This window comes from Meriones unguiculatus, chromosome 14 (genome assembly GCF_030254825.1).
Source record: "Meriones unguiculatus strain TT.TT164.6M chromosome 14, Bangor_MerUng_6.1, whole genome shotgun sequence".
NCBI classification, from domain to species: Eukaryota; Metazoa; Chordata; class Mammalia; order Rodentia; family Muridae; genus Meriones; species Meriones unguiculatus.
Window position 1 is genome coordinate 12,896,156 of NC_083361.1, and position 63,495 is coordinate 12,959,650.

At 44.1% G+C, this 63,495-nt stretch overlaps 1 protein-coding gene and 1 pseudogene across 1 annotated transcript; one reads left to right on the forward strand and one right to left on the reverse strand.

The window, feature by feature from the left end:
* The first annotated feature begins 3,901 nt into the window (after positions 1 to 3,901).
* Positions 3,902 to 4,900, forward strand: LOC110565704 (vomeronasal type-1 receptor 4-like; annotated as a pseudogene).
* Positions 4,901 to 20,475: 15,575 nt separating this feature from the next.
* Positions 20,476 to 56,615, reverse strand: Itgam (integrin subunit alpha M). Its single transcript, XM_021662027.2, has 30 exons — positions 56,486 to 56,615; positions 55,173 to 55,278; positions 48,164 to 48,267; positions 46,723 to 46,793; positions 46,459 to 46,576; positions 42,730 to 42,860; positions 42,253 to 42,398; positions 41,088 to 41,241; positions 39,521 to 39,671; positions 38,737 to 38,810; positions 38,444 to 38,573; positions 38,030 to 38,172; positions 36,491 to 36,631; positions 36,200 to 36,409; positions 29,819 to 29,949; positions 29,574 to 29,737; positions 26,663 to 26,817; positions 26,438 to 26,569; positions 26,221 to 26,294; positions 25,860 to 26,001; positions 25,643 to 25,768; positions 25,084 to 25,163; positions 24,203 to 24,286; positions 23,806 to 23,881; positions 23,012 to 23,119; positions 22,792 to 22,875; positions 22,581 to 22,694; positions 22,396 to 22,497; positions 22,024 to 22,134; positions 20,476 to 21,616 (listed from the first exon to the last, which is right to left on the reverse strand). Exons 1-30 carry the CDS (start codon positions 56,511 to 56,513, stop codon positions 21,545 to 21,547), a joined length of 3,462 nt encoding a protein of 1,153 aa, XP_021517702.1. The 5' UTR covers positions 56,514 to 56,615; the 3' UTR covers positions 20,476 to 21,544.
* Positions 56,616 to 63,495: the final 6,880 nt, after the last annotated feature.

Below are 63,495 nucleotides of genomic sequence, written 5' to 3' on the forward strand. Positions count from 1 at the left end.
TTTTCAAGATCAGTTGATAGGTGAATGTCAATATGCTTAGTAACAAAGGCAGCTTGAATTTAATTCTCACACCTTGGTGCTATGTCATTTAGCAGCTTTAAATGCTTGGGCTAAGTTGAAAAATAAGAAAATAGGTCTGAGTGATTTAAAAAAATTATACAAGACCTTAAAAAGTCTTTGTTGAGTTTTTGCAAAGATTGACTTCGGCAGTAAATTGAGTAGTATCAGATTCAGAAGTCGGAGAAATATGGATTTAATCTTTGATTTGTAGAGACTATCGTGTGTATTGTATATATGTGCTGTCTGTCAATTAAAAAAAAAACCTATGGCCTATAGGAAATAGTAAACATAATGGTGGGACACCTGGCTGGCAGAAAGGATTCTGGGATAGAGCCAGGCATAGAAGATTCACCCAGGTGAGGTGTGAGGATAACAGATACATGTTACCTGATCAGAGATAACCAGCCGCATGGCAGAATGTAGATTATTATAAATGTCTTATTTTAAGTTACAAGCTAGTCATCAAAGAGCCCTAGCTATATGACCTGGGTATTTTCAACCTCATAAGTCATTATTTAAGGAGCTAAGGGTAAGGAAGAAAAAACTTTTACTATATTGGCTTTGGAAAATGGTAACCCTGAAGGCAAAACTTTAAAGGCAAGATCAACACCAATAGATGAATGGATTAGAAATACAGCTCATAGCTGGGTGTAGTGACACATGCCTTTAATTCCAGCACTCATGGAGGCAGAGGCAGATGGATCACTGTGAGTTTGAGGCCAGCCTGGTGTGCAAAGAGAGATATAAAGTCTAATGGCAGCAGACACTAACAAGAAGTATCTGAATGCAGCTTCCATACAACAGGAAATAAAATGAAGAACCAGCCAAAGAGATTGATGGCCATAGCACCCTGCATGTGCCCAATCTTTTTTGATCTCAGAGGCTCAGCAGATTTGGGCTAAGTTTCCATGTCAATGAGAGACACGTGGAACTTCAGGATTTTATAAAGTTTCTCCAAATTAAATGAAAACTGTAAACAGAGAGACCATACAGCATCCATAACAGGAGAAAATATCTACAAGTTATACTTCAGAGAGGTGTTAACTTCTTACACCATTTAAATAATTGGCATGTTATATCTAAAATAACTACTATGCTCTGCCAGGAATGGACACATCAGTTTTCCTGCCCCTAATATAGCTTTGATGTAAATGCTACTCCTTCTGGATTTTGCCTTTAAACTGTGAGTCCCTGAGCTTGAGCAGCAAGTGATTTTTAAGACTTACAAGTTGGCTCTTGGTCTGGCCATCAATAAAAAGGACTTTAAATTGGCTTAATCGGTGTGGTTGTCAATAACTGTCTTAGGTGGATCATTTCGCTGTGTCACGAGAAACCACATAAAGGCACACAAAATTTCACAGAATTTATAACAGGTAAATAGAATTTTTCCTAATCATATTTACCTTAATCCCTTATCTCTTATGACTAACTAAGAGGGGACAGAAAATGCCTAAATTCCTGGGACATATAACAATATACAGTGGAAAGGAACCGTGAAACATACAAGCTCATTTGATCTAAGCTTTTCCTGATAACTTTTGGAAGACACTGAATGCTCATGGGCAAGCAATAGCCTCACACTCTCTACAATATTCTCTTAAGGGACTCTAGCAAGAACGTGTCTCTTTGTGAAGAATGTCACACTAAAGACAGCCCTGGAAAAATGATTGTCTCCACAGAGCTTCACACTTGCTGTCCTGACAGGTGAGATGGTAATTGCATGTCTGAGGGGAGGGGAGGTCATGGAATCACACAGCCATATCTCAGGCACTGGATGCCTCTCTATAGCACATGTGTTGGGCAGCGAGACTATGGAACTGAGATCAGCATCCCAGAAAAGATCGAGTGTTGCATACTTCACTTTGCAGTGTACGGGCAGAGGTCGTAAGGAAGAACGTGTCAAGAATGCTGGTAAGTGACCCTACCAAAGGAGAGTGGAGATTGAGCCTGGGTGTATATTGAAACTACCAAGAGAGGACAGACACTCCAGAGGAATAAATTCAGCCAGCAAAAATCTAACACATTCTTTGCTGGCAGAACTTATCTGTTTAAAAGAAACAAAAAACAAAACAAACAACAACAAAAAAAAACCTGTTGTGTAACGTGATCTTCCAGTCTCCTACAAAAAATTTAACTTTCAGTTATAAAGAGCAAGAATGATACGAAGAGAGAAGGGTGAACATGGCAAATAATCTGCAGTGTTTACTGAACAATAACATAAACATTTTGATGCCTGAGGTCCTCACATGCATGGTGGCACTGTGGTTGGTGATGGATGTATGACTGAATGTGAATGCGATGTTTAGACACACCATTGCCATATTCCAAACTTCCCACCTTACCCGTGTTATATCGAGTATTTGCTGGTTAGATGTTTTAAATTACATACAAGAAAGGGGTAAAACCAAGTACACACAGGAAAACATTATACTAACAATCTGCCATTTAACTAACATTATAAGAATCGTGAAATATATTCATATTGCTGTTGGGAGTGTGTCTGATGGTTTTGTTCATGGAATAAGCACCCGTATTAATTTTTTCAGTACTAATTTTTAAGATTAATGGAATTATTCGTGTAAATGACTGCCAACATATCAATGAAAATGTTTTTACCTGCAAATGGGTAAAACAAACTAAATGAAGACAATATTTGTATCTCATCGGCAGATATGAATGGTGCTTGTTCTCTTGAGTAATTTTTTCTGTAACTGTAGAGAAGGGCAGTTAAGGAAATGCTGTCTATCTGATACCAGCAGTTAGAGATATGTACTGTGTTTAGTCTTCTAAATATTGAAATCACTGGGAGGAATTAAACTACCTCGATGTGAGAATATTAATAGCGAAGAGCATGAACATATGGAGGTCTGAATATACGGAAAACTTTTGGCCTCAGAAAATCTCATCGATGAACCGGAAGTAACGCTCAGCAGCAGCCTAATAAAGTCCACATTTCAACCATCCTCGATATGGACAAATAACTTTTAGTTTTCACAACAGTGTTTTACATACTTGCTATAAATTAAATTGTCTTCACTCTTAACTCAATAGTCAATATCTTTAGATTCTTCTTGTATTCATCAGGAATTAGGCGTATAATCTGAGGCTGGTGATAGATTGTTTCTATGAGACAATATCGTAAAATGTATTGGTGTTTACTGCTGAACATTGAGCGCATGGCATTGTTTTTCACAGCTCTGTGACGGACGACACCTTGGAGTTCTTCACATGGAGTGGGAAGAGTTTCTCTGAAACCATGTAGGTATCGAGGCATTGCCTCCAGGTTGATCCTAACTCACTGCTGGGCAAGTTACTATCATATTAGAGTATTTGTCAGTCGGTGAAAATAGTCACTCATAACACGTATTGACCTGCAAAAATAGAGGTCAATTCATGTTTACATGTGATGCAACAGAGAGTTCAAAGTAGCCTACTCGTACAGTGAGCAGCTGTGTGTAAGGACAAATGGAAACGCTGCATTGCAGTGTTTTAAGAAGCCTCCTAAGCAGCAGTCAGGGAAGTGAGCTGTAACTTTGAATGCTTTCTATCCTGCCATTCAGCCAGGTTCAAGCCCTCGTGCTTGAGCATGAGTTTACAAATCCCTGAACCCCTGACTGCCAAAGTCAGTTTTTCTATGCTTTATAAAGACATTTTTATGTTCTGCTCATAAACTGAAGATTGCAAGAGTTATCAAGCCTGCTTTCTCTAAGGCAGCTCTTTCTGAAGAGTGTGTGCTTTAAAGCTCACATAAACATCTGTGAACCTTACCAATGATACAAATATTCAGTGTATCTAGTGGGGATGTTATGGATGGAAAATGTGGAATTTTGTTGTGACAGAAATGCAGTCAATGCCTCATCTTCCCCTGCATGATCCTCAGGTTCAGATACAAGAAAATGACAGGATGGCAGGCAGAAATCTGGCTCTAGCAATAATCTTCTTGTCACAGACTGCGCTTGGACTCCTGGGCAACTTTTATATCTTCTGCAATTACTTATTGCTTTACTTTTCAAGGTACAAGCAGAATTCCACAGACTGTATTCTGAACTATTTGGTTTTAGCCAACTTCTTAACTCTTCTGTGTAAAGGAGTGCCCCAGACCATGGCAGCTTTTGAGATGAAAGTTTTCCTGAGCGATTTTGGATGTAAGCTCCTCTTCTACATTCACAAAATAGGCAGGGGTTCGTGTATTTGCAGCAGCAGCTGGCTCAGTGTCTTTCAGGCCATCACCCTTAGGCACAGGGACTCCAGGTGGGCAGGGTTTAAAGCCAAACCATCCAGGTACAGTGGTTTCTTCCTGTGCCTTTGTTGCATTCTGAACATCCCCATGAGTACTTATAATCTCCTTCACATGACTGGAAAATTGGGCCACAGAAATATGACTATTCTACAGGACTTCGGCTACTGCTCTATTTGTCTTGATGAAACCGGCCAAATTCTGCATGCTGCGTTCCTACCTCTCCCCGATGCTGTGTGTGTAGGCCTCATGTTCTGGACCGGCATATCCACTGCTTTAATCTTGCACAGGCACAAGCAGAGAATGGAGCACATTCGTAGTACCAAACTGTCTTCAAGAGCATCCACTGAGTCCAGGGCTATCAAAATCATCCTTCTTCAGTTGAGTACATTTGCGTTCTTTTATATAATTGCCTGCCTCTTTCAACTGTTTGTGGCTTTCTTGCATAACCCTAGCTGGTTTCTTGTAAACACATCCATAGTCATTTCTGGAAGTTTTCCAGCTGTGAGTCCCTTTCTGCTTATGAGCTACTATTCCATAGCACCCAGTCACAGTGTTTACTGGATGAGAAATTGACAAGACCCTGATATTCGTGTAAACTGAATGCCTGTGCACGGATTCCTCATGCACAAAAAGGTATGCACATTGTGGACAGTCATCACACCAGAAGACTGGTGGGTAGGCATAAAATTTTGTGTTGTACTGTGTGTGTGTGATTATATGTATCCGTTTTTAGGCAAGTGCATAAAAACACTCACTCAGATTGTGTTGACCCTGCATCAAGCAATGCATTTGTCAAGTTGTTTGTGGCATATCCAAACTACAAAATAAAAGCGTGAATATAAATTTTATATTCTGAAAATTTCTCACTGTGACCATGATACACCAACTAACAAAACCAACGATATTCATGTTTTCTTTATGTTTGGTGATTATCTTGTCAAATCAAAAGTTTTTCTTGGGGGCTAGAGAGATGGCTCAGCGGTTAAGAACACTTGTCTGTTCTTCCAGAGTTCCTGAGTTCAATTCCCAGCAACCACATGGTGGCTTACAACCATCTATACAGCGATCTGATGCCCTCTTCTGGCATGCAGGTGTACATGCAGATAGAGCACTCATATACATTAATAAAGAAAAAAAAAGATTCTTTAAAAAAAAAAGTTTTTCTTACTCTATTTCTATGTTTGTGTCTATGTTAGTGTTTCTTGAAACTTTCTATAAACAAACTGTTATTTATAGAATTTAACTATGACAGTATCGATCAATTGATGAATTGTTGTACTGATGCACAAATCCAGAAGTACAGAGATATATTCAGGCTTTCCTCAAGGTATAATGTGGTGGTCTTTGCAAATGCCAGGGCCTCTCAATAAGATACTCTTGAGTTTGACACAAGTGGAAATCCAGTTAAACACATCTCAGTATCCAGTGTCTAGAGTCTGACACTGAGGAGTTTATTTTGAGCATACTAAAGCACAGCACAGTCTTTAAAAAGAATTTCCTCATACTAATTGACTCAAGCCTATGTGCACAACAAAGCTTAAGACATGTTAACATTGAAATCCATTAATAAATACATATAATCTTCTCCATAAAGATAGATTCTATTAACTGAGAAATAATGATCAAGATACGGGTCTAAGAAAAATGACTGTGATAAACATAAAAGTCTGTGGGGGCCAAATTTGGCCTGGCCCTACAGATAACACAGAGATCCCCTAGGCTATTGTAAAGTACATGTGATTTTTCTTTTTTCTTTTTATTTTTATATTAATTACAGTTTATTTACTTTGTATTCCAGCTGTAGCCACCTCCCTCGTTCCCTCCCAATCCCACCGTCCCTCCCTCATCTCCTCCCTGCTTCTCTCTAAGTCCACTAATAAGGGAGGTCCTCCTCCCCTTCCATCTGACCCTAGCTTATCAGGTCTCAACAGGACTGGCTGCAATGTCCTCCTCTGTGGTCTAGCAAAGCTGCTCCTCCCTCGGGGGTGGGGGGAGGTCAAAGAGCCAGCCACTGAGTTCAAGTCAGAGACAGTCACTGTTCCCCTTACTGGGGTACCCACTGGATACTGAACTGCCATGGACTACGTCTGAGCAGGGGTTCTAGGTTATATCCATGTATGGTCCTTGGTTGGAGAATCAGTCTCAAAAAAGACCCCTATGCCCAGATATATTTGGTCCTTGTTGAGCTCCTGTCCTCTCCAGGTCTTACTAACTCCCCCTTCTTGCATATGATTCCCTGCACTCTGCCCAAGGTTTGGTTATGAGTCTCAGCATCTGCTTTGATACACTGCTAGTTATAGTCTTTCAGAGGCCCTCTGTGGTAGGCTCCTGCCCTATTTCTTGTTTTCTCCTACTTCCAATGTCCATCCCATTTTTCTTTCTAAGTGAGGATTGATCATGTTACCCTGGGTCCTCCTCCTTGTTTAGCTTCTTTAGGTGTGTCAGGGACCACCTGAGGGAACTCGCCAACTTCAGAGACCACCTGAAGGAGCTCACCAACTTGCCTCAACTTGCCTGTTCCCTTACCTGCAGTAAACATACTGCTTGGAGATGCCCGTTCCCTTACCTGCAGTAAACATACTGCTTGGAGTTGTCAGAGACCACCTGTAGAAACTCATCAACCTGCCTCAACTTGCCTGTTTCCTTACCTGCAGTAAACATACTGCTTGGTAACAGCAGAGATGTGCTCACAGAACTGTGGCTCATCACAAGATGTTTCAGGCCCTGGCCAAGAAGAATTTGTAATTTTTCACCCACCCTACTTCCTCATCCTGAACCCTATATAAAAGCTGATTCTGCTCAGTAAAGTTGGTCCTTGACAAGCACCTGTTTGCTTGGACTCATTTCTTTCTCTCAGCTCATCTTTTCACAGGATCGGATTCCTTTCTATCCCCCGGAATAACAAGCTCCGCTGGCCGGAGCAAGGTGTACAGATTTTAATATGTTTACCCTATCTTTTAGGTCTAATATGTTTACCCTATCTTTTAGGTCTAGTATGTTTACTCTATCTTTTAGGTCTAGTATCCACTTTCAAGTGAGTATATGCCGTGTGTGTCTTTTTGCTTCTAGGATACCTCACTCAGGATGATCTTTTCTAGATCCCACCATTTGCCTGCAAATTTCATGTTTTCCTTGTTTTTAATTGCTGAGTAGTTTTCCGTTGTGTAAATATACCACACTTTCTGTATCCATTCCTCTGTTGAGGGACATATGGGTTGTTTCTGGGTTCTGGCTATTACAAATAAAGCTGATACAAACATGGTTGAACAAATATTCTTTTTGTGTACCCACCAATGACTTTACCTGGAGTTCTTCCCCGACCCATATGATAATAAAGTACTGCTTTTCCCCCTCTTATGATAGGATCGTTTTGGTACATGGAGATTAAGTATCCTTGGCACCCCTGACCTTGGTGAATCAAACACATTCATCCTTGGAACCCCTCCCACTGCTCAAGGTTTATATTGCCCTTGATTTCACATGAAATAAATTCACGCACAAGCTCTCTCACATTAAGGCCATCTGAGATTCATTTATTCTGGGGAAGAATTACCCATGTTCACCTGAACTTGGCTGCCAATTAAGCAGGTACCCGACCAACTGCTGAGAGCTTCTGGACCACCTGGAGCTTGACTGCCAGCTAGCCAGCCAGCCACAGGCTGCCTGGTATTCTCTGCTTACAAATCACAACAGTATACATAATAGAAACATAAAGGTAAGAAACTGTGTAATCCTTTCATGAAGGTTGAAATCTTAGAAAATATAACAGAGTTTATATTCAAATAAAATTCTGCAAATGTAACTGTGTGAAAAAATAATTTTTATGTGCATGTGTGCTTTGTCTGAAAGTATTTCAGTGCACCGCAGGTATGCCTGATGTCTGTAGAGGCCAGATAGAGTATCAGATTTCCTGAAGCAGGAGCTACAGATGGATGTGAGCTGATAGGAATTGAAGGTAATTTTCTGAAAGAATAACCAGTTCTCTTACCCATTAAGCCATCTACATATCTAGCCCCTAGGAAGAGCTGTAATCAAAACATTTATCTTGTTCAACATCCAAAAGTTCATAATAATGCCACACAAGGTAGTGCATGCCTTTAATCTCAGCACTCAGAAGGCAGAGACAAGAAGATCTCTGTGATTCCAAGACCATTCTGGAATACATAGTGAGTTTCAGGACAGGCAGGACTACATAGGCCATGTCTCAAAAAATGTCATAATAAAGACAAAATGTGGTAACATAAAAATATTTGACAAAGACCTTTAATTTTTGTTCAAACTTTATACTTCTGAGAAACTATATAACGATATAGCATATATCATCTTAATGTCCTGCTGTTTATTGTAAATTACACCCACCAAATGCATTGAATTTGACGAGGCCTTTATTTATTGCTGAAATTGCCCACATAAAGGCAAATTCGTCATCAAAGAAAAACACCAATGAAGCTTCATCTATCGTCCACCTTCCAAATATGCACACGAGAGTCAAACTTTACTGTTGTAAAAAGTTATTAATATTTACTACAGGTTTAACTTCTGTAACGCTGCTGTTAATCCTCAGCAGCTGTATAACCAAATCACCACACAGAGACTGGGTTTTTAGTTAACCTAGAACACAATGCTGGGCAATATTTACTCCCTCCTAAACCTCCAAGCCCTCAGTTTCCTAACATTTAGATTTCCCACATTATACTTGCTTTTTGTGAAATCTTAGGTCTGGTTCATGCTCCAAGTCCTCCAAGCTCTCTCCTCCCACTCTGCTCTCCTCGTGCTCCCCTCTCCTTGAGTTCCTCTTTCTTCTCGCCCCTTCCTCTTCTCTCTCTCCTCCCCTCTTTTCTGTCCTCTGGCTCCTCCCATTGCACAACATTGTATCTAGTTGCTTTATTTGTGTCCTGTTTACACAAGAGTTGAGACAGGATGCTTTTAGTGAGTATCACAATGCAATATCCAGATTGAAACCAGAGAGTTGGGGGTGGGGAAATCAGCATTTGAATTAACAAGGGTAAGGCATATACATTTTAAAAGAACATTATACCAACACTTTACAAATAGCAAGAAGGTAAGAAACTGTAAAGAGAAAAGCTCTTCACGTGACATCATGGGCATGCTTACAAAAGGCTTAGAAATCCCCATGGTCTCTGGGTTCGGTGTTACAACCTTTACCCCAGAACTATGGAGGCAGAAGGAGGTGGATCTCTGCTAGTTCAAGGCCAGCCTGGTCCACAATGCAATTTCCAAGACAGCCAGGGCTACAAAAAGAAACCCCATCTGAGAAAACCAAATCAATAAAAAGAACAGAAATCCCTGAGGGCATGAAGGAATGCATTTTTGAACTACTGAAGAAAAATGGATAAGTGTGTATTCTACGCTCTAAAATAAGATAAATATCTTTAGTTTTGGAATGTTGTTGTTTGCTCTTTTTGTTTTGCTTTTTAACTTTTTAAATTTTGAGATTATAACATGTCTCCTTTCTCTTTCCTTTTGTGAAATCCTTCCATATATCCATAACTACCCTTTCAAATTCATGACTGTTTATTTCATTGTCATTGCATGCATATATGTATATCCATATACATATATAATCCTGAATATAACCTACTCAGACCATATAATGTCACTAGTATGTATGTTTTCATGACTGACTGGTATTGCATAACCAAGTCGTGTGCTCCCCCCTGTGGAGGACCACTTCTCTGGTTCCAGGATTCCTCAGTTGCCTGTGTAGGGTTGAGGCCATCCACTTTCACATGGCCGTTGTCCTTGCTCAGCTCTCTTTCACACATTCATGTTGATAAGAAGATACGCTTATGGATATATCTTCTGGCTCTACTGGGAAACACAGTCTCACAGCAAACTCCCTGATCCCCTGGCTCTTACACTCTCTCTACTCACTTGTTAAATATATATTCCTTAAGCCGTAGGGGCAGGAGTGTATTGTAGATGTATCCATTGGGCCTACATGACGCTAGTGGTGTCTATCTGAAAAGCTTCCTTCATGAGAGGTGAAGAGGATGCTCATTGTGGGTACAGACAAATATTTAGATTTTTGTTAGGGATTATGCTGGTTTACTAAAGTGGTGGTTGTAGGATCTCCTCAAAATGTTATGAGCACTGAGTGGTTAGCTAGGTTTCCACTACCAGTCGTAGTTTCTCTTTGGTTAGGAGTGTCTCATTAGACCTATTAGACTAATTAGAGAGCTGATGCTTATCACCAAGGTGAGCTTTCCACTCCTGCATCCTTAGGGTCATCTTCCCATGATGATCATTGGTATGCTTCAAAGGCATCTAAGATCTACCTGGCCAGGTAGGACTGTTCATCGGATCCCTTCTTTGGAAGCCTGCATGATACTTCTGATACCATGAAAGCTGTTGCCCAGGGAAGCCTGTCCTTTCTTTTGGGCAAGGTCTCTCTGTGTATTGCCAGCTATCCTAGACTCACTGTGAAAATCAGGTGGCCTTGCTCCTCTTGCTTCTGCCTTGTGAATGCTGGGCTTAAAGGCTTCCATGACCTTGTCTAACTCTGCATAACTTTTTCTTATTATGTCTTTGACAGTTATCCAAGGTAACTGTACAGCCTGCTTGAGTCATGAGTGAACAAGTGAATCTTATGCCTTCTGACATTAAAGACTTCTACCGCACTAAACTGGAGACTCTATTTAAAATAGACGAGTTTCCTGGTGCATACAACATACCAAATTTAAACAACATCATGAACTATAATAAATGAACTACATACAAGTAGTAATTTAGTTTGAAGCAGGAACAAAATGGCCCCCTTAACACAAGCCCCAGGCCAGATCGATTCTAGCAAAACTTCAAAGAAGAACTGATAGAAGACGCTCCTCGAAGTACTTCTTGAAACAAAAATGGCAGACTTCCTTAGTATTATCTGACATCAAACCAGATAAGGATGCATCCAAAAAGAAATTACAGACTGATGTCGTCATTTAAAAATGGTTGTCATTACCTACTGTACACACGTGTGTTCATTTTCTGCATCTGGGACAGGCAAGAGTCTCTGCATTCACAATGGCATTAAAAACGTTCTTCTATGTGTTCTCTCAAAACACCGCAAGCATGAGTCGCAAAAGGCAGCCTTGTTTCTGAGTGGCTAAAATGATACGCCCACTGTCGGTGCTGAAAGCCGTATGGCGCAGGATGAATTCACTAACTCCTTGAGACACCTATTTCTTTTCAAAATCGAAGTGCCTGAAATGTCTCTCCCGAACTCAAAATTGCAGTGTTTGGTTTTGGCTTCTCATGCTTGTGTGTTGGAAATGGGACTCTGGCATCTAAATTTAGTCTGTTACTGTTTGGGGTAAGAATGTAGTCCAAAGGCTAGTAGTCAAGGCCGGATTTTAGGCTTTTATCCGAAAGGTTCAGAACTCACTACGGGGTCAGGAATGGGATACAGCGTCCTACTCGATCCAGTTCTGGTCTAGGCTGGCAGCTAGAATGTGGGGGTGCTGTGCAGAGAAGGTCCAGGCCAGCCTGACCCCTGGGGCTCTGTGGAAGGCAGCTGGAGATAGAGGGGGAGGGACCAGCCTCCGCGGGGCGGGGCCACACGCCCGGAAACAGAGGTTGGGAGGTTTTTGGACTTAAGGTGGTTGTAGAGGAAGTGTGGAGAGTTGGGTGGGGGAGGGGAGGGGTTAGAGGAGTATGCGGTGGAAGCTGGGATACTGAAAGAGTGAGGCTAAGGAAGCTGGACGGAGGAGCCAAAGCCACGGGTGCCTTAAGGGCCCATTCCCAGAAAGCTCTCTGGGGCCTGCACTGTCGGGAGTCTACTGGTGCAGACCTGGGCGCAGAGGACACGGCGGGGGTCTCTCGGGGACGCGGAAACTACTGGGAGCGCAGATGCCGCGCAGAGCGTCATGGGAAAGTCACCATTGAGCACTACCGCGGAGGGAATCAGCCTGGAGGCCAGGAGGGACCAAGGCTGTGATCCACGTCTCTGTTGCTCATAAGGAAAATGGCTCTGAAATTCTTCTGATCTAAATGCGTTACGCTTTTAGATCAGATGAACTGGACTGATACTTTTTTTTCCTTCGTTGATCGTCTGATTGCCAAATATTCTTATTAAAATACTCTAGTAAAATATTTGAGTTTGCCTGTTGATATTTGTAAACACGGTTCTCTTTCAATGGTGGAAAGGACAAAGCTCTTGAAATTGACATTCACGCTGACTTCTGTGTTACACCACTTTCCTAGTCAAGAGAGGGTCGCATGGAACTGGCGGCTTGTCATTCCCAGAGAGCCTATAGATCCTAGTCTTGAAAGGAATTCCTGCAATGTTAATTGAGTCCCAAAATATATTTTTGGGATTGTGGTTTCTATTAGAATCTCCATGTGATACAAAAAAAAAAAAAAAAAAAAAAACTTTCCTTGATGAGGAGAGAGGACTACATTTCTCTGTGGGAATAAGGAGAGCTGTTTAGAGCGCAGTTAGGGATTATGCTGATTTGGTAAAGTAGTGGTTGTAAATTCTCCTCCAAGGCCCTTTAATTCACCAACCCTGGGAATACTGGATAGGTTTCCAGTACCAGGCATGATGTCCTTCTTGTTGAAAGGGTCTTAAGTCCAATTAGAGAGCTATTGGAGACCACCAACGTGTGTGTGCCACTCTTGGATCCTTAGGGTTATCCTGCAATGCACATCATTGTTGTGGCTCACAGGTGTCCTAGCTGAGGAGGTCTTTTGGTCGGCTCTCTTCTTTGGAAGATTGCAGGTTGCCTTCTGGTACCATGGAAGGTAGCCCTCAGAAGGAAGATTTAAGGTCAGATCTATCGTGGGTCCTCTGGGCTCTGTGTCCAAAGTCCATGGCTTCTTCAACAATAGAGACTCACCTTCTTCCAGGAGGCACCCATGGGCAACAGCAATCGTTTATAATGTTTTGAGAGTCTCTTGGACAACTGTGAGCAACAACTGCAAAACAGGCTTGTCATGTCTTGTTTAGAAAATCTTGTGGAAATCATTATCAGCCCAGATGGGAAAATTTTGTTTATACTATAAATGTATATGTATGCACAGACTTACATGTATTATAGGCATTATTTGGTGGATGGATAATAGTATGATGACTTATGATTTTTCAGACATCCGTATTGTTATTCTCCTCTCCTTCCTCTGTGTTTATATCTATCCCTTATCTACAATTAAATATTATCTCCTTTTTCCACACCCTCCTCTAGATCACTTGTTCACTGTTATTCCTCTTTCTAATATCCCCCCATATCCCACCATGGTCTGTTTTTCACTTTTCTGGTTACTAAAGTTACTCCAGATCTGTACTCACATCTGAAGATTTGGAGCTACAAAATTCCTATGAGAGAGAACATGCAATGTCTATCTTTCTGGGCTTTTGTTACCTCACTCAGTATGAGCCTTTCTTCTTCTGTCCATGTATCTTCAAAGTTCATGATTTTAATCTTTTTTTACAGTGGAATAGTATTCCATAGTGTACCATACACTATGAAAATGTTCCACATTTTCACTATCTGTTTGGCAATAAAGGACATTGTGGTTGTTTCCATTTTGTAGCTATTGTGAGCAACAATGAACATGGCTGAGCAAGTGTCTATGGAGCAGGATGTTGAGCCCTTTCAGTATATGCCAAGAAGTGGTCCAGCTGTGTCATGGGGGAGATGCATCTAACTTAAGGGTTTGTTTATTTAACTGAGGATTTTCCATATTGTTTTCCAAAGTGGTTATATTTTTTGTTCATAAGGATTTTATTCCCTGTGGCTTAGTTTTTTGTTTTGTTTTCTTTTTTATTTTAAAAATTTGATTATTTATTTGACAGACTCATTATATGTCACTTTTGTTTCAATTGAAAAACCATTTTTTACTATAAAATTATTCATGGATAAACAATAATATGAAGTAGATTGTGACAATGTGGAGGATTCTGGATGGTTCTAATAGTTACATCAAAACAACTGGAATTATAAAACCTACTCTGAATAGGAGGTTGGGATGGAAAGGTCTTACCAAATTCTAAAACTCATAGTGTCCTAATTTTAGTCTTGAATGTGTTACTGTTAGAGACCTAAGTAGAGATGTTGAATGGATAATCAGATATAAAAATCTGGGATTCAGGAGCAAGCAACCGAGTTCGTGTGATAGACTGTCTCTTCTCTCCTTACGAGGGAACCCATATGGAGAATGAGCTTTCTATGCAGGACATCTGAGCAGGGGTTCTAGGTCCTCTCTAGGTATGGTCTTTGGTTAATGCATCAGTCTCTGCAATTCCCCCTAGGCCTTGCTTCTTTTGGCTTTTTGTGGCCCCTCCCCCCTCTGGAAACTTTTATATCCCCCTTCTTCCATAAGACTCCCTGCGCTCTGTCCAAAGTTTCACTGTGAGTCTCTGCATCTGCTTCAATCCCCTGCTGGCTGGTGTCTTTTAGAGGACGTATGTGGTAGGCTCCCATGCTGATCCCTCTCTTCTACTGCTAGCCCACAGAGGAAGAATATCCAGGCAGTCCTGATGGGACCTGATAGGCTAGGGTCAGACTTCCCCTACCAGTGAACTAGGGAAGAGGGATAGGGGAAGAAAAGGGATGGGGGTGGGGGACTACAAGCAGGATACAAAGTGAATAAATTGTAAATAACAATAAGAAGAAGAAGAAGAAGCAGAAGGAAGAAGCAGAAGAAGCAGAAGAAGAAGAAGAAGAAGAAGAAGAAGAAGAAGAAGAAGAAGGAAGAAGAAGAAGAAGAAGAAGAAGAAGAAGAAGAAGAAGAAGAAGAAGAAGAAGAAGAAGAAGAAGAAGAAGAAGAAGAAGGAAGAAGAAGAAGGAAGAAGAAGAAGAAGAAGAAGAAGAAGAAGAAGAAGAAGAAGAAGAAGAAGAAGAAGAAGAAGAAGAAGAAGAAGAAGAAGAAGAAGAAAATCTGGGATTTAGAAAAGTTTAGACCCAAAGGAGTCGATTCAGGAGCCATTTGCTTACAGATAATATTCGGAATCATAAGCTGAGTGAACTAGATCATAACTTCATCAAATTTTGAAAGAGAAGAGATAGGGAAAGTGAAGCAAAAGCAAAAGCAAGAGCCTGTGTTATTCTGGATCATCTGGGTGGGTCTGTGCTAGGAAGGAAAGCAAGGTAACCACATTCCATGCCGAGGTAAGACAGATAGTCAGGGGACGATGAAGGGGTGAATATGCTCAAGCATTGAATATACGTCAAAGAATTAGTACAAACCTATTTTAAAGTTACATCCGTTAGGCCCTGTGGATCCCGTGTGTGTGTGTGTGTGTGCGGTGATTAGGAAGGAGTGTGTTTCCATATGGCTTTTCCAACATCCTTGGTGTTAGTTATCCCTCCAACCTCCTCTTCTGACCACTCCTCTCCTTAATCCCTCTCTTCATTAGTCTCCCTTTTCCATCTATGGTTTTATAAACTTTCAGATCTCATAATTAAAAGTCATAAACTTCCTTAATATCCTTAATATCTGTATGAATTATACAGGAAAAGCTGGAAAATGTGTTCATGTTTGGTTAGGTTCTCTGGCTGCTGCTTTTCCTTTGTGTCTAGAAAGAGCTGTAGAGCATTGCTTTACACTCTTTTGCAAGTATTAGTGTGGTGCTATGTAAAGCTAAACACAGTATGTCTGAATTTTACTCTCTTTAACCTAACAAAATGGCTATTTCATGTGGCTGGGTCTAAAATTAGAAATATGTATGCATGCAGCTATACACACTTGTCTAGACAGAAAAAAAAACTACTCAAATAAAAATAAATTAAATCAGCACAAGATCTTGTTTACAGAAATGTTTCCTGGAAAATTGACTTTATAAATTTTTCCTTTCAAGAGAAAAAAAAAAATCAAGGCAGAGAAGGTAGAATACTGGCTGGATTTACACTTTTTCCCTGTGCTCATTCTCACCTAAGTCTTTATTAAAAACAAGAACTGATTGATAATATGAACATTTGACTATAAAATAGTGCATGTGTTTTTTGTTTGTTTGTTTATGTTGTTTCTGTTTGGATTATTGGGAGTATTTTTCTTCCTCTGTTTGAGAATTAGTGATTTGCAGCCTCCCACATGGATTATTACCCCATTTTTCCTGTAGTTATTCTTTCTTCATGTCACATTTATTTCCCATGTTCTCATGGGTTCCTCTGATTCTCCTGTGTATGTTTTGCCTCTTCTTTATTATCTACCATGCTGCTGTAGTGAAGTGAATTGTGTTAATTCTTGACCATCTTAAAATTCACTTATGTCTTCATCAGTTTTAAGATAGAATTTTTAGAGTTTTTAGGGTCTTTTATGTGTAAAACCACATCATCTGCAAATAAGGGTACTTGACCTCTTATTTACTATTGTGTCCCTTTGATCTCCTTCAGTTGTCTTAATACTCTAGCTAAGACTTCATATCCTGTGGTGAATAGGTATGAAGAAAGTGTACATTCTTGTACATCCTGATTTTAGTAGAAATGCTTTGAGTTTCTCTCCATTTAAGCTGATGTTAGCTGTGGGCTTGGTATAAATTGCCTTTACTGTATTGAGGTCTTTCCCTTGTATCCCTAGTCTCTCCAAGACTTTTATCATGAAGAGATGTTGGGTTTTCCTAAAGGCCTTTTCTGCATCTACTGAGATGGTCTTGTGGTTTTTGTTTTTCAATATGTTTATGTACTGTATTATTTTTATTAATTTATATATGCTGAACTATCCCTGCATCTCTAAGATAAAGTCTATTTGATCATGGTGGACAATATTTTTGATATGTTCTTGGATTCAGTTTGCAAATATTTTATTAAGAATTTTTGCATCTATGTTCATAGGGGATATTGGTTTACAAGTTTCCTTTTTTGTCAAATCTTTCTGTGGTTTTTAGTATCAAAGCAATAGTGACTTTACAAAAATAATTAGGAAATGTTCTTTCAGTTTCTATTTTGCAGAATAATCTGAATACTATTGCCATTAATTCTTCCTTAAAGTCTAGTAGAATCTTTCACTGAATCCATCTGGGCTTTATTTAATTGGAAGGTTTTAATTACTGCTTATATTTCACAAGGAGTCATAAGTCTCTTTAAATAGATTAGATCTTGATATAACTTTGGTAGGTTGTATACATCAAGAATTTTGTCTAGGGCTAGAGAGATGGCTCAGATGTTAAGAGCACTGTCTGCTCTTCCAGAGGTCTTAATTTCAATTCCTGGCAACTACATAGTGGCTCACAACACTGGGATCTGATGCCCTCTTCTGGCATGCAGGTGGCATACATGCAAATAGAGCACACATACACATTAAATAAATAAAATATGTTTGTTTTGTTTTAAAGAACATCATATGTTTTTTTTTTTTAGATGTTCTAATTTGGTGGCATACCAATTTTTAGAGTCTATCCTCATGATTCTCCAGATTTCCTGAGTGTCTGTTGTAATGAACCCTTTCATCCCTAGTTTCATTAATATGGGTCTCTTGGTTAATTTGGCTAAATGTCTGTCAATCTTGTTGATTTTATCAGAGAACCACCTTTGTTTCCTTGAATCTTTTACTTGTTTGTTTCTATTTCATTGATTTTGACCCTGAGTCTGAATATATTGCAAGTCTACTCTTCTTAGTTGTTACTTCTTTTTGTTGTTCTAAAGCTTTCAAGTGTGCCATTAAGTTACTCATATGACATCGTTACCGTTTTTTTGATGTGCACATTTAGTGCTATGAACTTGCCTCACAGAAATGCCTTCATTGTGTCCCATAACTTTGGATATATTGTGTTTGCACTTTCATCCAATTCTTAAAAGTTTTAAATTTCTTTCTTGGCTACTGTCTTGACCCATTTTTCATTCAGCAGTGAGTTGTTCTGTCTCTGTGAGTTTGTATACTTTATAATGTTTCTATTGTTGTTGAGATTCATCTTCAATCTATGATGGTCAGATATGATGTATGATTTTATTTCAATTTTTATATCTATTGGGACTTGTTTTATGTCCTAATATGTGCTCAAGGTAAGATGTTATTATAATGAGCCTGCCATGTGACTTGGTCTTTTTCCCTTGTAGCTTTTAATATTCTTTGTTCTGCACACGTAGTATTTTGATTGTTATGTGTCATGCTGATTTCTTTTTAGTCCTATTTTATATTCTGTAGCTTTCTTGTACTTTGATAGGCACCTACTTCTTTAGGTTGGAGAAATTTCTTCAGTGATTTTGTTTGAAAAAAAAATGCTGTGTCTTTGACCTGAGTTTCTTCTCTTTCTTCTAACTCTTTTATTTGTAAATTTAGTCTTTTCATGGTGTCCCAGATTTCCTGGATGTTTTGTACCTGAATATTTTTAGGCTTAACATTTTTTAACTGAGCTGTCCATTTTTTTCTGCTTTGTCTTGAATGCCTCATATTCTGTCTTTCATGTCTATGATACTTACCTCAGAGGTTTCAGTCTGATATTCTGAGCTCTTCACTTTCAGCTTTATTTCAGTTTGGGTTTTCTATAGTGATTCTGTTTCTTTGTCAAATTCTACTGTCATATTGTGATATGTTTTCATTGTTTCAGTCAACTATTTGTGTTCTCACAGACTTCATTATGACGTTTACCTCTTTAAGGTCCTTGGACATATACATAATTGCTATTTTGAAATGATTGTCTTGTGCTTCAGCTAAATTGCTTTCCTCTCAGCCTATTTCAGTAGGGTTGCTGGCTTCTGGAGGAGGCATATTGTCTTGGATATTCATGTTTGATCTGAGATCTACACATCTGAAGTTACGATGTTTGACGTGTTTCTTGGTGTAGATATCAGGTCTCATCTTTGTTGAGTGGGTCTTCTTTCTGTACTTTGGTTGCTATTGCCCTGTTTGGATTCTAGGCAAATGTGGTGGCTCTGTGTTGGTGGACGACACAAGGAACGGAGATGGGCTAGAAGGAAAGGCCAAGCGAGACAGTGGTGTAGAGTTAGGGAGATCCTTTGTCCGCACCAAGAGGCAGCGACTCCAAAGGTGCAGGTGTGGTGAGGGGAGGGGCTCGTGCAGGCAGGCTGCAGCAGGACTAAGAGTAAGTCTGAAGAGACAGTGGGAAGGTACGAAGAGGTAGGAAGACCTGGGGTCTGTACCAAGAGAACTCTGCCTCTTCTCATAAAGCCTCCAGGACTCCACTGTGGCAATTCTACCCTGATGACCTTATCTAATTCTAATCACCTTCCAAAGGCCCCCTCTTCAGGACACCATAGTAAGATTATTTCCAGACTAGTGTAAAACTGGAGAGGGTGCTTTCAAAACTAAGAGTGTGGTTACCACTTTCAAAAAGGTGCAAGAGATGGGCACTGGGGCTCCCCTTGATGATGAAGACCCATCTAAAATTATCCATCAAACTTTTCCCCTGTGCTCTCCCTGGCCAGTGCCTCAGCCATTTCCCCACAGGCCTTTCCAGGGCCTATGCTCTTCCAGATGCCAGCTCCTCTGGCTCAGACCACCAGCCCCTACTCCACTCACATCCAGTGCAGGCCAGCAGGGTCACAGGATTTACGCTCTCTCCCCACAATGTATGTCCATACATTTTTCAGTGATAACCAGGTGGAAATGATGGAAATGGTGCATGCACAGCTCCTTCTGCCCCTAGATGATACTCTGGTGCAGATTATTCACTCTCTCCCCAGAGTTCCAAAGCTCCACAGAATATTCCCATTGGCTTGCATCTGCCTTCCATTCCCCCAGATAATTCCCTCTACCTGTAGGTATTTTGTGGGATACCCCTCTCCCTGGAATTCTTTGGCAGGTGGGGAGTGAGAGGAGGATAAAGTCTAGGGCCTCATGCATGCTAAGAAGGTGTTCAACCACTAAGCTTGCTTACTCAACCCAGTCCTTGTTCATTAATTTATTTTTTTGAGAAAGCTATAAGGTTGGGCTGGCCTTGAAGTCACTCTTAGCCCAGGTTGGCCTTGAACTCACAATCTTGTTGCCTCTGCCTCCTGAGAAGAAAGGATTGTGTCACCAAGCTCATCTTCCTTTCAAATTTTTATTTTAGGTTCACTTCAAGTAGAAGGCTGTTTGTTTGTTTGTTTGTTTGTTTGTTTGTTTTTTGAGACAAGGTTTCTCTGTGTATAGCCCTGGCTGTCCTGGAATCACTCTTTAGAGCAGGTTGGCCTCAAACTCACATATATCTGCCTGCCTCTGCCTTCCAAGTGCTGAGATTAAAGGCATGCGCCACCACCTCCCAGCTCCAAAAAATTATTCTTACACATATGTAAAAATTAGATGTGTCCAATTTATTAGTTCAGCACTGTTCATAATAGCGAGAAGTTGGAAATTATCTATAGGAGACTGGTCAAATACATTCCAATCACAGGGGAGTACTCTGAGCTACTTTATATCTTGTATAAAATTATTTGAGCATATTAATAAAAACACAAAATGCATAATCATAATACAAGTGTTACCACTTGTTTAAAACAGTTGTCTGTGTGTCTGTGTGTGTGTATACCGATACATATGAGCTTTCTGAAGTAGATTCTAAACATATAGCCTTGAGTACTCGTAAGGAGAGAACCCAACAGCTGGGAATAGAATCTTTTCACTGTAGACTATTTGACTTGGTTTGGTTTGGTTTTGCTTTGCCTTGGTTTTCAGTGTTGAATGCTGAGCCCAGACCTTGCATACACTAGACAAGTACTCTGCCATAAGCTGCATTCCTCTGCCTTTTACCATTCCTGGGTGTCTTTTGATCTTGTACTATAGACAGGTTAATCAATACAAATATTTAAATTAATGTTAAAATAATAAATGACTAGCTGGTGGGAGGTATCTCTTTCTTCATTGGACATCTTTGTGAGTCCCCCAGTTCTATATCCCATGTCCAGCTTCTCTTGGATTCTCAGTACCTGAACCCTTGCAAGAATGCAGCTCACCCATGCAAGGAATATTACTTCCTTCAGAGAGGACAGCCATAGCATTTCACTATGCTTAGCCACAAGGATCCCATCACCCTGCTCAGAGAAGGGCTCATTAGCCTCTGCCCTCACATACTAGGAAACCCAAGAGATTCCTTTCCTTTCAAGAAGATGCATTCAATACATTGCCCACATGTCCACATTAGCCACACACAACTGACACAGACACACACACACACACACACACACACACACACACACACACACGCATGTGTGCACATGGAAATCCCAAGCTATTTTTGTATAAGACATTATGGCAACAGCCTCCTAAAGGACACATCTGTCTATCAGCCTCAGGACCTGGGGGTTGGTCTGGCTGTCTAGACATGCTTGTTGTTGGAGAGGTCACTCCATGGAGAAAAGGCCATTACTCAGGTGGGGCATCTTGGGGAGCAGCCTCATTCATCATGTCCTTGTATTGCCGTTTGAAAAAGCCAAGCTGTCAGGGGAAAGACACAGGATGAGGCTGCAGAATCCGTGGGCTGCAGGTCAAGACCAGACAGAACAGGAGAGAGACAGACAGACAAATAACATGACCAGGCAGGATAAAGATTGACAGGGCAGAAAATAGAAAGGACCCGGGAAAAGTCGGGCAGGAAGAGAAACTGCATCAATGCTGAGTCTAGGAAAGAAATACAAACTGTAAGAAAGCGCCCTCCTTCCATAGTGTCATTGTAAACCACAGGGCCATCCTTGTTGCTCTGCATGTATTAATCTAGTTTCCTTTGTAAAGTGGGTGTCAGTAATATTTATCACATAGTTAGCAGCAATACTGAGTCAAACCCAGTCATGAAGGTGCTGAGAAGAGAGGAGAGGGGGTCAGAAAGAGGAGGAATCAAGGAGCACCTTATACAGGCCAGCAGAGATGAGGGCCAGGAGCACCAGCCCCCCAATGGAGCTGCCCACAATGAGTGGCACAGGGTTGTAAACTTCATACAGCTCCACTTTGGTCTCCGTCTAGGGAAGAGAGAAGATAAACAGGGCACAGCAGAAGAGATCACCACAGACTTCCGGAGAGTTCCCCAGGCTCGAGGGCTAACCGCTCCCTCCAATCCACACCACCAGCCACAGGGCCCCCTTCTCTTCCCACCTGCTTGTCTTGACAACCCAGAGATGAGATCCATCATCCCAGCTCCTCCCTCCAACAGCTCCACCCCTACCCCACCCACCCCACAATACCCCACCCTACCCCACCCCACCTCTGCCTGAGATAAGTACCTGAGACTTCACAAGCATCTCCTGCCCTGGAAGCAGGGCAAATGCAGAGTCGTTGAACGTGACCTCAGCAGTGCTCACCAGCAGGAGGTGGTTATGAGGAGTCTGTGGGGAAGAGCAGAGTGGGAACCAAGCCTGTGCTCTGGACCATTATGGCTATACCCAGAGAGTCTCAGAACACGGCATACCTTGATGTACCAGTCAAAAGACAGTCTGCCCTTCAGGGTGACATTGAATGTTTTGTAAGCATTGAAGGATGGGAGGTCACACTGGATTCTCTTACAGACCGCAACAGAGCAGTTCTGGAAGAGGAAGGCCAAAGAAACAGATGACTAAGACTTGAGCGGACCATGATGACCTTGTATGTGGCCTTCAGGCTGGAGGCAGCCACGTTCTTACCACCACCGGGGTCTTCTCAAGCTCATCCTGGAACTTAGAGTGAGAGGGGGATCTCTGCTCACTGTGACAGGCACTTGAGAGGTTCTGAGGAAAGAGACACCAAGAAGAGAGAGAAATGAGGGCTCTGGTCCCGCCCAGGGATCAGTCAAAGGGAGAATCAGAAGAGGCAAGAAACAGATCTTAAGAAAGACCTGAGCTTTGGGGACCCAGCTGGACTTACCTGGGAGAAGATGACCTGGGGATGATCCCATACAGCCACCTTGTTAAGCTCAACAGGGATCCAGAAGACCACGCTGATGGGAAGTTTCCTCCGGCCCAGGTTGCTGAACTACAGCAGAAAGGAGGAAGGGAGGGGCTAGCCTTGTGGTCTGGCTAGGTCAGAACTGGCTCATTTCCTGCAACCCAGGACCACTGAATAAGAGCTAAGCATCCTGCTCTCAGGGAGATGAGAGAGTGCATACAGACACCAACCACACACTTGAGTCAGACTGGCTCATCCTAAGTTCTAGCTCTGCCACCTGCCAGTTGTGAGAATTTAGACATAGTTCATGAGTCTCGCTGACCTTCAGTTTCTCCATCTGTATACAAGGGACAGCAAGAGTGTTCAGGGTCCTAAGAGAGGGCACATGCATGCACACCTGTGTGTGTATCTGTGTGTGAATGTGCGCATGTCTGTGAGTATGTACATACATGTGCATCTATGTGTGTTTGTGAGAGAGTACAGATATGGTGTGAGTGTGTATGTGTGCATGTATTGTGTGTGTCTGTGCATCTGTGTGTGTTTGTGTGTGAGAGAGAGTGCATATGTGTGCATGTATGTATGTGAGTGCATGCATGTATGTGTCTCAGTATGTATATACATATGTGGGGGATGTAGAGCACACATGGAACAATGCCTGATGTGGCATACAGGAATCACAGTGTTCAGGCTTCCTACACCTGCCTTTTGCCCTCTCTTTGCATCAGTTTCCCTTCCCAGCATCCTCTGAGGACCCAGGCCTCCCTGCCCCTCACCTGGTACTGATGCTGTATGAGTTGACTGCTCATCTCTGAAGCTGTGAAGCTGACATATTTTGTAGAATTCTTATCACTAAAAGAAGAAAAAAGGAGGCAACAGGTGACAGAAGACAGAATATGAAGGTGTCCTGAGAAGGGGCTTGGGCTGAATATGCAAAGAACAGGAAGATGGCAAGGCAGCCCTTGAGAGCAATGTCTGTCAGACCCTGGGTGCATGGGTTTGGGCACACACACACACACACACACACGCACACACACACACATACACACACACACACACGCCCATCCTCCACACAGGCAAGTGTGTAAACATACAACAAAAGGCAACAGCTCAGGATCACACACAAAGCTGGCTGTGTCCAGCCTGGCGGGGCAGAGTGAGGTGGAGCAGTACCTGGTGACAACCATGTAGACAGCATATTTCACAGGCAGCTCCAGTTGAGACTCAGTCTTGTGGCTCCTGGACATGTTGCTCTCACTGAAAGAAAAGCAGGTCCTCAACCAGCTCTGAGAGCTGAGAATCAGCCTTCCATCTCCCCTTCCCGCACCCACTGCCTCCAATCTTTCTCCATGTCTGCTGTCCCCACACCCTAAACCCCATGGTTCTGTCCAGTTCATGGAGGCCAGAAAACAGTGTATGGGAGCTGGTTTGCTCCTTCCACCAGGAACTGAACTTATTCAGCAGGCTTGGCAGCCTTCCCCGATAAGCTAGCTCAGCAGATTCTATGTCTCTATTCTCTGCTATGGTTGTGGGCGGTGGTGGGTTCAGGTACACCGCAGCCCATCTGGTCCAGGGATGGAACACAGCTCCAGACTTCATCCATCTCACAACCCTTACGCTTAAGCTGGTCTGAAGCATGCTCAGATTCCTCCAAGCCCTAGTTTTGTCTGCTGCATGCTTCCTTCCATCTTTATACCTTTGCTTGACTTACTCACAACCTAAACACGATTTCTTCAGGAGTCTTCTCTGGACACTGGGCATCCCTGCCACTGCTACCACTTGATCATGTCTGTCATACTGTATTGTAATCATCAGTTTCCCCGCCTGTCTGTGCCACTGCAGGTCTGTGAGGGAGGGAACCATGGCTGTCTTGTTCATTACCATCCCCAACCAGCTCTTGACACAAGGCCTGGCACATAGGTGGGTGCTCAAGCAGTGCTTGTGGAATAAATTAGTCATCAAAACAGAGGAGAAGGAAAGAGAAGAAAGGTTCATCCTGGATGAGGGGCTGGGCCTCAGGGGGATGGATGACTGCAGTATGTGGCAACACATACCTGGTGACATTAGCCTTGAGGAGCAGTTTGTTCCCAAGGGAAGCATCAGAGTCCACATAAAATGTGACATTAAAGGTGACCTGGCATTGGAAAATGGAGACAGTGATTAAAAAGAGTGAAGAACCACTGAATGGCATAAGTAAAGCATGATCTGCCTACACGATAGAACACTGTTCAGAAATAAAAGGAGAAGAACTGACAGCTTAGTGATTCTTGAAAACGTGAGAGTTGTTGAAAGAAGCCAATCCAAGAAGACCACATGCTGTATGTGCCTAGGATAGGAGATATCCAGGAGAGGTGAATCATGCAGAGAAGGTCCATTAGGAGCTCCCAGGGGCTCTTAGCAAGGTCACAGATTGGCCAGAGTGATAGATGCATAACTGAGAATGCTCAAAAGCCACTGAATTGTACAGAATGGGTGAGTTTGTGGGATGTTTTACACGTCATTAAAAGCTCGGTTGTAGAATGGACCCGCTTTTTTTTTAGGACAAGGAGGAGAAGTGAGAAGAAGAGGAAAAGACTCCTCTGACCAAAGGGCAGCAGAGGCTGGAGCTCTGACCTTGGAATTAGCAGGAAATAAGGGTTTGTTTATGTCCCAGGTGGTACTCTTCAGAGGCCCATTTCCTTCAGTGGAAGAGCTGGGCTCAGATACATTCACAAACCAAGACTTCTGGGAGAGCTGGTCCTGGAACCAAGGCAGGCAAATAGAGCACTGTCAACTGCCGGCCATGGATATGAGAAAAGCAGAGGCGGGAGACTGCAAAGGACTTGGCTACCTTGCTCACTGACACCTTCCGGTAAGACAAGCCAGATGGGTAATAGATGGTAGCCTGGGTACTGTAGGAGTCCTCACCGTCGTTTCTCACAGTCACCCTCACATTTAAGCCCTGGGGATCTCCCACCACCAAAGCATCGAGTCTATGGGAATAGCAAAACAAGACAGACCATGATGTATCAAGGGCGTTCCTGAAGCAATTCTGTTTTGATGGAGAGAGGCCCTTGGAGAGACAGGACCGTGAACAGGGCAGGCACTAGGCACCTTGTCCTACACAAATCTCTCTGAAGAATCCTGGGATCCATCAGACACCAAGACAGACACCTGCTGCAGGTCTGAGGGAACCAGTAACAGAAACTCACCCCATGGAACTCATGGTGACGCTGAGATCATCCTGGCATATGTTGTCATTGCCACAGTTCTTCTCAAAGGGAAACTAGAAAAAGAATATGATTGAAAGGAAAGCAAAGGAAATAATTAAATGGAGCAATAAAATAAAATGTTTAAAAGAATTGACATAAGATAGAAATGTTTTATCAAGCTTCCCTACTCCTGCAAGGCCCCAACTCCGAGACTCACCAGAGCTGTGAAGGACCTCTGGGCACCCTCATCCAGAATTGGCCGAAGGTCCCTAGAGGAGCGCAGTGGCTCCCCAACCAGTGTATAATTGAGGCGCAGCATGATGGGACTCAATGAATCGTACACACAGCCCTAAGAGACGGTAGGGATTTGGGGAAATGCCTTCTTCAGCTTCCCATGACCAACCCCATCCTTAGCCAGGAGATCTGCCGTTTGCCTGCTCACCGGTAAATATAACTTCAGGGTCTCACATTTCTGTGCCAATCCGAAGGTCTGGCTATGCCTACATGTGTTGTTCTTTGTCTCATCAAAGAAGGCACGGACTTTTGTGCGGCCAGAGTCCAAAGTCAAGTCATAAGTAACACGACTCTTGATATCCCCTGAAAGGAAATGGAACATTGGGATGAGCCAGGCAGACAGAGATCTGTGGCCACAACTCTGCTCCAAGATGTGGGGTTATCCACAAATCATCTGACCTCTCTGCATCTTAGTTCATTACTTACAAAGTCAGAATAAGAATAATCACTCTTTATAATTATAAATACTATAATTATGGCTCATTTTCTTCATTAAGAAAAATGAAAAAATGAGGTATTGACCACTAAGTAAGCCCTCAAGAGGCTGTGGCTATTCTGTTAGATATTAGAAAGCTAATTATGGCTTTCTTCAAAGTTTGCTGTTGTTGTTTATTTTCCCCTTTGTCTTTGTCACTTGCCAGTTTGGCCCTGATGTGCTGACACGGGCTTCCCCAGATTAGGAGTAAGTGACTTGACAAGAAATTCTACGTAGATTTCACAATACCTTCTCCTGACTGTTCTCTAGCCTCCAAAACATTTCTATTTCTAGCCACTCTGCGTCTTTTGACCTCTGGACCAGCAAGAATGAAGCTAGAAAAATATCTTTCCTCCTCTTCCTCTTTCTCTCTAGGTCAGCAATTGTTTTTCTCCCATTAAAGCAGGGACGGGGAAGGGAGTCAGACCACTGCAACAAAAACAGTGTTTAACTTGATCAATTCAGTCTCTCAAATCAGGTCTGTCTCATTTGAAAACGAACCTGTTTGAAGGTGTATGAAACTGGGAAAAAAACTGTATTAACTGAGCTAATGCAGATTCACAATGATAAACACCAAATGCTCTGTCCAATATGAACCCTAGCTTCTAATTTCTAATGGGATCTCACTACTGATGAGAGTGAATGTGTACAGAGGACAAAAAATTACAGAGGGAGCATGACAGAATAAAGGAGGCATTAAGAGAGAGGAGTGAGGAGGGTAATGGAACCTATGTGACATAAAGAGCAGAGAGAATGCTGGAGGGTGTGAGGGCTTAAGTAGGGAGTGATTAGAAACAGAGAGCTGGGGAGCAATCAAAAATACTATTTATGAAAATGCTAATAAAACAGTTAATATTGTAAGCTAATTAATTTTTAAACCTATGTTGGTCTTATGTTGCGGTTCTTTCTGTTTGGTGTTGAGTTGTGTACATGGTCAGTAATATTAATCCATTTCCATTTTTCTACCTGTAGCAATCTGGTTGGCCAGCACCATTTGTTGAAGACACTATCTTTTCTCCAATGTGCACTTTTTTTTTTTTGCCTCTTTGTTTAAAAAAAAAACAAAACTGTGTGAATGTGGGTTTCTACATGTGTCTTCAATTCTAGCCCACTGACCAATATGTCCGTTTTTATGCCATTTGTATTACTATGAATCTACAGTGTGGTTTGAAATTTGGGATAATGATGACTACAAGAAAACAGTGTTTCTTCAGTTACAATAAGGCAGTTGATAAATGAACTCACAGAGATGTGACAAGATGATCACACAAACTGAGGCCAGATAAAATGCCAGTGAAAAGCAGCTAGCAGGAAGTCCCACCCTTACTTTCTTTGAGAGTGTGACACCTTAGTAGGCAACCCACGTCTAGGGGGTGACCCATTTCCCAAGGGCAACAGAAATTAAAGTCAATGCTTTTGGGGGGTTTTGTTTGGTTGGTTTTTTGAGACAGGGTTTCTCTGTATAATCACCCTGGCTGTCCTGAACTCCAATTTGTAGACCTGGTTGGTCTGGAACTCACTGTGAAAGAACCTTCTGGATACAGCATGGCCATTGCAATCATGAATGTACATCAGCTGTGCTTGCCTGACCCACACAGCATTCTGTCATGGATGGGAGAGGAGCTCATGGGATTCCACTCCTCCTTGGGTTGCTAGTGACAGTTCCCAGGGAATGGTAGTCATTTTCCTCAGTGATGTAGCCATTGCTGGAGTTAGTGGGTTGCAAAACGTGTGTGTGTGTGTGTGTGTGTATGTGTGTGTGTAGGCGTGTGTGTGTGTAGGTAGGTAGGTGTGTAGGGGTGTGTGTGTGTGTGTGTGTGTGTGTGTAGGTGTGTAGGTGTGTGTGTGTGTGTGTATGTGTGTGTGTAGGTGTGTGTGTGTGTAGGTAGGTGTGTAGGGGTGTGTGTGTGTGTGTGTGTGTGTGTAGGTGTGTAGGTGTGTAGGTGTGTGTGTGTGTGTGTGTGTAGGTAGGTGTGTAGGGGTGTGTGTGTGTGTGTGTGTGTGTGTAGGTGTGTAGGTGTGTAGGTGTGTGTGTGTGTGTGTGTGTGTGTGTAGGTAGGTGTGTAGGGGTGGGTGTGTGTGTGTGTGTGTGTGTGTGTGTGTGTGTGTAATATGAACCATGGCACAAGGACTAGTTGTAAAAATAAGGAATTCAAGTAAAGGGACAAGTGACAGTAGTGCAGGTGGATCTAACCAAAATACATTGTCTACATGTGTGAAATTGTAAAAAGACCACACTGTGGAGAGAGGGAGAGAGAGGGAGAGGGGAAGGGAAAGAAAGAGAAAGAGAGAGGGAGAGGAAGAAGGAGGGGGAGAGAGGAAGGGGACAGGGAGAGGGGGAGCCTAGTTCGCTTATATATACAGGGGTCCTGGTTCTCTGGACAAGGGACACAATGCAGAAGTGTCCTCAGTGAATTACCAGAGAAGTGACCCTTCTGGTAAGGTTTGCTGGGCTGCCTCACTCATTCTAGCCGAGCTTTAAAGGTCTGTCAGCGCCTGCCCGAACTTTCTTCTGCCAGGAGACTGGGCAGACTGACATGAGACACTGTCCTGTAAAGCCAGAGGTTTGCCCAGCACGTCTCACCTTCTCGCAGACGATCCCTGGTGGTCTTGCGGACGCGGAGGCAGACTCTGACCTCCCCAGCATCCTTGTTTGTAGATACTTGTTCTTGACACACAATCAAGCTCCTTGGTATACTCTTGGGACTGAACTCCATGGTTGCCTCAAGTCTCACCACAGGCTGGGCTCTAGAGGGACACCAGAAAGCCATCAGGAAGAGGAGGGACGCTCCAAAGGAGAAGGGCTGGCGATACGAGAGCGCTTCTCACCTGAGCAGCAGTAGGTGGCCCTGGGCACCCACAGCCAGGTCTTTCAGGCCGTCCATTGTGAGATCTTTGCCCCCACTCAGAGACTGCCCGAAGTACTGGAGCCCAGGGGAGACGCGGGCACCTGCGATCCGCTGTGGGTAGGGAAGAAGAGAGAAAGTACGGAAGTGTCTGATTCAGTCACCGAGGCAGAGACTGTCTTCTTTACAGCCCATACTTCTGAAGGACTTCAGGTGACTTAAGACTTCTCAGATGCACACAGCGGTTTACCCGTGCAGTCCTGAAATTCCATTCTCAGGCTCTAGCCAATATCATGTATATAGGAGTTTGGTTTGGGCCAGCTAGTAAACACTCTGCATATATTTTAAAATACACAAATAATTACAATGTACAGTCCAGGTTAAGGACCACAATTCTAAATATAAGGGAAAATACTTCTCTATAATTTGAAGTAATTGAGCAGTAACGCCACATTTTTATTTTTATTTTGGAAATCAGAAGGCAGCTGGAATAGAAAACAGCAACGCTACAATTCCAGCTGCATAGCTTACTATATTTAAATAGAGAAAACAGTACTTGTCACCTAAAAACAAAAACAAAAAAAAACCTCATTAAAGAACTGTTTAAGTCATGATCTCCAACAATACCCAAAGTTTTCCAGGATAATCTGAGTTTCCTAAAGAATGCTGAAAGTTGCTTGTTTGGTTTGGGTTTTTTTGTTTTTGTTTTTGTTTTTGTTTTTTTGTTTGTTTGATTGTTTTTTGTTTGTTTGTTTTTGGTTTTGGTTTTTTTTTGAGAGAGAGAAAGAGAGAGTTTCTCTGTGTAGCCTTGGCTGTTCTGGACTTGATTTATAAACCACAGAGATCTGCTTACCTCAGCTTCCCAGAGTGCTGGGATTACAGATGTAAGCCCAGCTTAGGAAGCTGAAAGTTTTACAGGAAAGAAATAAAAATGTACTGTTTGGCCCATCTGGGTCTCATTTATGTAGTCAGAGAAATGCAAACGTTGAGTACTTTTCATTACATTTTCCTTCCTTGAGGTGGGGGGTTCCCACACCACAGTGCTCACGTGGAGGTCAGAGGACAACATTCAGGAACCATCACGTGGGGTCCCGGAGAGTGAATCAGACCGCGACACCTGTTTATCTAGTCACATGCATGTGTGTGCCATAGTGCAAGTGTAGAGGTGAAAGGATGATTGGAAGAAGTCACTTCTCTCTGGCCACCATGTGGGTTCTGGAGACTGAACTCAATCTGTCAGCACTTTTTCCTGCCCTGCCATCTTACCAGCATGTGTTTGATGTCAAAATCTAGCTCTGCTTATTCATACCAAAAAATCCATTATTCCAGAGAGACCTGTATGTCAGTGCAACACACATGAGCACACATACACATCTTTAATAAGAAGAAAAGGGTGGCTAGGCATGGTGGCATGTGCCTTTAATTCCAGCACTCTGGAGGTAGAGGAAGCAGATCTCTGTGAGTTCAAAGCCAGCCTGGTCTACAGAGTGAGTTCCAGGATAGCCAGGGCTACCCAGAGAAACCCTGCCTCCAAAACATTAAGAAATAAAATTTAAAAAAAAGAGGAAGAAGAAATGTCGATGTGTCAGCTGCCAGTGGCCCAGCGGGGCAAGTGCCGTAACAGTGAGTCACGTCCCGGTACCTCCTGTATCTGCTGAAAAGACATTTGCTTTGAAATGACCTATAACGTGGCTGGTATTCCTGGCTTACTGGTTGTTCCACTAATCATCTTTAGTTTCGGTCATATGAGAAAAAATATAAACCGCAATAAAAGCAAGAAAGCACGATCCATTTCGTATTTCCTTTTAACCACAAGCTGTGGGCAAGCTCACTTGTGTACACATAAATACGCTCCCTTCAGTTTTCTCCAGGCATGCACCTCCCCAAGAGGCTCCCTAAGCTAATGCACACACCACCAGCACCTAGTGGACTCAGTAGGGTTTGGGGTGGAGAGAGGGTTCAGTGGTTAAAAAAGCACTGGCTCCTCCTCCAGAGGACCCACAGCTCAGTCAGCTGTAACTCCAATTCCAGGGGATCCGATGCCCTCTTCTGGCCTCCTCAGGAGTTAGGCACATTGGTGCACAGACACACATGCAGGCAAAATACTCATAGTCATAAGATATTTTTAAAAATTTAAATGAGCATATGAAACTGGGAAGGAAAGTGAAACAGGAGTTGGAAGGAAAAAATGAGCATAGATTTTATCAGACGCATTATATGCATGCATGAAATTCCGAAAATAAAATTGATTTTTAAATACTCTCTCCTTGACCTTGTTTTCCTCTGAAATGTGAGGTATGGTGGCAATGGAGAGAGAAGACCAGGGGTTCCACTGTTTGTTTTACATAAAAATTTACTTAATAGACATGTAGAACCTCTGTAATAAAAACGAAATTAAAACCAAAACCTTCAAACCCATTTACACAGAGAAAAACAAGTGCCCCAAAGAAAGAGAGCAATATGTGCCAATATGTGTCAACTGTGGAGTCTCCCGTGGGAGCCACGTGTCTAGAGTCTGTGGATTGGACTCCAGCCCAGGGAATGAGCAAAACTGAAAAAAAAAGTAGAAGATACAAATTGGCTGGGGAGGGGATGTTCTATATTGTTTGGGGGCCTTTGGAGTTGGGGTTGAGGTTTGGAGGGACTGTAGAAAGGTCTGAATATAAAGCTCAGGCTGACCTTGAACTTGCTGTATAGCCCAAGAGGGACTTACATATGACCTCTTCCTGCCTCTGCCTCCTGCATCCTGGCATTATTGGTGTGCTCTACCACATCTAACCACACGGCTATGCATTGAAAGAGATATGATTTACATTCGTGAAGACTCACTGAATAAATATTTATGCGTTTTCTCTTTATGTCTTAAAGTAACTGGGAACAAAGATTTCTAGTTAATAACCGACACGTCAAAGTATTATGCACAAAGGGAGCTGATGGTGCAACTTAACTTAAAATGCATCAGAAAGAAAGAAAGGTCTGGGTATGGAAACACACAGCTGTAATTGCAGCATGGGGAGGCTCCAGCAGAAGGACCACGAGTGGAGGCCAGCCTAGACACAAAGCGAGACCTCGTCTCAAAATAAATAAGGAAATGGAGAGGCAAGAGAGCAAGGCTGTGGAAAGAACCCACTTTGCACTGTGAGACTCTGAGTCTGGGTCTCTAGCACCATGTGAAAAGTAGGTATGTATGCTTTAGCATGAACCCTTGGGGCTTGCTGGCCAGCCAGGGTAGCCAAAATGGTGAGACCCAGGTCATTTGAGGGGATAAATGGAAATGAAGATGACCATGCTAAGTAAAATAGCTCAAGCCCAGAAGAACAAGGTCTGAGGGCTGGAGAGATGGCTCAGAGGTTAAGAGCACTGGCTGGCTGTTCTTCCTAAAGGTCCTGAGTTCAATTCCCAGAAACCACACAGTGGCTCATAACCACCTACAACGAGACCTGGTGCCCTCTTCTGGCATGAAGGCAGAATACTGTATAAACAATATTAAAAAAAAAAAAAAAAAAAAAAAAAGGACAAACTGTGCATGTTTTCTCTCATATGTAGAATCTAGGCTTTTAACAGTGCTAAAGATGAACTAATAGGACTGTCACATGATCCAGAATTCTCACTTCTCAATTGTATTCAAAAGAATTAGAATAAGAATCTTGAAGGATCCTGAATAAACTGCATTGAAAAATAAAAAATAAAAAAAAATAAAAAAAAAAAGAATCTTGAAGGAGGGGCTGGAGAGATGGCCAGTGGTTAAGAGCACTGTCTGCTCTTCCAAAGGTCATGAGTTCAATTCCCAGCAACCACATGGTGACTCACAACCATCTATAATGTGAACTGATTCCCTCTTCTGGCAGGTACAAATGCAGATAGAACACTCATATACATAAAATAAATAAATCTTAAAAAAAATTTTAAAAAAAGAATCTTGAAGGAATATTAGCAAACCCACATTATTTTGCCACACTGTCCTGGCTGGGTTTGTATGTCAACTTGACACAAGTTAGAGCCATCAGAAAGGAAGGAGCCTCAGTTGAGGAAATGGCTCCATGAGATCCAGCTGTAAGGCGTTTTCTCAATTAGTGCTTAATGGAAGAGGGCCCAGCCCATGGTGGGTGGGTTCATCCCTAGGCTGGTGGTCCTGGATTCTATAAGAAAACAGGCCGAGCAAGCCATGGGAGACGAGACCATGGGAAGCATGGGTAGCACTTCTCCATGGCCTCTCCATCAGTGCCTGCCTTCAGGTTCCAGCCCTGCTTGAGTCCTGTTCTGACTTTCTCCAATGATCTGGACATGTAAGCTGAATAAACCCTTTCCTCCCCAACCTGCTTTTTAGTCATGGTGTTTTGTCATAGTAACAGAAACCCTGACCAACACACACACAATTCACAAAAGAAATGTAATAACCTTCATGTGCAATGACTGATAACAAGTCACCCCAGCAGGGCATTTTCTATAGCGGAAAATACAATATTCACCCTTTATTTAAAAATAAAAAATAAAAAAGATGCCAATAGGAATGAAACTAGAAGATGTTATTCTACATAAAAGAAGCCAGACAGACACAAAAGGCCAAATCATTCCATGCATGGAGGTGTCTAAAATAATCAAACCATACAAGCAAAGCAGAGTATAGCACTATCTATAGTGCTTTGGTTGTATGGGGCACAAGGAGGAGGCAAAATGGAGGATTGCCAACTAATGCCCAGAAGCAGCTAAAGCAGGTCATGTGTGAGAGAGTTCATTTCAAGTCTGGTCAGAGGAGAGCTCAAGTATTTAAAATTTTTTTACCATAATACATTTTTAATAAAGGAAAACATGAGACTGGAAAAGACTAGAGACCAGGAGACCACACGGCCTCAGCTCACTCTAGTGGGAGAAAACACAGCATGGGTGAGGTGGGCCAAGGCTGCAAGGAACCCACAGTCAGGGGCTCCATGTGGCAGTGACAGAGTCTCTGAAGGGGGACCAGTTCTGGGGCCAGGATTCAGGATGACTCGTCATCAGTGCGAGCTACTTCATTTCAAGATCCAGTAGAAAAGAAAGATGCTGGGTTCCCCTGTTCCAAAACGGTCATTAGCCAAGCCTGGCAGCTCTCAACTACAGTCCCCACAACCATTTGAGGGCTAGAAATAATGGCTCAGCACTTAGAAGCACTCACTGCTCTTGCAGAGGACCTGGGTTTGATTCCTGGCACCCACATCAGGCAGCTCACAACTGCCTGTAATACCAGCTCCAGGGGATCCACTGCCCCCTGAGCTCTGTGGGCACTTGCACATAAACTCATGAAGGCAGACACACATCCACGTAAACAAAAACAACAAATCTTTAAAATAAAATTCAATGTTAAGACTATCACAAATATCAAGAAGGGGGCCGGGCATAGTGGCGCATGCCTCTAATCCTAGCACTTTGGGGGCTAAAGCATGAGGATCTTTACGAGTCTGAGGACAGCCTACTCTGCACAGTACATTTCAGCTCAGCCAGAGCTACACAGTGAGACCCCTTTCTCAAAAACGGGGGAAGGGGGAAGAATGAGGTGGAGAAATGATTGAAAAGAGAATCCCACCATCAGTCTCTGACCTCCACATCAGCCCCATGGCACACACACACACATGCACAAACACATATACCTAGTACACACATGAACACACACGCACACATTCACCTATGCATTCAATTCACACAGACTGTTTGGGGAGGTTGGTGAGACAGGGTTTTTCTTTTTGTGTAACCCTGGCTGTCCTGCACTCACTCTGTAAACCAAGCTGGCCTTGAACTCACCGAGATCTGCCTGCCTCTACCTTTAGCGCTGGGATTAAAGGCTTGTGCCACCACACCTGGCTCTCACACTGTCTTTTAATGTAGCAACAACTAAGACCAAATTCTGAGGTCTTGTAAAAAGCCCGAGGATCGGTGGGGTCCTATCAAGTGCCCAATGTTATGAATTTCCTGTGACATAGGATTTTCAGTAATAAAATTGGCACAGATCTGGGGAGAACAGAATTCTCGTTCACTCAGCCAGAACTGAGATTGCGGAGGAAGGAGCAGCTCTCTATGCAGCACTTAGCACACATGTCTTCCTCTGGTCTGACTGCAGGTCAGGAGCCAAGGCTCAGCAGGTAACATGCTCACACATGCAAGCTTGTCACCTACAGCCCCAGGCCTGACTACAAAGTTGAGTAAGGCTGCCCGAAGCAGCGCCCTCCGTGACAGAGAATTCCTCTAGACTGGGGGATTCTCTGTCATCAGTGAAGGGCGTGTTACTGTTTGGAAGGTTCTGGAAGGAGTGAAGAAAAACTGATCCGGCAGTTAAATCAGAGGCTCTGAAATCACAGTTCAGTGCTGCGCAAGGTCGGCGGCGGGATCTTACCTGGCTGTGAGAGGCACTGAGGCTGACTGCCGATGCTCCGTGAAATATGTAGACAGCACCCTGATTCTCCTGCTCTCCCGGGGCCCCGATGGCCACATCTGTCAGCTTGTCCCCATTCACGTCTCCCAGCACTGTCAGAGCTGCCCCAAAGCGACCCCAGGGATGGCCCTGTTCACCGTGGAGAGTAGCCTCACACTGCCACTGTGCTCTCTGCCAAACAAAAGCAATGGCAGACCCAAATCCCTGGCAACCCTCCACCTCCCACCCAGCTCCACCCGGCCCATCACTCACCCCCCTCGGCAAGGGACACACTGACACCTGGCCTCCTCGATTCTGTTCATAATAATGAGGGGCCCCAATGAGGATAAAGTTGGTATTGTCATCACCGTCCATGTCCACAGCACAGAGGGAGGCCCCAAAGTAAGAGCCAATCTGAAAGAGACAGGGCGAAGATCACATATCTCTTTCCACCTAAGAAGAGTCTGAAGGTTTCTGCTCTGTTAAGAAGTCCACAGCCAGACACGGTGGTGCATACCAGCACTTAGAAGACAGAGGCAGGAGGATCAGGAGTTCAAGGACTGCATAGGGATATACCATATGACCTGTCTGAAAGGAAGAGGGAGGAGAATGAGATCATGACTACTGGGGAAAAACTTTAGGAAAAGATACGGTTTCATAAATGACTTGTGATGGTTTGAATAAGAAAGCCCTCCACAGGCTCATATATTTGAATGCTTAGTCACCAGGGAATGGGGCTCTTTGATAGGATTAGGAGGTGTGGCCTTGTTGGAGAAAGGTTTTGAGGAAGGTGGGTTTTGAGGTGTTCTCGCCCTCTCCCCAAGATAGAGTTTCTCTGTGTGAACAGCCCTGGCTACCCTGGAACTTGCTTTGTAGACCAGGCTGGCCTCAAACTCACAGAGATCCACCTGCCTCTGCTTCTTGGGATTAAAGGTGTGTGACACCATGTCCAGCAGGCTTTGAGGTTTTCAAAAGCCCACACCTAGCCCAGTGTTTTGTTCTTTCTCAGAATGTAGCTCTCAGCTACTGCTCCAGTGACATGCATGCCACTATGTTCCCTGTCATGATGCTAAGGAACTAAACCTCTGAAACTGTAGGCAACAACCAATTAAATGCTTTCTTTTTAAGAGTTGCCTTGGTTTGGGCATCTCTTCACAGCAACAGAATGATTCATGATACATTTTGATAAAGAGCTAAGGAAAGAGAGAGAGAGAAAAATGGGGAAGAGAGAGTGTGTGTGTTAAAGATGAAATCTAGTACTTCAGACATGCTAGACAACTGGTCTACCATTGAACTACATCCTTAGCTCAAGCAACTGAATTTGCTGCTAGCAAGAGAAGTATATTATAAAGTCAGTAGACGTAGCTTTTTCATGTGGGTTCTGGGCATCAAATTCATTTCTTAATTATCTCCCCAGGCCATCTACAGATATGGAATTATTTCAGTATTTTAATACCTAATGTTGCTATGGTTACATCTTGGCTGAATGCCAGCTCCAGAATCAGATAGTCATAGAAAGCTCTATACGGGTCAAATATTAACTAGTCATTGCTGGAAATGCTGAGGTTAGGGCGGGAATATATAGGTCAGTGGTAAATCACTCACCTGACATGCATGAGGCCCTGGGTCCAAACCCCAGTGCCACAACAAAAGAAAGAAAAGCCAAAGACACAACCTTCCCCCCAGGCAAAGTTGACTTGGGACTCTAACATAAGCCCTCCAAAGACTGCCACACATGGTTTTGGCCTGTCCTAGAAGCTCTCAGTCCCTGGGTGCCTCTGCCTGTTTACGCTTCACACACTCCACACTTACCTGACTGCCCTTGATGTCAGTGTGTGGCTCCCAAGCACCGAAATTCTGCCTGAACATCACCACCAGGCCAGTATGCTGATAGCGAGGTGCTCCTAAGACCAGGCTTTGACTCCGGCTCCTCAAGATGACTGCAGAAGCATAACCTAGAAAGAATCCTTCCATAGGCAAAATGTTTTCCACTGCAGACCTGGCCCTCCTTTCCACAGTGAAAGTCCATTCTTAAGTAGGGCAATAGAGCAGCCCCATGACTGATGTGTTAAGGTAGCTATTATGACCAAAACTGAAATTAAATGTAGATTTTTAAAGAAGAATCTTTACAGCTATCCCAAGGGCCAGCAAAAGATCAACCATGTCAGCAGAGTGATACCACATACTGACCCCTTCCTAGAATAAACTCCAGCCCTTCTCACTCACCCAAGTAAGCATCATTCATGTCTGAATCCACTCTGGTGGTGTTGATGAAGGTGGCTTTATCTTTTGATGTGTACAGGAAGGCTCCACCTGCCCAGTCAAAGCTCCCCACAGAGCCCAGCAAGGGACCGCTCTGCAGAAAGGCGCACAGCAAGATTGAGAAAGGAAGAAAGAGAACTGGTGATGCCCACCAAAAACCCTCCTGATGAGAACCCACCATGAAAGCCCTAAACCTTTGACCCCTTCTTTCTTTTCATGCCCCATCTTCACCCCCAGTGTAACACAGAACCACTCACAGAGGTGATGGTGGCGCTGAAGCCTTCTTGAGACATCTCATGCTCAAAGGAGCTAGAACTTCCTGTCTGAGTGCCTGTAAGCAATAAAACTTTCTCCATTAAAGCTAGCAGAAAAGCATGGATCAAATACCCAAAACTTCAAATGCTCTTGATACCAAACAAAGTGAGGCTCCAGTGTTCAACTGGGCACATGTGCATCATAAGGGGACAGTGGCAACTTCAGCTACCTTTTCTCGAGGAAGAATGGGGTCCTCAATGTACCTAACTTTCCAACCTTTCCACAGAAGCTGTAGATCAGTTACATATGAAATGCCCTAATGTGGCCAAGTGTTGTAGCACATACATGTAAGCCCAGCACTTGAGAGGCTGAGGCAAGAGGATTACCGTGAGTTCAAGGTCATCCTGGGCTACCAGGTGAGACTATGTCAAAAACAAATCCCCAAAGAGAGAAAGAGATTCTCTAATTTATAAATGTATGTGATAAATATTTGTTGGACATTTCTATGTACCACACACACTTCTAGGCTGAGGAGATGTGGTGGCAAGTCAAGCAATGCTCATAGCACATACAAATTTTTGGAAAAACATTGTATATTATTTGGACCCACTGTGATACAGTTTAATCACCCTCTAGCCTAGATTTTATAATTAGAGACAAAAAAAAAAATCTAGCTTTATTTCTTTCAAAGGGATGGAGCACGTGAGACCAAAATGGCTGGAGAAGAGCGGGCGCTGGGGTAAGGATGCTGAGCGGGAACCCCTGACCTGCCCCGAGCTGGCTCACCCTCGATTGCAAAGATCTTTTCCTGAAGCTGGTTCTGAATGGTCTTCAGAGCTTCAAAGTTGTTCACTTGGAACACGTGATCCCTAGCTGGCTTAGATGCAATGGTGTTGAGCTCTTCTCGGGAATTATCTTTGGTGAAGGCACTTCCCACCTGTTACCAAGGAGCAAGAGCTGAGTTACGTATTTCTCTGACAGTAGCCGTACCATGAAACAAAGAAAATTTACTCGATAAAAGAATCTGAAACTTGTTCTATCGAATAAAAAGCTGAATAGAAGGCTGCTTAGAGCAGGGCTGCTGGGGACAGTTAGGCAGGTCATTTGTAGCGAGGGGAGCAATTTGGTATTTAGATGATCACCCATTTGTTATGCCACTCCTCCTGGTAGGGGGCTGCCGTCTCCCCAGCAAAAAAATAGAATCCTTTCTATGATTTTGCCTTTAATTCTCTCTCTCTTTCTCTTTCTCTCTCTCTAACTCTCTCTCTCTCTCCTGTGTGTGTGTGCGTGTGTCCGTGCGTGTGTGTGTGTGTGTGTGTGTGTGTGTGTGTGTGTGTGTAACAGAGAGAGAAAGAGAGATGACTCTCTCTTTTTCAAAGGATGGATGGATGGATGTCTGTGTGTGTGTATATATTTGTATATCTGTGTGTGCCTGTGTGTCTGTATGTCTGTGTCGTGTGTGTGTGTGTGTGTGTGTGTGTGTGTGTGTGTGTGTGTGAAGAGGTGTCAGACCACTTGGAGCTGGAGTTACAAGCTGTTCTGAGCCTCCTGACCAGGGAGCTAGGAAGTAAACTCTGGTCCTCTGGAAAACCAGTAAGTGCTCACACTGAGCCTTCTCTCTAGCCCCAGGAGAATCTTTTTCATATGTGAAGGTCCCTCTTACATGCCATGCTTTAAATTCATGGCACCCTTTTCTATGTCATCCAAGGTGGGGCACAAGCATAATTATACTAGTGACCCTAACATTTTCTCTTCTCTAACCAAGCCTCTTTTCCAAGTTTTGCCATACCAGCCTGTTCTTGACGGACTGTCCTGCCCCACTCACTGTTGTCTCCATGTCAGCCCACAATTGTTACCAAATGCAATGCAAATGGAAGCTTGTAAAAGGCACTTGCTTTCTGCTCTGCCTTCACCATAAGGGCATCCTCAGGTGAGGCCATGGGAGAGTGAGGCCCAGGGAACAGTAGAGCCAAGCTACCCAACTTGTTCCCAGCAAGGCCATCTGCCCAGCAGACAAACAGGACTCATCCAAGGGGGCAGAGAACAAAGGCCAGGTGAGCAGACCTGCCCACCAGCCTGCAGCTAATGGCAGATATGTAGGTGAGCCTTGCTGAGACCAGGAAAACAGTCTGGCCAAACTACAAGCTGACTTACATTAAGTCACTGAATTGGGGATCCTTTGTACATAAACTACATTACTGTGACGTAGCTACATGGTAGCAATGTGTATGGCCTACCAATGGCTCTTGCCTTCTTTCACTTTTACTGATATTTGCACATTGAAGACAGAACATTTCAGTAGAAAATCTCTAATCTCCACGGAAGTACCAGGCCCAATATCTGTATTTCCTACCCCAATAACATAGCGAATGATCCCCGCTCTGTCTGCCTCAGGGATGACATCCTCGTACTTCAAGGGATCACCGTATTTTTCTCCATCTGTGATGACAACGAGGATCCTCACAGCATTATCCCGGGCCCCGCTGGCTTTCTGAAACAGTTCTCTCCTGTCCAGAGAAGGGAATGACAGAGACACGAGTGGGCAGAGACGCTGTTGGCATTTGGCGTGAGACAGCAGCAGAGGAACCATCACAGGAACTGGGCTCTGTCTGTCTGGGTGGGGCTGCGCACCCCCCACCCAGAGTTTGACTTTTTGTTTTTATGTTTTGAATACAGAGTCTTGCTGGGCCTCAAATTAGTGATCCCCCTGCCTCTATCTCCTGAATTACAGTTATTCCATACTACACACCAGTTCCTCATTGCTGTTAAATACAGAAGGAAAAAACAATGTAAAGAACTAAAGTAGACCTCCTTGATCCATCATCAAATCTCACCCAGAATACTAAGGAAGCTTCCCAGCTCATTTCCCTGCATTTGTGTATGTGTGACGAAGGGTGGGGAAGGGTGTCATACCTCACCTTGTTTTGAGACAGGGTCTCTCATTGGCCTGGAGCTCACTTATTACTGGGCTAGCCAGGGAGCTCCAGGGATCTTCCTTGTCTAAGCCTCCCTGGCATTGGGGTTACAAGTGAATTGCCACAGTGTCTGGCTTTTCTACGTGGGTTCTAGGGGTGGAACTCGGGTCTTTATGTTTGCATTGCAAGAATTTTATTAACTATGTTATCCTGAACCCCAGCTTCGTACATTTCTGCCCAAGCCCATACTCACCTCTGTATACATCCCAAAAACAGAGCAATGTTAAAAACAACAAACACGGAATGCCTCCCACCCACTTAAAGCTTTCAGGGGATCCACAATGAACATAAAATAGCATTTAGGGACTATTTTTATTTTGTCTTTTGGTGGTTAGATTCAGCCCACATTTCCAGCTGTGTTCTTGCTGCCCCTTTTAGCTGTTAATTTTAACTGCAACCTGTGTTTACATGCACATTTTTCAAATTGTTTGGCCCTCTGAAAAATAGTTCACCCCATCCCTGTCTGAACAACCCCTCTGATCCTCCACAAGTCCAACTAAAAGTCCCAGCACTTCCCCCAAACACAGTGACGGAAGAACTCACACTACTTTACGGATCCCTGTGGCAGTTTTTGTCCTCCCATTCAGCTGCTTTATGGGCCTCACATGAAATCCTGGGTCAGGGTTTTTCTTGAACGTATTGAAGGTGAAGTGAGTCCGAAAATCATCAGAGTACTGCATCAAAGAGAACTAGGAAGAGAACACCCGGCATTACTCTACAGAACGTGCCCATCACCCCAACAAGAGCCTTACACATCTTTTTAACAGTACTAGAGCTCAGCAAGAATGACTTCCGGTTCATTCCCCAAGACAACCCCTGTCAATTAACCAGTGCACCGACTTGACGGGAGCCAAAAAAAAAAAAAAAAAAAATGCTGAGGCAGCAACAAGAATAGCAGAAAAGAGCGTGGTGAGGTGATGTCACCACTTTACCAAATCCCACATTTGCATCACTCAGAACGGGGCAGCCTGGTTGTCGTTCATTTGTTTGCATTACGTAGGGCTCCCCATCAGCCCTCACCAAGGCTTTAGACTCTGAAAACTGGCCCATCACAGTTGAGACAAACTCCTTCATCTTCTGAAAGTCACTGGTGCTGATGCTACCAGAGCCATCAATCAAGAAGGCAATGTCACTCTCTTGCTGAGGACATCCTAGACAAGAAGAAAAAAAGAACACGAATTGGTTAAGTAATTAGAAATGTTCTTTTAATGTCAGCTCTCAGCTGGACAATGAAGGGTAGGGAAGGGAAAGAGAGAGAAAGAGAGAGAGAGAGAGAGAGAGAGAGAGGAATCCTGAATTTGCATCAAGTTAAATAAAATATGGACAGACCTCTTGCACATCAGCAAGATGGGGGACCAGAAGCCTTTGGCAGCCAGCAGAACTAAAACCAACTGAATGAAAGTAACTACAGAGGGTGCCAGAGTATGTCAGGGGAGTAGCAGTGACCCTAGAGAGCACAAAAACCCAGGCTGGCCACGGAGGGAGTCCAAAGGCAAGATCAGTGTCAAGCCAAAAGAACAGAAGGATGCTATGTCAGAGAATACCAACATCTCTCACTGCCTTAAATATCTACAGTTCTCCACACTGAGGATCTCTGCAGCCCTCACAGGCACTATGCCCAGCTGAGGGAGCTGCCTGGAATTCACTCGGCTATGCTCCCTCAGAAGAGCCAACACTGCATCTGCTCCCACAACAGCATCATATCTTGGAATCACAGACACTGCTAAAGCAGGGATGAGTCATCGTGTTACCTTCCTTCCACTGGGGTTTAGCGGCTTTGGGGTCAGGTTATTGTGGAGCTGTCTTGCTTACTGTACTATTTCTGTGAGGGGACATGATGGCCAAGTCAGTTAATAAAAGAAAGCATTTTAGAATGGATGCTTGCTTACAGTTTCATAGGGTTAATTCATGACCATCATGGCCAGCAGGCTGGCATGGCACTTGAGCATCAGACAAAAACTTATATCCTGATCTGAAGACAGCAGGCAGAGAGAAAATGAGACTAAGCCTTGCATAGGCTTTTAAAGCCTCAAAGCCTACCCCAAATGACATATCCACCCTAGAAAGGCCATACTTTCTAACCTCTCCTAAACAGTCCACCAACTGGAAACCAAACATTTCAATATATAAGCTTACAGGGGTCATCCTCATTCAAACCACACAGGAGCCATCCCATTGACCCTTCCAAGAATAAACCAAGGCACCAGCTCAGGAGGGTCACTGGAATTCATGTCCTTTGATGCTCAAGATCTAGAGACAGCCCGGCACAGGCAGAACCAAAAGTCATACTGAGAAGTGGCACCAAAACATCTCTAAGCAAGCGCTTTTCCAACAGGGCTAAAGAGAAACAGCCAGCACCACTGCATATTCGGGCTGTACTGCAGCAACAGCAGCCACCATCCAGTGCCAGAAATAGAAGGCTGGCCTGGCAAGTGGAAAATAGACCCTCTGCAGCATGCAGTTTCAACCAAAAGAGTTCAAGTGGGTGCCAGGGCAGAGTCACACGTACTCGTGGCTAAGGTGAATCAGCAGAGCCCTGGTGAGGAGAAAGTGGAGATGATATCTACCCGTAATCCCAAAAGGAGGACCCCAGACTTGAAGACTGAATGTTGTCCAAGGCAAGTGAGCTATAGTTCCCAAAATGGGCTTGAAAGTAATTGTTTGAGCTGGGGGCTTTTAATCCCAGCACTTGGGAAGCAGAAGCAGTGCTTTGTTAATTCAAGATCAGCTTGGTCTACATAGCAAGTTCCAGGCCAGCCAGAGATATGCAGTAAGACTTTGTCTTGAAGAAGGAGGAGGAATGGTACAAAGGGGAGGAGGAGGAGAATGTGAAGGAGGGGGTCTACATAGTGAGTTCCAGGGCAGCTGGGGCTATATAGAGAGATCCTGTCTCAGAAAGAAAGAAAGAAAGAAAGAAAGAAAGAAAGAAAGAAAGAAAGAAAGAAAGAAAGAAAGAAAGAAAGAAAGAAAGAAAGGAAGGAAGGAAGGAAGGAAGGAAGGAAGGAAGGAAGGAAGAGAAAAGAAGAGAAGGGAAGGAAGGAAGGAAGGAGGGAGGTAGGGAGGGAGGGAAGGAGGGAGGGAGGGAGGGAGGGAAGGAAGAAAGGAAGGAAGGGTTATCAAAGAAGAAATGTCTGCCTTTTGCTTTACAATCAGCTTGAAGCTGCCCAGCACTGTGGGAAAGTAGCTTGAAATGATTATTCAAGCCCTCACTTTCTTTCTCAATCAACAAATGCCTAGGAAACGGGAGTCTATCAGGCAGCCACCCTATAGTCCCTCCAACTACGATACACATGTATAGTTCCTGTCTTGGTCTGAATGAGAATGACCCCCATAGGCTTGTAGATTTGAATGCTGGGTCACCAGGGACTGACAGGCGCTATTTGAATGGATTAGGAGGTATGGCCTTGTTGGAGGAGGCGTGTCACTGGGGTGAGCTTTAAGATTTCAAGCCCAGACTGAGACTGCCAGCTCTGCCAGCAGTAAAACACTAAGACAGTCTCTCTCCACTGTGTAGCTGAAGATGACCTGATCTTCCTTCTCCCAAGTGTTAGGACCACAGATAAAGGCCACTACACCTAGCTGTTTCTCTCTCTCTCTCTCTCTCTCTCTCTCTCTCCTTTTTCTCTGCCCCTTTCTGTTTGTCTGCCTCTCCCTACCTTCTTTATCACGCCTCCTATTATCCCCTGTGTTCTCCTTCACTCTGAGATGATCCAGCTGGGTATAAGGTGACCATGTGCCAAGCAACTAAGGGAGATTCCCCAGCCAACCGCCCATGAGATACAGCTCATCAGCCCAACAGGCATAGCCATGAGCTTGGAGTAAGACCTCACCCGAGTCAAGACTTCAAAGGAGACTGAAGCCATGGTTAAACAACTTATCACTGCAGTTTCCTGAGAGACTCAGAAGCAAAGGCTAGGCCAGGCCAAAATTCTTGACTTACAGAACATTTGATGTGGTAAAAAATGTTTAACAGTTTTAAAGTGCTGTATTCGTTAGGTGACAACACACACAGGCATAGAGACCATTCTGCGCAGTGTACTTGTTTACATGCAGAAGAAAGACAGGATAAGAAAAAAAAAGGAAACTAGGTCTGTATGAGATGGCAAAGGAGGGCATTGTAATAGAGACCAATGGTGGGATGATTAGAAGGCCCACAGAGCACAGAACAAAGACCGCTTCAAACGACTACTTAATTTTTTTTTCTTAGAGTACTGCTATGTAGCCCAGGCTGACCTCAAACCCATGCTGACCTCAGCCTCCTGGTGCTGGCATAATGAGGAAGCACCCATGAATATCTTGAAAGAGATAATATTTAATCCAGAATGATAATGAGGGATTATCAGTTAGGATTTGAGAAAGGGGTAAGAGCTCTGAGGACAGCTTTGAGAAGAGAGGCAGTGGGGGGTGGGGGAGGCTCTGAAGCATGATAGCTGAGGCAGAATGAGTGGGAAAAAGTTGGAGAAGAGAACAAGGCCTCCTCCATTGGCCCAGAGAGCTACACCATCAACACCACCAAAGACTATGCCTGGGAGACCCCAGCAATTGCTCCAAGGATGACGACCGGAACATCTGTAAAGCCAAGTGGCTTGACCTCTCCTCCCAGGAGTGGCTAATGCAAGTACCTTAACTCCTCTCCAAGAGACCCAGGGTTTCCAAGCTCCCTGTGGTCACACCCCCAAGGCTAGACCACGAGCAACCACCAGCCTAACCCTGCCTCCCATCCTCAAGTCTCTACCAAAAGGCACATACCTCTGAGAGCCTCTGGGAACTGCTGGGGTGGCCTCAGCAGGTTGGAGCCAAATAAGTAGCACAAACCATTCACGTACGTGTTGTCCTTGCAGTTTTGGTGCACAGTGGGGCCGCATGCCTGAGGGCAGAGCACAAGTAAGAGGGCTGCTCCTGCCTCCTGCCCTCCCTGTGCAGCACCTCCACCATCCACAAGACCTCCAGCCCAGCATCCCCAGGTCTCCCATTTCTACCCTCAAGACTCTCTTCTGATGGACACCAACTCACCAGCAGCTGGGAAGGGCTTGTAGAGGCAGCCAGGGACAAGCCCAAGGACATATTCACAGCCTCTGGGGGTACTGAGGAGACAGACATGCACAGTCATCTTCGAGGATAAGAGGAGCTGTGAAACAGCCAGGCAGGGACATGGCAGGCGTGCACAACCATGCTCACAGAGGCAGGGGGATGTCTGAGTTTAATACCCGCCTGGTCTACAGAGTGAGTTCCAGGTCAGCCAGAGCTACACAGAGAAACCTATCTCAAAAAACCTAGATAGATAGATAGATAGATAGATAGATAGATAGATAGATAGATAGATAGAATAATGAAAAGAAAATGCAGTCTTCACAATGGAGTCTTAGCCAGTCACAAAGAAGAATGAAAATAAGATTTAAAGTGTGGTGCACTATTTGGAGTATAGGCCAGCTAAAAGAGCCAGGGGGAGATAACAGAGGGTAAAGAAGACTAAAGGATTGAAATATATTGTACACATTTATAAAAATGTCAGCCAGGCACGGTGAGGAAGAACTTTAATCCCAGTAACTGGGAGGCAGAGGCAGGAAGATCTCCGTACATTTGAGGCCAACCTGGCCTACATAGCTAGTTCCAGGCCAGCGGTGGCTGCACGATGAGACCCTGTCTCAAAAAGAAAAAAACAAAGGACTAAAAAGAAGCTGTCATAACTAAACTCTATTTCAGGAATGGGGCTCTGGCCCTGTTGGTAGAGTGTGGCCTAGCGTGCACAAAGCATAAGGTGACCTATGGTGATGGAGAAGCAGGAGAATGCAGAGTTCAAGGTTATTGCCAGATACATAGCAAGTTTGAGGCCAGCTTGGGTACAAGAGGCCTTGCAGAGAGGGGAGGGGTGGGAAAGAGAAGGAGAGAGATCTTGTGTGATATAATACAATCTACTTATGTCTAGCTGGGAACAGGAAAGATGGCCTGCCTCAGTCAGTGAAGCTAGCCATGAAAGCATGAGGGCCTGAGTTTGGATCCCCAGAACCCCATGTAATAAGGAGGGTGTGGTCACACCATCCATAGCCCAGTGCTAGAACAACAGACACAGAAGCACCCGTGAAACTCATCGGCCACATGGCCCAGCACATAAGGGCACTGTCCGCTCCTCTAGGACCTGGGTTTGATTCCCAGCACCTCCATGACAGCCCACAACTGCAGGGACCCTGACACTCTCTCGTGACCTCCCTGGGCAGCAGACATGCATTTGACACATATACATACGTAGAGGCAAATAAGCTGCCAAGAGTCACTTTAGCCTGGGAGACACCAGATAGATTACGTAAAAGGAACGTAGGGGTGGGGGTTGCCTGAGAGGTCCAAAGGCAGGGCAAAGGCTAGGGGCAAAGGCCAGGTGTTCCGTGCCCCACCAAAGTCTCACAGGACTCAGGAATGCTTGACAAACCAGGTGTGTTCACACAGAGTCGAGACTCACCTTGCAGGACAATGGGCTCGCACCTCTGTGTGCTGTAGTCACACTGGTAGAGGACGCCTGTCTGGTTAACGCCCTTTACCTCCTGGGGAGCTGCGACAACCACGCTGTAGGAAGGGGGAAGTAAAGAACATTCCGAATGTAGGGAGGGGAAGTCTGCCTTCCAGAGGGAAGTGGGGTTCCTGAGCTCCCACAGATAGGCGGGAGAAACAGCAGAGAAAAATAAAATAAAAAGTTAAATCCCAGAACGGGAAAGCCCTTTCTAAGAATGACACAGAACACTGAGAGGATTTTTAAAAACAGATTTAAGACAAGACCCCATGAAGTTAGGATGGAAAAGGGATGGGGTGATACGGGAAGATAGGAGTTGAGGAGCTAAGAGATGGGCTTGCCCAAAACATAGTACTCGTACATAAGGAATTCTCAAACAATAAAAAATGAGTATTTCGATGACATAACCATTTTAAATAAGTGTACAGATATTGACTTATTTAAAAGTCAAAAGATAAACGAGGAACCGGGAAAGGGAGACTTGCAACCTACACCCCAGGTTTCCTTCCTCTGGTCTCTCGGTTCCTACAAATCGTGAAGAGTGAAGAGTACAAAATGGGGAAAGGTAAGAAAAAAAGCATCAACAGAAAAGGAATTGCTGTGGAACATGTGCCCTGGGCCCAGCACCACCATTGCCATGTTGAACTCCCAGAAGCTGCTGTTACCCAGAAGAGACCAGAAAGGGGCTGACCCCATCCACGTCCCCTCTGGAGGGGAGGGAGGGGCACACAGGGCTGTTACTGGTTGGTGGGGAGAAAGATTCTCCTGTAAGTTGTTCGTGCTCCTGTGGGTAACCCCTCCTCCATACTATGGAAGCAAATCCCAGCTAAAGCCATTGGCCCAGAGAGCTACACCCAAACCGGCTCCTTCTTCAGTCTGCTGTTGGTGTCCGCTCTGGAGTGAACATACATTTGACCACATCTCTCCAGAACAAGTCACACAACAGAAATACCTCCCATTAAAGGAGAAAACCGGCTGGCGAGAGGCTCCAGTGGGTAAAGGTGCTTGCCATTCAAGCAAGATAACATGAGTTCAATCCCTGGGATCCATGATGGGAGGAGAGAACTGGCTGCCAAAAGTTATTGTCTGACCTCCACATGCACGCATCTCTCTCTCTCTCTCTCTCTCTCTCTCTCTCTCTCTCTCTCACACACACACACACACACACACACACACACACGTACACAGTCTAAAGCAGTCATGCACAAAGAAGAAACAAGGAGAAATTAGATATCCCGGAGATGAAGATCAAACTTGCCCCAAGGAACTGGACGCCCCTAATCAGCAGGAAGTAGTCTGATGATAATGTCGCTCCTTCCTGACCCCTGACACTATTCAGGGATCTCTTTCCTTTCTTCTCTTACATCTAGTGTTAGGGAGTTGAGAGGGAAGAAGAAAAGGGGTGGAAAAAAAGAAGAGCCCACAAAGTAGTAAAAATCTCGCTATACCCTCTCCCCACGACAAGGGAAGAAGGCTTCTGTGTATGTGGCTTTACAACTAATTTATGCCCTACCCAGTACCCGGCACCCCATTCCACCCACCACATACGAAGCACCTCACACTAAGTCATGTGGTACAGAACTTCCCATCATCTCCTGAAGAGACATAAAAGTCAAGATTTTTTTTCCTTTGGTTCCTTGGATTTCTCACAGTTTCCTCTGGGCCTCTCCCCACAATCCTGTCATGATAGCACTCTCTCTCTCTCTCTCATTCTCTCTCTCTCTCTCATTCTCTCTCTCTCTCTCATTCTCTCTCTCTCTCTCTCTCTCTCTCTCTCCAGGGTCCCACTACACCACTCTGGCTGTCCTGGAACTCATTATGTAGACCGGGCTTGCCTCAAACTCACACAGATCTGTCTGCCTCAGCATCCTGAGTACTGGGATTAAAAGTGTGTGCCACCACACAAGGCTAAGATTTTTTTTTTAATTCCATGCATGTGTGCACGCGCGCGCATCTGTGTGGGGTGTACGCACTTGAGTGTAGTGTTTATGGAGGTTGGAGGTGAACCTGGTACACCTGGCCACTCCTTTTTTTCTATCCAACATTAATAATAGTAATATCAGTCATCTTTTTAAAAACTTAAGACAACTAGAAAGCTGGCTCAGCAGTTAAAAGCACTGGCTTCTTTTCCAGAGGACTGGGGTTCAGATCCAAGCACCCACACTGCAGGGTATAACGGAGCATGAGGGTAGGAGAGGAATAAGTATGGCAAGAGACAGCTAACAATAAAAACCTTTAGGAAGAAAGCGATGTGAAAAACAATTACACAGACGCTTCCTAAAATATGTACATCAAATGTATGTGTACACACACGCATATATTTGTGTATGTATGCAACACACATGCATACACCCACACAGAGAGATACACACCACATACAATTTTTTAAACCTTATATATGTGTGAAATTTATACGGTGTTACCCTATAAGGAGGGAGGCAATCCCTCTCCCAGACGCTATGGCTGTTAAGTAAAAGCACAGGTGTCACCTGTGACTCCAGTTCTGGGAGATCCAACGCCCTCTTCTGGCCTCTACAGGCACTGCATGCACACGGTGCACAGATACACAGGCAAACATACAGCTAATATGGAAATAAATAAAATCTCAAACTTTTTGAGAAAAAAAAAAAAAACATTGGTAAATGTTCAACATCCTCATGAGGGAAATGCAATTAAAACTACTTTGAGATTTCATCTTACCCAAGGCAGAATGACTAAGTTTTTTTTTGAAAATTACAACAAATGCTGCTGTGAGGGAATCACTGTTGGTGGGACAGCAAACTGGCACAGCCACTATGGAAATTAGGGTGGAGGTTCCTCAAAAAGATCAAAATAGATCTACTGCAAGATCCAGCTATCCTATAACTGGGCATGTGCCCAAAGGGCTCTTTTTCCTTCTACAGAGACAATTGCTCCTCTTTGTTCACTGCTGCTATATTCACAACAGCCTAGATGTCCCTCAACTAATAGATAATGAAACTGTGGTACATAAACATAGTGTAATATGATTTGGCTAGAAGGAAAAATAAAAGTCACAAAATGTGTAGGCAAATAAAAAACAAAATCATAAAATCTAGAAATGATCCATGTGGGTAAGTAAGCTAGACCCAGAAGGACAGATACCAGGTGTTCTCACTCATATGTGGGTGCTGTCTTTGAATTTTTGTGTATGTGTGCTTAAACTGGGGTAGCCCTAGAAGCCAGGAAAGTAATAAGGGATCGTGGGAAGGGGGGCTGTCAAGGGAGATGGTATGAAGGTAGTGTGAAGAGGGGAGAGAGGATAATGGAGCACGGGGGCTGAGAGAGGGCTGAATATGGGGAGTGATAACTAACAATAAAAACCTTTTTTTAAAAAAATGCAGTATGGAAACCAACTACTAAAGAAGCCTCCTGACATCTTAGGAAAGAAGTAGGAAATAGTAAGACCTGGAGAAGACAGGAACTCCACAAGGAGAGCAACAGAACCAAAAAATCTGAGCACAGGGGTCTTTCCTGAGACTGATACTCCAACCAAGGACCATGAATGGAGATAACCTAAGACCCCTGCACAGATGTAGACCATGGCAGTTCAGTATCCAAATGGGTTCCATTATAATAGGAACAGGGACTGTCTCTGACATGAACTGATTGGCCTGCTCTTTAATTACCTCTCCCTGAGGGGGAAGCAGCATTACCAGGCCACAGAAGAAGACAGTGCAGCCACTCCTGATGAGACCTAATTGACTAGGATCAGAAGGAAGGAAAAGAAGTCTTCCCCTATCAGTGGACTTGGAGAGGGACATGCATGCAGAGGGTGGAGGAAGGGAGGGATTGGGACGGGAGGAAGGAGGGAACCACAGGGGGGATACAAAGTGAATAAAGTGTAATTAATAAAGAATTTTTAAAGAAATAAAATTTAAAAAAGACAAAAAAAAACTTGTACCAGGGTGACCAAAGGTAAATGTAGGCAAAATATCCATATGCATGAAATAAAAATAAATAAATCTAAAAAAGAAAAATCTGTACACCCAAAGAACCTAATCAAGAAGGAGGACCTTGGGTAAAATGCTCAATCTTCATTCAGAAAGGCAAATGGGAGGGACATAAAAGAGGGAGAAAACAGGAAACAGGAAAGGTGCCTACCACAGAGGGCCTCTGAAAGACTTTACCCAGAAGGGTTATCAAAGCAGATGCTGATACTCATAGTCAAACTTTGGTTGGAGTGCAGGGAATCTTATGAAAGAAGGGGAAGATAAAGATAAAAAGACATGGAGGGGACAGGAGATCTACAAGGAGAGCAACAGAACCAAAAAATCTGGGCACAGTGGTCTTATGTAAGACTGATACTCCAACCCAGGACCATGCATGGAGATAACCTAGAACCCCTGCACAGATGTAGCCCATGGCAGCTCAGTGTTCCCTATTAATGGAAACAGGAACAGTCTCTGATATGAACTCAGGGGCTGGCTCGATGATCACCTCCACCTGAGCGGGGAGCAGTCTTACCAGTCCACAGAGGAAGACAATGCACCCAGTCCTGATGAGACCTGATAGACTAGGGTCAGAAGGAAGGGGAGGAGGACCTCCCCATCAGTGGACTGGGGGAGGGGCATAGGAAAAAAAAAGGGAGAGAAGGTGAAATTGGGAGGGGATAAAAGAGGGGGCTACAGCTGGGATACAAAGTGAATTAACCGTAAATAATAAAAATAAAATAAAATTTTAAAGAAAAGGAGATAAAGAAAATTCTGGAGTCACTAGTCTATAGCTTTCAAGAAAATATACTCTTTCCTGTCCTAGAGTACTTTTAGAGATCTCTAGTCAAACAATGACCTCTTGACCTAGCACCCCCACCCCAGAGACTATGAGAAACAAATTCTATAAAAGTAGAAAGAGAAGCCTCCTGAAATATATCATATGTTACATGTGCGTACACACACACACACACACACACACACACATGAAATTTATATAGAGCAGATGCCACGAGCTATCAAATAAAAAGCCTAGATACGGAGTACCCCTCACCAAGTTGTTGCTCAGTGGGATCCCATAAATGTCCCCCGCCTCCCCACCCCCGCCTAAACATGACTGGCTATTACCATTGCTCTTGGTTACCCTCCAGAATGTGATGGCAAGACCTTATTGCTTAAGGCAATGTGTACTTGAGTCATAGACTATGGAGAAATCAAGTTGGTACTAAGCTGGAAACTCCATCCCTACTGGCTGGCTTCCCTGGTGCCGGAAGGCTCTATGCATATTACCAGGGGAAAAAGCAATCAAAAGTTTTACACAGCTCTGAACTTTTCAGCGACAATAAGGACTGGCCTGGCCCGATATCCAAGTGCCCACTGGTGGAGTAGCGGCAAGAATGTTATGGGGAAGTGCTTGACACAAACCGAGACATGTGAGAGGAAGGATAATCTCAATCCAGGAGTTGCCTCCATCAAATTGGCCTATAAGGGCATTTTTCTGGATTGCTGGTTGATGCGGCGTCCGGTGAGCAGTGCCACCCCTGGAAAGGTGGTTCTGGGCTGCTTAAGAAAGCAGGCTAAGCAAAGCAAGTAGCAAGGCTCCTCCAGGGCTTCTACTTCACTTCCTGCCTCCAACTTCCTGTCTCCAAGTTCCTGCCTTGGCTTCTCTCAGTGGACTGTGACTCAGAATTTGCAATCCAAACAAACCTCCTCCTCCCCAAGTTGCTTTAGGTCATGGCGTCTTATCAGAGCAATGGAAACCTAAGACAAGCCGTAGCCTCCACTCTGCTTGCATTTTAAGTCTGGTCACAAGATGAAACTCGTATCCGGTACTGTTGACTGGGCCAAGATTCTTGTAGCTAAGTAGGCCATAGGCCCGAGGGGGAAAGCTATTACTTTTAGTCTACTAAATGGACCTAGTATCAAACTTCTTTCTGAGAGCTCAACACTGTATCTTAGATCAGCACCCCTCTCAGTCCTCAGCAGAGAAGCTTCTGCCTAAGTAGATGACAACTAGTACAGAGACTCACAACTGGTCCGTACATAGAGACTAAGAGATGGGATGCTCAGCTCTATGTGAGACATCTGCACTACACACTTCCTCCCAAGGCTCAGGAGTCATTACAGAACAGGAAGTGGGAAGCCAATGCAAGCCAGAGGCCAGGGGTGATGGCAGTGAAAGAGTGTCTTCTAGACATGAGAGTGCTATTGCTCAGCCTCTAGGACTGCAGGCCCCATGACTTCTTAAATATTTCTCTAAAAATAAGTGTTGTAGGCTTTGTGGACTCTATCCCCTGATCACTTCCCTGTATTCTGAGTAGCAAGTGATCGGGACTGTGTTCAAAATTATTTTCATAGTGGAGAGATGGGTTTGGTGGCTAAAGGTACTTGATGGCAAACCTGACAAGCTAAGTCCCACCACAGGGCCCTCTTGGCAAAACCAACTCCAGTAAGTAGCTCTGACTTTCACCAGGCATGCTGTGGCATGTGTACTTGTACACACACACACACAAACACATCTTAGAAGTATTTACAGTAACAACCTAAAAGCAGGTCATAACTTGAACATAACTCATGATGCAGATGGAGGGTGGGAAAGTAGGCCGCAGTTAGGGGGTAGAGATAAAGACAGATAAAAATCTCTCCTAAAGAACCACAAGAAGCCAATTGTCAAAAATCCTTCCTAGGAAGGAAAGTTCAGGGAGTAAGAAAGACTTTTTGCTCTCAACTTTCATGGATCTTGTGAAGTTGGACTCCTGGAACCTCACTACTATTCAACAAAGAAAATTCAGCCAAGAGGGTTGGGGGACGGGGCTGTGGCTCAGTGGTAGAACTGACTCCATCACCAGCAAAAAAAGGCAGAGAGAGATTGGGGGGTGGAGAGAGGGAGGGAGACAGGGAGCGAGGGAAAGAGGGAAGAAGAAAGATCAGAAAGAAAGATCTTCTCCCATCCCCATGCCCCTTGCATTTAGAGAAGCACTGAAACCCAGGATTTCCCCTGAAGCCTTTACCGGGATGTATCAAGCTGGACCACGCTCTGCCCGAAGCCCCTTGCATTCTCTTGGAAGGTCATGGGATTTTCAGTGTCCAGATTAAATCCATGACATAAGGCCAGGGCTGGAAGGATAACAAGAAAAAAAGAGTCAAAGCAAAGGAACCATCACAGTTAAGGCGACAGCACAGCTTTCCAAAACCCTTGAGCATTCCTGACCACATGCACTGAATGACAGCCCGGGGCAGGGCTTCACACAGTTGTGGGATCTGTCTGTTCAGTTTGTACACAGCCCAGCCTGGCCTGGAACATTGCAGTGTAATTGTGGTTACAAGACCTGATCTTCCTGCCTCCCATTCTGCCTCCCAGATGCTGGGGTGCAGGGTGGGTCACCACAAGGCAGTCTATTCACTGTAGGCCAAATGTTCTGGCTCAGGCTCCAGGATCTATAAGAGTCTGTCATAGGGCATAGCCAGTCCCCATCTAAGCCCACAATGACCGCCTGCCCCACCACACACCCCTGTCATAACCACAAGGATTTACACAACAAAGGCCTTTTAGAAATTTTCCTTCCTATGCAATTCTCAAACAGTTCCTTCCCTTCTCGACTTACTCCCTACAAAAATAGATTTAAAAAGGAAACAAACTCAAACCACGGTTTGATTCATCAGTCATTCAACAAACATTCACACTAGGTCCTAGTTCATTAGAACCTAAGGCTAAGTAGGAATGGTGAGTGGGTCACAGGAGGAAATCTGCCTGCTGTGTCCCCTGGTACTGTCCCGGCATCTCTCTGGACCTCGGTAGCCTCACCTGTGACCAGCAGCCTTACAGAGTTGATGGATTTGGTCCTTCATCCATGCTCCCCCAGCCATTCCTCTACTCTTTTCTTTCTTGAATCACTTATCCTTCCAGAAAGCCCTTTGCCTCTCCCCACCTAACTCCTCCCTAGTCTCTGACCTTTCTTTCCACTCAAAGACCCAAAAAGTCCCCTCCTCCCCTTCTGATGCCCAGTTCTGTCTTCCATTGGCACGGCACACACATGATGAGCATACATGCGTGTGGGGAAACACCCACGCACACACAAAAATAAAATAAAATAAATCTCTTTTTAAAAGAAACAGCCAAGAATCGGTCCAACAATGTGTCTCAGTGGGTAAAGGGGCTTGCCATTAAGCGCTGAGTGCCTGAGTTCGATCCTTAGTACCCACCATCCCTAAAGACCTATGCCTCTCCCCACCAACTCCTTCCTAGAACCTTTCTCCTAGACCCCTCTGATGATCCTCTAACCCCTTCTCCTCACCCTGAGGATCCTCCAAGCCCCCAACATACCTGTTATCAGAAGAACTCTGAAAGACATGACGGAAAGGAACAAGACCCTTGAAGGCGTGTGAACTGTGGGGTGTCAGGCACCGCAGACACACTGAGGAAGCCACCAAGGCCAGGAGGGGTGAAAATAGAGAAGTAAGAGGCAAAAGCTCTGAGAGATTCAAAAAGGGCGGAGGCTCTTCAAGCACCCATTTGACACTCGTTTTCCTCTGGGATGGGTCAAATATTATTTTAAGAAAGAAAGAAGGAAAGAAAGAAAGAAAGAAAGAAAGAAAGAAAGAAAGAAAGAAAGAAAGAAAGAAAGAAAGGAAAAGAAAAGAAAAGAAAAGAAAAGAAAAGAAAAGAAAAGAAAAGAAAAGAAAAGAAAAGAAAAGAAAAGAAAAGAAAAGAAAAGAAAAGAAAAGAAAAGAAAAGAAAAAGCTAGGTGGCTCACTGTTTAGGACCAGGCTGCTCTCACAGGGGACCCATATCTGGTTCCCAGTACCCACTAATGAAGTGTGTGTGTGTGTGTGTGTGTGTGTGTGTGTGTGTCCATTAGTTCTATTTCCCCAGACAGCCCTGCCTAACACCCAAGGTAACCTACTTTTGTCAAATAGGCCCCACTTCCCACAGTTTCCAGACATTCCCAAAACAGGCCACAAAACTAAAGACCAACCATTCAACACTTGAATGGAGGCTGAGGGAAGGGAACAGATATGGATATACAGGAGATAGCCATTTCATACCTAAGCCATAAGGGAGTAATTTATTAGGTGAGATGGGTTTATTTTGATGAAATCTGTCACGTTATGACCACCAAAGGGGGCTAGTCTATCTCAGCATCGAAACTTCGTCCTATATGAGCAGAAGCTGAGAGCCCACTGATCTAGGTCAAAGATCTAGATCAAGTCTCAGACTAGCTTTCCAATCCAGAGTTTTTGTCAATGGCCCCACTGTTCTAGCGTTCGCTGGGATAAAAACACCATCACCACAGACAACTTTGGGAGGCTTTATTTTAGCTTAAAATTCCAGGCGGCAGTCCATCATTTCAGGAAAGCCAAGCAGCTGTCACATGACAGCGGCAGTCAAGAGCAGAGGGACAAAGGGAGGGTGCTGGCTTCCTTCACACGTACGTACGCAGCCCAGCGCCCAGCTCTTTCTGCATCAATTGGCAATCAATGTAATCACCCACAGACACACCCACAGGCCATCCTGAGGGAATCAGTTCCTCAACGGAGGCAAGTTGACATTTAAAACCAACCATCCCAGAGGCTGAAGAGAAGGCTCAGCTGTTAGCATTTGTAGCTCTTGCAGAGGAGCTGGGTTCCGTTGTCAGCACCCACACAGCAGCTCAGTCATCTGGAATTCCAGTTCCAGAGGATCCAGCAACCTCTTCCGGCTTCTGGGGGCGCCAGGCATGAACGCGCTGGTGTACAGATGTGCATGGTATATACGCACACAAAATGCCCATACACGTGAAAAAAGTCACACCCACCAACTGGACGACCGTAGGACCGAAAGGAAATACCAACAGGAAGGGAAAGTCTAAGAAGAAATTCAGTGGAGCTGGAAAGAATTCACTCCAGCTGTTCGAAGGAAGGGCCGAGTAAGCAGGGAAAGAACAGACAGGTGTGAAGACAGAACAATGAAATCTTTACGTCTAAGGAACATGAAGAAAAGTAAGCATCTGAGGGATGAGAACTGCGTCACGTGGCACATGCTCACTGGCAGCCAATGACCGAGCAGTGAGAGGACTGTCAACGCAGTCCCTCTGTCCAGACACACCTCCCAAGAGGCCAAACCTCAGTAGCCTGGATGAGGTCACCTTCCACTGTGCGTGATGGGCCCCGAGCCGCTCAGGCCCATGAGAGAAGAATGGCAGTGGGGAGGTCTTCAGTGAGGTGATGGAGACCTATGTGCCTGACTTGGCCCACATCCCGGGCAGCACAACACAGGACATGATGCAGAACCCGCACCCCAGAGCTCCGTGCTCATCTCTCCAGGGTCCCTGCAGCAGCCTGAAAAGCTCAAAGGAAAGAGCAGAGCAGCAGCTGCAGCAGAGGCCGCTGAGGCTGCAACAGCGGGGGTGGCAGCTGCCCATCCTGCTTCTTTCCGAGATCAGGTGGCTGGGGCAGAGGAGGAGCTGCTGCTTGGAGGTGTTTGGTCCCCTTTCCACCGGGCGACAAGGAAGATTGGTGCTTGGAAGAAGCTGCGCAGATGCTGATACAGGCCAAAGAACAAGAGCATACAGGCTGGCTTGACTCAGATCAGGACTTGCATGAGCACCCAAAGGATGAGTGGAAGTCCTTCATCCTTCAGAAGTGTCACTGATCCACGCTCCCAAGGAAGCCCCCAAGAAGCTAATCTGTCTCACTGAGCACCAAAGGGGAGAGATTCAAAAATGTGCAGAGCCCTGGGGCCGACGGTGTCCCTGCTGTGAGTCGATTTGAAATAGAATACCGTGCATCACTCAGCGGCAATGACACGGAATTGGGCACTGGATGAGGAAAACACCACCGGGCCTGCACGCTGGCCGCCACTGATCTGGGCGATTCTGAAATTACTAGCGTTAGGTCTCAGACCCTGGGACAAATGGCTGAGGCGACTATTTAACATCTCAAAGCCAACTGGTTGCCAGGTTCTCCCAGCATCCCTCAGTATGGCTGGCATACTCCGCCCTCAACACCAAACTCTCCAGGCCGGGGCTGAGCTGCCCTTCCCCCAGAGCCTCTTCTCAATATAATCCAGCCATTTTGGTTACCTGTCGGCCTTGTTCCCTTGCCCTCTTGGCTGCTGCACCTAGTTGCGCTCTCTCTCCTCTCCTTACCTTCCCCCTCTCCCCACCTAGCCCAGCTCCGTCAGGCTCATATCCCGGACTCTTCCCGATGTCTGGGCCTCTGGCTATGCTCTTTTATCTACAGTAAACATTCTCCTCCATCCCAGCTAGGAGCAGTCATATCCTTTCCTTTTCTTTCTTTTTTCTTTTTTTTTTTTTCGTTCAGTTAGAAGCAGAGCAGAGCAGACTGAAATACACTGAACCAGGGAAGCTCTTCTGCAGTAAAACCTGCCAGAGCTTTTTTTCCACAAAAAGAAAAGAAAAAAAGGAAGATAAGGGAAAGAAAGCTGAAGAAATGGCTTAGAGGTTAAGAGCACGGACTGTTTTTGCAGAGGACCCCAGTTTGGTCTGACTTCCACAGATATCTGTACTTATATGCACAAACCCACATAAAACACACACATAACACAATTTAAAAATAAGAAAAACAGGATAGACACGGGGCACACACCTTTAACCCCATCACTGGGGAGGCAGAGGCAGGTGGATCTCTCTGAGTTTGAGGCCAGTCTGGTCTACAGAGTAAGTTCCAGGATAGCCAGGGCTATGGTTTGAGACCCTGTCTCAAACACTAAAATAATAATTAATTAATTAATAAAAATAAACAAGAAAGAAAGGATACTTCAAAGAATGACAGCTAGGTACAGCAGCACACACCAATAATCCCAGCATTTTGGAGATGAAGGCTGAAGGATAAGAAGTTCAAGGTCATCCTTGACTACATCACTGACTTAAAGACCAGCCTGGTCTAGGGTCAGATGGAAGGGGAGGAGGGCCTCCCCTATCAGTGGACTGGGAGAGGGGCATGGGAGGGGATGAAGGAAGGGGCTACAGCTGGGATACAAAGTGAATAAATTGCAATAAATAAATTAATTAATTAGTTAATTAATTAATTTTTAAAAAGACCAGCCTGGAATACAGGAGACACTATTGAAAAAAAAAAAAATTGACAGAGAACCAACAGGATTGTTTAGTGGGTAGAGGCACTTGCTACGAAGCCTGACATCCCAAACGGAATCCACGTGGTTGAAAAAGAGAACTGAGTCCCCCAAAATTGTCCTTCATAAATACACCCGGTACAAGTGGGCACATACACACCTATACACACCACAAATAAATAAAATAAAAATAAAAGTAAGAAAATTCTATAAAGAGAGATCTGACACTACCATCAAAAAGAATGTGTTTCTCTCAGAGAAAAGCAAAAGGCCTGTCTTTGGTCCTAACCCCCTTCATAAACCACTACCCTGGTTTCACTTCCAGTTTGCAAAACTTCTCCAAAGCAGTTGCCTATATCTGCTGTGTGTTTTTCTCCCGAAAGCAAACAAACCTCACCCTAGCCCCTTCTCTACCAAAACAGCTTGAGGTCACCAAGCCAACTTGGCTCACTTCAGCTTTTAGCCCTCGGTCCTTCAGTGATTCAGCCCTTTCGGCACCACTTCCTAGAACGAATTTGTTTAGTTGGCTTCTGAAGCCCCATAGCCCTGTCTCTGCTACCTCAGTCCCTCCTTCTTGGTTTCTTCGGTCAATTCTCTCCTCCCCGGTGGGGTTGCTCTGTGCACGTGTGTTCATAGATGTATTTGTATGTATGTGTTCATTTGTACATCATTGCTGGTCAAATAATTCAGCCTTTCATTGGTGAGGCCTTGTTTCATCGCCAATTACTACCCATCTTGCTTATCCCCTTTTACTCATTTTCTGTGTGTCGCCACATGAAACAAGGCCACACCATTGAGGGCCTGGTTATTTGACCGTTAAAGATGCACTGGATCATTCTCAGGTTCCAGTGGTCTGTTGTTTACACAGACAGCCAGAGCTCCTCCTGATCCTTGTCTTGTAAATCATGAAGGGTGACAAACAGAAAGCTATACACCTATAGTCTCAATACTTGGAAGGCTGAGGCAGGAAATCAGCCTGGGCTCCACCTATTTCTCTGAAGTGTGAGCTTCTTGCTCTGCTGTTTGCTGCCTCACCTTCTCTGCAATAATACACTGAGATTCTCTGAAACCTAGTGCCAAAATAATCCCTCCATCAAGACACAAGTCAGATATTTTGGTCTCAGTGATGCAGCAGTAAATAACACAGAACAGGAGCCAAACTTTGGAGGAGCCGTTAATTCCCAGTGCCATAAGTATGTGACTTTTTTAATGCTGTGGGTGTTTTGCCAGCGTGTATGGCTGTACATCACTGTAGGCACACTCGTTTTTTTAGACTCTACTTTATTTGCTGTTCCTTAAAGCCTCTCTCTTGCAACCCCTCAACCCTGGGTGAAGAGAAAGGAGGTTAGAAGGGAAAGGGGATGTAGTCCTCTTTCCCTCTTCCAGCTGGGCAGAGTTATCGGGTTCTTTTGGAGGCAATACCAACCTCAGCCGTCAGGATATCCAGCAGTCTGGGTAACCAGCAAACCAGCAAGCAGTCCTGTACCCACCTCCTCCAAGCCGCCGCCCCTTCTCTCTCTGGGCTCTCATATTTATACCCCTCAGAGTCCTCAGAATTAAACTAACTCCAGCTGACAAAGACCACGCCCCTGAATGAGCCAAATGGCAGCTGTGGACAAACTAAAGGGCAAACTAAAATTCCACACTTGGATTAAAACAAAACATGTTTACATAACCGAGTTTTTAATAAAACCAAAACTTCCATTACATGTTCCCTTTTTGTTTAAAAAGAAAAGGGTTTTTTCTCTATCATTAATAAAGTATATACAATAAGAATAATTATGATTATTATAAGGCAAGAATTACATTTATAATGTCCAGTCCATTCATATTTAGCAACCTTGGAGAAAGTATTCCACTATCTAGCCTATCCTGGTAAGTCCTAAATTCTGTACCTAAATCACTTTCTTATGATTTCTATCTGTCAAACTAAACATATCTATCTAGACTTTAACACATCAGATATCAACCATTAGATATCAACCATTGTCTTAAGCTTAATTGTAGTAGGACCACGACTATCTAGTCTTCAACCCCCTCAGAGATTTGAGAAGGAAATAATATTACCTAAGTATGTTGAAAGCATAGAGCAAACAGCTTCCAGAATTATAGAAACAACAGAGACAGTTGAACTGCCTGGACCATCACCAGAGGTTTCTCTGTGACATTCAGGCATCCAATCTTCATCCTGTCGGCCCAGAATATAGGACAGGCTTTTCTGTGAAGCAGGAAGTTTCGAAGGACTGGCCTGCCTAATCTCTGCAGAGTTGGACAGTCAATTTCCCAGTGTCCTACTTGTCAACAGTTGAGACAGCCTGCTGTCAGCAGTCGCGATAAGGGCAGTTCCTTGCCCAGTGGCTGCCTTGCCACATTTGTTTCTTAGATGCCTATTATCTTCTTTGAAGTAGATTAGAGGTGCTGCCGAGAGCACATGTGTCTCTCTGTTAGAAAAGCCTTGTCTTATTAAAACATCTTTAAATGCCATTCTCTGTAGATCTCTGGAGTGTTTAAGGGCCATTTATCTATTTACCATTAGTGCATAATCACATCTATCTGTCTATCTAGTGTATCTATGGTTGTGAGCCTAGCCTTTAACGGCTGAGCCATCTCTCCAGCCCTATCTAGTGTATCTAAATAGATAAACATTACTTGTTTCTAACTATGTGCTAAATGCTTAACCTTGAAAACATATACAAAAGACTAAATAAAGCTTATTTTTGTAATTAAACCAGTCTCTAACAAGACTACAAGTAAGATGATTTATAGGTAATTAATTACTAACTTGCACCTCCAATCATCCTGAACAGTTTGCAATAGTTAGCTTTCAGAAGACTAGAACCTTACATCACATTTTCAGGTGAGCTGCATGTGTACAATACATTAAGCAAGAACTGAACAAAATCATCTTAAATTCCTATAAATATACAATAAATGAGTTGCATATGTACAAAACATTAATCAAGAGTTGAATAAAATAATCTTAAATTTCTATTAATGAACAATAATCCACACCAATGCAAAATATTTGAGGCTAGTAAATTTAATAATCCAGCTTTTATCTTTCATCTTATTCCCCCTTTTTTTGTTTATCATTCCCTTTTTTTCCCCTCCTTTCCTCTAACACTAGCTAAGAGAGAAGAATAAAAGAAAAAGAAGGATAGAGGGGAGAAAGAAAGAACTCTCTGATTCCAACCTTTACTTTGTTTCCTCCCTTACCATTATTTACAACCAATCTCCCTAGACAACAAACATCCATAACC

Bases quoted from the DNA above. Each gene is read 5' to 3' on its own strand.
- Itgam (XM_021662027.2), bottom strand. From the start codon at position 56,513: ATGTCTTTCAGAGTTCTTCTGATAACAG. The intron at 25,769-25,859 runs GTAGCCAAGTCC...CCTTGGTTCCAG, and splicing joins GGAAGGTGTCAGTGAGCAAG to GACCAGCTCTCCCAGAAGTC. The intron at 25,164-25,642 runs GTCAGAGCTCCA...TTCCAATGCCAG, and splicing joins TATTTCCTGCTAATTCCAAG to GTCACCTTTAATGTCACATT.